This window comes from Vulpes lagopus, chromosome 10 (genome assembly GCF_018345385.1).
Source record: "Vulpes lagopus strain Blue_001 chromosome 10, ASM1834538v1, whole genome shotgun sequence".
In the NCBI taxonomy this organism is placed as follows: Eukaryota; Metazoa; Chordata; class Mammalia; order Carnivora; family Canidae; genus Vulpes; species Vulpes lagopus.
Genome location: NC_054833.1, coordinates 18,195,108 through 18,267,196, shown reverse-complemented (window position 1 = coordinate 18,267,196; position 72,089 = coordinate 18,195,108). Strand labels below are relative to the sequence as shown.

General features: G+C 38.3%; 1 protein-coding gene across 1 annotated transcript; it reads right to left on the bottom strand.

The window, feature by feature from the left end:
* Window positions 1-17,955: 17,955 nt before the first annotated feature.
* On the bottom strand, window positions 17,956-64,074 carry BLOC1S5 (biogenesis of lysosomal organelles complex 1 subunit 5). Its single transcript, XM_041772955.1, has 6 exons — window positions 64,044-64,074; window positions 63,872-63,982; window positions 56,040-56,122; window positions 40,164-40,293; window positions 33,007-33,065; window positions 17,956-19,485 (listed from the first exon to the last, which is right to left on the bottom strand). Exons 1-6 carry the CDS (start codon window positions 64,072-64,074, stop codon window positions 19,306-19,308), a joined length of 594 nt encoding a protein of 197 aa, XP_041628889.1. The 3' UTR covers window positions 17,956-19,305.
* Window positions 64,075-72,089: the final 8,015 nt, after the last annotated feature.

Genomic DNA, 72,089 nt, shown 5'->3' with positions numbered 1-72,089 from the left:
CCTACAGTGATTTCTCCCTCCTGTATAATCCAAGAGTTCTAAAATTTAGTTTTAAATTGTGTTCCAACTATTTCATTTAGGTTAGCTTTTGCTTTTCCATCTAAAATATTTTCTAGGCAGTAGCAACCTATTTACCTTCATTTACGTCCCCTGTGCTTTGCAAAATACATCATAAGAACTAGATAAATGTTGGCTGCACCAGCAATGCAGCCCCCTGGATACTAAGATAGATCTTGCTTTAGAACAATTGCATTCTATCTTAGAAAATGCTTATACAAAAGTATTATGGTCAATACAGATTCATAATTTATCATTTATCCAGCCTGGGTAGCAATGAGTTGAAAACGAGGAACAAATTCTAACTTAACTTTCTTTCTGTGGTGTACCTGGTTGTTGAAGGCTAACAAACTCTTGGTATCTAGGAAGCTATACTCTATTACTGAACCGCTGTACTACTGAGGAATCCATGTCGGTACTAGAAAACATTAATAGCACCCATCCTTAAATATGTATGGCAGCAATTAGGATTTCAGGGCTTCATGGACGTGTTAATTATTCATAGCTGGTGATTTCCCTCTGAGGTAATTATAAGGACTATTAAAGTAACTGGAATTTGTAGAATTGGCTAACTATTGTGTTAAGCCAATCCTGGGAGTGAGCCAAGATAAGAGGCCAAAAATGATTCCACTGATACAAACCACAGCCAAAACAACAAAGACAACTGATTTAAGGCTCCAGACATAGTCCATTCTAAGTTCTTAAATTAGACTTAAGACCACCAAAACCTGGCCCGGCACACTCCACAGAAGCAACAAAGTGCCAAGACCTCCTGCCTGGCTCTCTTCCACCCAGAAAGACTACTTTAACCACAATCCACACAAGGTCTGCTTTCCATCAAGTCCTGTGTGATGGCACAGGCCCTACTTTTGTTTTTAGTTGTTGTCATGGACTCTTCTTTAGATGTTCTTAATTTTATCTATTACCATTTCTAATTGACCATTTCCAGCTACAGTTTCTCAATTTGAGTCTCTTGGCTTGAAAAGGGTCAGTGGGAGTCAAAAGACAAGACCAAGTGGGTGAGGAATTCTTTCATGTGGACACAGGACCAACAGGAGGAGTTAGATGAAGGCTGCCAACCATACTGGTTGGCCAAGTAAGGGCCAGGCTAAATGGAAAGGTATCTTAAAGGAAGAAAACCTCAATATAGCTATTTCTACTATTCCTGAAGAGCTGGTCAATTTCTAAATCAATCAGAAATAAATCATTTCAAATGCAAAATTTCACACTACACTTCTAAAAGTTACATATTTCGCTACAGAACATGACCAGCAATTTGATTCTGATGGATCATAATGAAGAGACACTAAATCAATACCCCTGCTTCCAGGGAGAAGATGGATGAATACCCAAACCAGCCAGACTGAAATTAGTCTATCCAACTGTGAAAAACTTCCGGAGACAGCGTACGCAACCTCCCTAAGTAATGTAACGTGTCGCGAGTTTCTCTTCATTCTGCTAAATGTCACTCCTTGTGACACTTACATACAATATATTATACCTCTTATTTCATCAAGGGAGTGTGTCAATATAAAGGCCAGTATTCAGATAAAATTTCAAACAAGCAATCTTCTGGAAGTTTCCAAAGGTATATAGTTGGCATAGTCCAAAGTGTATAGGCTCAAAGTCCAAACGACTGTCCCCAGGTTTTCAGGACACAAAGAAGAAAACCTGTGATGAAATCCTTTATGATGCCAGTTTTCCTTCAGATGAGAATTCCAGAAGGCAATGTCTAAATATTAGAAGTCTTCATTTCTCTTGTTTGCCATGAACACAATGAGGCTACCTCGGTGATGTCCAGATGGTTAAGGATCACAGAGAAGCCAGTTCTTATTGTGAATATCTACCAAGCCGCACTAAAGATAAAGGACCCACAGGGTTCAAAAAGCTCTCACACTACTCAAAAACAGGTTTTGATGAAATGGATAGTAATGCTCTCTAGAAAGTGTACATTTCTTTTGGAAAGCCTGAAACAGGAGCCCCAAATTCTCTTCAGGAGTAAAAGAAAAACAATGCCATAAATAAGCATAGTTCGAGAAGCTGCAGGTGATCTCTGAGATGGTTCCCAGAAGTGGACAAGAAAGGACCCAAGGCCACCATCTCACAAGAGGCTAAATAACCCAGAGCGGTGTTCCCAAAGCAAAGACAAACAACTTACCCAGCCAGAGCCCCTCTTAGTAACGCCAAGTGGGTAGTAATTCATTACTGCTGGTCACTGGATTCCAGCGGAGGAAACTGAAATGTCATACCTTCATTCACAACACCGGCTCATGGAATTATTTTTTCCGGATTCCTTGGGAAGTTAAAGTATTTGAGAAGAATATCAGGAACTGTTGTTTCAGCCTGTTTTGGGAGTAGATAATTGCCTTCCAACTCCATTATTTCAGGAAATGATGTGTGCGGCATTGTTCTTGGATGGGGGTAGCTCTGTGGTTTAGCAAGACCCATACATGCTTATTAAACAAAACAAAACAAAAGCACGCAGTCTAAGTCACTTCGCTGAACTCAGACTTTTTGAATCTGGGCTCTAGATAAGAGGCTGGCCCCAGACAACCTACCCACATACCAATAACATTCTTCTGAAAGGGTGTAAGCAAAACTTGTTTTGAGAAATGAGAAATTTCACCAAAATTACTAAATGTGGTAATAAATAACGCTGGTACATTAAGTGCTGTCAAAATTGGTTCAGCAAAGACCTATTTGAAAGGCGAGGTTTTTCTCTAATTTGGGTCTGAATCAAAGACCAGCCTGGGAGCTAGAAGTAAAACATTTCATCCTGAGAAGTACCTTTGATTCCATGGAATATATTAGCCGATCTTCCTGAAATGTGACATCATTTGTGGTACCAGCTGTATGGGTGTGCCATCTAAGGATTTACAAAACTAGTATTTCTTTTGCTTTAATATGTATTTTAAGATCATAGAAAGCAGTCTAATCCAGCTAAGTGCTCCGAGGGGAACTGCTATGGACTTCACTTTAAGAAACTTAAACTATTTACAATCATGATCTATCAACATTTTTATGGATGGATTGCAAAGAATAAATTCCCAGATGGACATCTAGAATCAATGGTGATGATGTTAATGATGATAAAACTGTTAAAAAACAAACATTAAATATGGCACTTATACGTCAGGCTATGTTGTAAATATATTACATAAGTTAGCTCATTTAATCCTTAGAACAAACTTATGAGGTAAGTTTTGATACTTTTACCACCCCTATTTTACAGATAAGGAAACTGAGGTACAGAGAAGCAAAGTAACTTACCCACGGTCCCCTAATTAATAAGTAGTCAAGACAGAACTGAACTCACAGTGAATACTCTCACCACCTCGGTTATCCCATCTCTCATGGTTCTCAGACACTTCTGTCTGACTCAGACAATGGTCGTATCTCCTAATAGATTGAATGGTTTGTTAATGAATTGGGAAGTACTGAAAATTTTCTAGTTGGAGTCTCTATTATGACTCAACATTAGTTTCCAATAGTTGTTGTAGAGAATTCATTTCCCTTTGAACAGTATATTACTATAGGTAGGATGTCGTAAATAGACAGCCATCTCTATGGAGTATCCAGGCCTGGCATTGTCATTCAAATGTTTAAGGATGTACTATTAAATGTTTAAGGATGTACTATCCTTAAACAATCCATTACCAAATGCAGAATTAAGTTATTTTTTTTAAAGATTTTATTTATTTATTTATTCACGAGAGACAGAGAGAGAGAGAGAGGGAGGCAGAGACATAGGCAGAGAGGGAAGCAGGCTCCATGCAGGGAGCCTGACGTGGGACTCGATCTCAGGTCTCCAGGATCACGCCCTGGGCTGAAGGTGACGCTTAACCGCTGAGCCGGAATTAAATTATTAAGAAATCCCTCAGTTCTTCCATATTACACTTTAAAAAAAATCAGGTGTGAAGAAATTCAGAGTGCTAGACTACAGCATATCCTTCCATCCATCGACCCACCCAACTATTTATCCACCCATCCATCCATCCATCCATCCATCCATCCATGCATCCACCCATCTAATCAATGAGTCCCATATGCCAGGCACTAAGAATACAGAACGGGTAAGAAGGACGAGGGTCCTGCCCTCATGGAGCTCATATTTCAGTCAGGGGACATTAAACACAAATGTGAGGGAACTATTTTAGACTGAGTGATCAAAGGAAGGCCTCTCTGAGGGGGTGATGCTTGAACAGAGAGCTAAAGAAAGTGAAGGAGGGAGTCTTAATTGGATATGGGGAAAAAGCATGTTGGGCAGAGGCGCCTAGGTGGGAATGGGGTTGGGTATGTTTGAAGATCAGCAAGAAAGCCAGTGTAACTAGATGAAAGTAAGCAAGGTGCACAGGGACAGAAGATAAAATGTGACATAGACAGGACCTCACTGGCCATGCAAATGAGTATAGATTTTGTTGAGTGGGAGAGGCCATCATTAGTTTTAAGCAGGTGAATGACCATGACAATGCTTTCTAAGACACATGGCTGCAGTGAGAGAAATGAATCAGTGGGGAACAAGAGCAAATGCAAGGGGACTGGTTAAGAAGCAGGAGTCTAGGAGAAAAACCCGATAGTGGCTTAGACCAGAATTGCAGCAGTGAGCTGGTAAAATCAGGCGGTTAGATTTGGGATATATTACGAAGGCAGAGCCAATGTGGCTACCTGGTGTCCTGGATGTCATGTGTGACAGAAGAACCAAGCACACTGCCTAGATTTCGATCCAAGCAACTGCACAAACCGTGGGATCTCATACTGATATTTGGAAGACTGGGGGAGGAACAGTTTGGGAGCAAGAGGCATCAAGAGTTCTGTTTAGACACTGAAGTTTGATACCTTGTTAGCTATCTAAGTAGAGATGCTCATCGGGCAGATTTTTGAATGGGTGAGGGGAAGAGCCAGCAATAAATTGGGCTGGTTAAAGTCATGGCTGTTGGGAAGAGAATAGGTTGGAGGTCTGACCCTGAGGCACATATAAAATTAGAGGCTGGAAAGAAGAGGAATATCTAGAGAGGTGGAAGGCACACTGGGAATATATGGCGATCAGAGAGAGCCAAGTGAAGACAGTGTTTCTAGAAGGAGGGAGTAATCAACTGTGTCAACTGCTGAGATAGATTACTATGAATTCAGGACCAAGCACTGGATTTGGCTTGATAGGTGTTGCTGCTGACCTTGACAAGAGGGGGTTCAATGGAGGAGTGGTACTGAAAAGGAGGCTAGAAAGGCCTCAAGGGACTATAAGGTAAGTGCAGAGGCGCAAATATTCAGGCATTTTACTCTGAATGTGAGCAGATAAATGGAGCAGTAGCTAAGGGTAAATGTGGAGCCTCTGGAGGGCATCTGGGGTCTAAGTGGTAGTTTTAAGACATTTGTAATGTGTTAAATTAATGATTTTGCAATGGTCTCTAAATTTTTCTCTTCATCTGAAAAAATGGAAATAAATAAAATTAGTTTAACTTAACTAATGTTTGAAACATGCATTTTTCTTCTGCATACATTTAATCAAGGTTTTGTTTTGTTGCTTTTTTAAAATACAAGGTAGCATACAAATGGGCATCTAGACTTGGCTCAGCCAGTCAGGTGGCCGCAGCAACTATGAGTACCGCCTCCTATTTTTCAGTTACTATAATCATTTTCCTTTCCCTGATCAGATAATCTGGTTTATAAAACATAACTCACAAAAAAATAGAATAAAATAGAATAAAATAAAATAAAATAAAATAAAATAAAATAAAATAAAATAAAATATAACTCACTCATTTTAGGGTCAAGCACTCCTATCAAGAGGACTCCCTGACTAGCTCCATGTGGTACGGGTTATCTGTAACCCCAACCTACCAGGAATGCTAAGTGTAACTAGATTTCTGAAAATCCAGAAGAGAAACGGAGGGCGGGGCGGGGGGAGGTCCTCAACCCCACCGGTCCTAAGAATCTCCACTTTCTCAGGTGATGGGCAGTAATGTCCATGCATTCCAGGACTCAAGTACAGTCTGTGTCCTCAAGAAGATACTTATGTGAGATTATAAGACAATAAACCCAAGATCAACACAAGAGCTACACGTCGTATATCAGATACAGGAAGGTGTTTTGTTACCATCTTATAGACACCACTGGGACCCGGGATCTCCACCACCAATCTAACGCACTTCACGGTAACCTAGGTCTGTGATGGCAGGACCAGTTTGGGCAAGAGGGAAAGGAAGAAGCCAAAGTAGTGTAATTGGGAGCAACTCCCTTGCTCTCTGCAGCCACTTGTCGTTTCTCAAGCTCCAGTGTAAGCCTGTAGGCAGCAACCTCACAGCCGGCTCAGCCACGTCACAGAACATCCTACACTTAGAGAACTTCAGACAAAAATGTATGAAGCTCATTGAATCTGCAAATGAAGATACCTTTATTTTATCCAGTGGAGGGTTTTAAAAAGTATCATTGTCACCCGGGTACGTTTACAAAAGTGTGTGAGTGTGCATGGTGGTGGTAGGGAAAGGTGCTTCTCTTCTGTCATCTGCTGCTGCTTCTCACCAAATTCTATTAAGAATTCCAAAATCTCTTCAACACCAGATAAGAGAGAAACTGTGACTTCATTTGGAAATGAGATGCAGAACATTCTGTTTCAGGACAGTGAGTCGAACAATAGAGGCAAGCAGAATGGTGGGAGGCCAGGACGGGGGTTGCAGAAGGGTTTGGCCTATACTGTATTAGTCCCTCTTCAGGAACTGAGGAATTCCTGCTCCTCTGACCCTACCTGGCAACATTATTTTCATGGCAGGTCTCTCTAGTTGAAACTCTGGACTTCTTAAAAAAATAAATAAATAAACATAGTGGCTTAGAGCATTACATATTACTGGCACTATTATTGGTACCATGATATTTTGAGACATACTAGTTTTTGTGGGCTAGCTAAGAGCCTAATCACTATGTACATCATTGTTTCCATCTAGAGATCCATTTCAAGTTCCAAACAAATGACTTAAATTTTTAGAAAAAAAAATATAGGTTAATTGGGAGTAATTATGTGTGTGTGCTTCACAAAAAGGTAAGATTTCATGTTTCTATTTTTGCAGTAGATAGGTCATTTTAAAAGCTTTCCTAAGAAAAATAGCAAATATTATAAATTAGATGGTGATAGACCAGAAGCTTGATGGTGTAGACTAAAAATAATGGAACACGTTAATCGAGTCTACGTATTTCTTCGTATTCAATCACTGGCAAAACACTAAACAGTGAGGATAATTCAAATATTCCTTAACCAAACCCATGACTAGCTCTGAAATAGGGAGTTTCCCTTGTTTACTACATAGCTAGCACATGTTTTCGGCATGGGATATAAAATAGCGTAAAACACATTCTTTGTCCTTGAACAATTTAGTCTTCTGGGAAAGGAAACAGGAAATCCTTAATGAGGGGTTAGCTGCTTAATAAAACCCCATCGTACTTTCTCACTAATCCTATAAAAGCAAAATACCTAAAAGGTGAAGAGAATACCTAAAAGGTGAATGGTTTCCTTTGGTACCATTTTACTTTGCTAACTTATAGTGATGGTATTCTCAAAAGCAAAACTTTGGTCACTTGGGTACCAATTAAGAATGTATATGAAAAGGAAATATCTAAATCCGAAGCTGTGCTAGTGACTGGCATATGTAACACAGACAGCACACAAATGTATCTATATATGGATGTTAAGAACTCCCACTACCTTAAATTCCAAACCCAGATCTTCATCTCTAGCCCTGCCCTGTCTAGACTAGGAATTGCCGTTTTCAGCTACATTCTCAAAATCCACGAGCAGGTTAGTAATTTCCTCTATCAATCAGGCATACATCTGAGTCCACAGAGTAAGCTTCCTGTAACTTTCGCTGTGCCACTTACTCTAACAGTCTCACTGCCTACAGGATAAACACAAATTACTCAGGTTCGAAATGACGTGAAAATTTTCTAAGTGATGTGCTTTAAGTCCCTGTATAAATTTAGTGATGGAAGCATGGCTGAAACCTAAGTCTTCTGGCTCTCAAAACAGTGAGCTTTCCAATTCCTAGTCTTCCCTATCACTGTCTTCCACATTGAAGAGTCTGCAAGTTATCCATCGAATTTGCCAGGAGCATTCCTGTGTTTTCAGTAAACAAGGGTGGAAACCAAGCTTTATTCACTTCTTTAGCCTTAGTACGTATTGAGGAATTGAGTGGCTGGAACATGGGTGCTCCATAAATGCATACTGAACTAAACTGAACTGGAAATATTTTGCCATCCTTTTCATTCTCTAAATCCTAGTGAATTCAAGTTCTACCTGTATTAATAATAGAACAATTCTCTGATTACAATTCACAGAGATAGTCCCTACCTGGAATTTGCTTAAACTACTTGCTTGTATATAATGGGGGGGGGTGTGTGTGTCTGTGTATATATATGCCAAAAATGGTCTTTGACATACTAGTATGGTCCTTGATTCATATTATTGTTTTGATCTATTTTATTATTATATATCACAACTTGATCATAAATTCCTTTAAGATTGAGGACTATGTTGACTATATTTCTCTTGGAATAAAATCCAGACACTACACAATGCTCAGTGAACAGATGTTCATTAAATTTTACCTTGGCTTCCATATCAGGTAGGGGAAAATTGCCCTCACAACCAGCTCTTCAATTCCTATTATTTTCCACTGATTACATATTTTTGTCTCTAAACACTCATTTAGAAATTACTCTACCTTAATTTGGAGGAAAAGACCAAGGGCTTTTCAAAATTCATTTGAAAACATTCCTGGGAATGCTGCTTCTTGATTTGGTTTTGGTTACACAACTGAAACCCAATTATCTGTGTACTAGTCTATACTTTAGTATAAAGTCCAAAACATCACCTGGGGTTTTTCACTATACGCTGTTACCACTAATAAAACCCTCACATCAATAATATAATGAAAGAAATCTATGTTTGTGACATGAATAAAGAAAGAATATAATTCTCAAAAGTAATCCTAACTCTCCTGAAATCCAGCTCATACTTTCCTGCATTTTGGTATTTTTGTCCAGTGATGTAACTTAAATTATCGCTTACATATCTTTGTTCATAGATGGTATTTGAACTGCTTAGATGAAGGGGGGAAAAAATCTGTTATCACAGTGACACCTGCTGGCTTTAGTTATAATTTTAGATTCCAAGTGAAGGGCAGATCCTCTTTAGCATCAAAATTGTGCTTAGTAAAGTTAAACATTAATGTTTTCCATCTTAATAAATTGATATATAGTTAATTTTAAAAACAAATACGCAATTGAGCACATTTTTAAAATTTTGTGACAGTGATCTTACTGTAACTATATAAACTATTTTTTTTCCTAAAGATTTTATTTATTCATGAGAGACACAGAGAGAGAGGCAGAGATACAGGCAGAGGGAGAAGCAGGCTCCCTGTGGGGAGCCCAATATGGGACTCAATCCCAGGACCCCAGCATCACTCCCTAAGCCAAAGGCAGACGCTCAACCACGGAGCCACCCAGGCATCCCCACAAACTATTTTCTTAAAAAAGATACATTTTCAAAAAAGCTGTGTAAGCCTTTCAGAGTGTAAGCCTTGTTTTTTTTTTTTTTAAGTAATTTGCCTTGTGGCTTCCTTTTCAAATTCTCTACAAATATATTTTAAGGGAATGCATTATATTAAACCTTAAAAACATTTACAAGATACTTTGTAGAATTGTAATTTTTGCAATGTAAGCAATTTCATAAAAGTTGAGAATTACATCTATGCAATAGAGAAACTTTTAAATACGATCTAGCTAACCTCATATACTGACTTTTTCCTCTCAGCTTTATTGAGATGTAACTGACATGTAACATTAGTTTCAGGTGTACAATGTGATTTGATACATGTATATACTGGCAAATGTTCACCACAATATCCACCACTTCACAGTTATAAAATTTTCTTGTGATGAGAACTTTTAAGAACTATTCTCTTAGCGACTTTCAAATACACAATATAGTCCTGTTTACTGCAGTCCCCATGCTGTACGTCTCATGACTTAATTTTATAATGAAGATTTTTATCTTTCGATCTTCTTTGCCCATTTCATTCACTCCCCACCCCCACCTCTGGCAACCACCAACCTGTTCAGTTTGTTGTGATCTTTTTTTTGAGATTCTACATATAGGTAGAAAATGCTCTTCAGGCCCATCCATGTTTTCACAAATGACAAAATAACCCTTCTTCTCTATGGCTGCTTACCATCCCATTGTGTGTATATGACCACATTTTATCTATTCAACCATTGAGGATTTAGGTTGTTTCCACATCTTGGTTACTGTAAATACTGCAGTGAACATAGGGGTGCAGTTATCTCTTCCAGATAGTGTTAAGATTTCCTGTTAAAGGGATCCCTGGGTGGCGCAGCGGTTTGGCGCCTGCCTTTGGCCCAGGGCGCGATCCTGGAGACCCGGGATCGAATCCCACGTCAGGCTCCCGGTGCATGGAGCCTGCTTCTCCCTCTGCCTGTGTCTCTGCCTCTCTCTTTTTTTTTTTTTTTTAATTTTTATTTATTTACGATAGTCACAGAGAGAGAGAGAGAGGCAGAGACACAGGCAGAGGGAGAAGCAGGCTCCATGCACCGGGAGCCTGACGTGGGATTCGATCCCGGGTCTCCAGGATCGCGCCCTGGGCCAAAGGCAGGCGCCAAACCGCTGCGCCACCCAGGGATCCCTGCCTCTCTGTATCTCTCTGTGACTATCATAAATAAGTAAAAAAATATTAAAAAAAAATATTAAAAAAAAAAAAGATTTCCTGTTAAATACATACCCAGATGTGGAAATGCTGGATCCTATGGTAGTTCTAATCTTTTGAGGAACCTCTATACTATTTTTCATAGTAGCTGCACCAACTTACATTCCTACCAACAGTGCACAAGGTTCCCTTTTCTTCACATCCTTGCCAATACTTTTTGATAGTAGCCACTCTAACAGGTGTGAGGTCATGTCCCACTGTGCTTTTGATTTGCATTTCTCTAATAATTAGTGATGTTGAACACCTCATCACGCACCTGTGGGCCATTTGTATGACTTTTTTGGAAAGTTGTCTACTCAGGTCCTCTGACCATTTTTTTTTAAATTTTTGCTTTTATGCTATTGAGTTGTAGTTCTTTATATATTTTGATTATTAACCTCTTATCGGATAGGATTTGCAAATATTTTCTCCCATTCCACAGCTTTCATTTTATTAATGTACAGAAACTTTTTAAAGTAGTCTCCCTTTTTGCTTTCGGTATCAAACCCAAATCATCATCAAGTGTCAAAGAGCTTAACGCTATACCATTTTCTAGGGGCTTTATGGTTACAGGATATACAGTCAAGTCTTTAATCCATTTTAATTTTTGTGTATGGTATAAAGTAGTGATCTAGTTTTTTTTTTTTGCACGTGGCAGTCAACTTTTCCCAACACTATTTTTTTTTAAATTTTTATTTATTTATGATAGAGAGAGAGAGAGAGAGGGGCAGAGACACAGGCAGAGGGAGAAGCAGGCTCCATGCACCGGGAGCCCGACGTGGGACTCGATCCCAGGTCTCCAGGATCGCACCCTGGGCCAAAGGCAGGCGCCAAACCGCTGCGCCACCCAGGGATCCCTTCCCAACACTATTTATTGAAGAAAACTATCCTTTCCCCATTGTATATTCTTGAGTCTTTCGTCATAAATTAAATGACCATATACATATGAGTTTATGTCTGGGCGCTCTATTCTGTTCCAATAATTTATCTGTTTTGAGGCCAATACCATATTGTTTTATTACAGCTTTGTAACATACTTTGAAACAAGGAAGTATGATGCTTCCAGCCTTGATCTTCTTTCCCAAGATAGCTTTAGCTATTCAGTCTTTTGTGGTCCCATACTAATTTTAGGGTTGTTCTGTTACTGTGAAAAAAGTGCCATGGGAATTTGGTTAGGGCCTACATTGAATCTGCAGTGACTGCACTGAATTTGGGTAGCACAGACATTTTATAAATTGTTTAAGTCTTCCAATTCTTCAGCATGAATTACCTTTCCAATTATTTATGTCTTCTTCAAGTTCTTTCATCAATGTCTGGTAGTTTTTAGTGTACCAATCTTTTACATCTGGTTAAAGTTATTCCTAGGTATTTTATCTTTTTGATGCAATGTAAATAGCATTGTTTTCTTAATTTCACTTTGATTTCTTTTTTTGTTGTTAGTGTACAGAAACAACTGATTTTCATGTGTTCATTTTGTATCCTGTAACTTTACTGAATTCGTTGATTAGTTCTAACAGTTCTAAATTAGTTCTAATTTTTTGGTGAAATTGCCAGGAGTTTTCTATATATATAATACCATGAAAGAAGTAAAACTGTATTTGCAGATGACACTGACTTCTTTTACAGTCAAATTTTTCAACCATACACGGTGATTATTTGCTATAAAAGCTAAACTTATCCATGCCCACCTGGCCTCAATTACACTTTTTTTTTTCTTTAAGGGAGGAAAACAATTACTCTATAGGAATAATGGGAATCACATATCTGTATTCACTTTCATTTTTATATAGTACTGACCATGTTGGCTATGGAGTGGCCAGGAAGGCTAAGGCTAACTGCATCGCAAAGGGCTAGTTCTTGTATTCCCTTTCTTCTTTAAGAAAAGGCTAGACCATTTGGACCTGGTGTGTTTGTTGACTGTTCTCAGTGACCTCAAATCACACAGTGGTCTGTTCCCTACTGGCACTTACCTGCCTTTTAACCTTGGCCACACTCATATAATTTTCTATCCTGTGGCACAGTCAGAAACAGTAAATACCTTTAGTAATTCAGAAGATTTTGGAAAACTGAAATTTTACATATTGACTATTAATCTTTGTAGTACATGAAACATTTAAAAAACAACAACTATGTAATGGTAAAGAAAAATTAGGGGACACATCTATACTGTGGATTTTCATGATATCATTTATGGAATTAAAAAAACATAAAAGTAGTACTTATCTATCTAATGCTGCTGGCTCAATGTTAGGTGATGAAAACACTATATTCCCTGTTATTTCTACTATTTTACTTTTCCTCCAAAAGAACAAAGTGTGTAAATTTTGGTTACAAGGATGAAATAAGATTAAATAACTTAAATGTGCAATGTAAACTGTAAGCTATATGCTGGGTTATACAAATGTGAATTGATTACTTACCTTAAATTGATTTTGATTATTTCTGAAGAGATCATTTGAATCTTGAATTTTTGTGAGGATCAGATGTTAGTGTTCTTATTAATTTACTACTCTGTGCAGTGCATTGTATGTGAAAATGTCAGTTTCTCCTCTTTTTATAAATATGAAAATATCAAAGGGAAATACTGTTTTGTTAATTTTGCCAGATCAGTCATAAGAAAGCACTGTTTCTAGCAATTAAAGTTTAAAAATGAAAAAGAAGAGCAGGAAGTAAATGATATGACTGCTTTTGACTCTCCATTCATTCTATGACCTTGAATTGTACCTAAATCAATAAAATATTAATATCCATATTTACTGGAGTTGAAAATTGGGAGTTGAAAATGATCATAAAATTTTTCTGAGGAAATAAGAACTATTAGAAAATATATTTTCTATAATGGTAACTTCAAATATTTTAACTGAATGAATGTTTAAAATATTTTTCAGGTATTTTTCATCCTGAGATACAGACTTACAGCATCAAATGGCAACATAAGAGCCTTAGGGTACAGTTTCAGGAAAGGCAGTCATTATGCTAAATTCCAAAGCAATAAAACCCTCTACTTTTAATTTGCAATGGCAACCAGAACCTAATACATCAAAATACACATACATTAAGAAACAGTTCAGAAAGTGAATGGGAGTGTTCAGATGGAAACCCTATGAGAATTTATGATGTATTTTGGAGGCATTTGTGACTCCTCAGGTTTTCATGGCAGGTCAGGTTTAATACCACAGATCTAGTACACCTCTATCTACGTATCGATAATATCTATTTACATATTCACAAACCACAGTAATGTCCTAAACAGAAAAGAATCCAAGTGAAGTATTCAGATAAAAGTGACGTAGGTTCAGAACAAGACTACTATGCTCTTATCTTCAGTAGTTTGCAAATGGTAAAAGGAAAGAATCCAACAGAAGTAATAGAAATAATTAGTTCACAGAAAATAAATATGAAATGGACAATATTTGGCACAATAATTAAAAGGAAAAGTATCACTTTTCAATACCAGAATATGGACATTTCTTTTTGGAGGTAGATTTTTAAAAAATCAACACATACTTGTCTAACATTTCTGTACAGAGAAATCTCACTAGCTACTGAGTATCAAAAACACTGGACAAAACATTTATTCCTGGTTGAGTAATGGTAAACAACTGAAGGCAGACAGAAAAAAGTGAAAATCCACAGCATAATTTAGATTGGGAACTGGTAACTATCCTAGAAGGGACCCAGTTTTAAGGAGCCATGCTTGCATAGAGGACAGGAATTACAGTTTGGTACTGTATTTTTCCCTTCTGACTGCCATAACAAAATACTACAGATGGGGTAGCTTAAACAAAAGAAACCGGTTTTCTCACAGTTCTGGAGGCAGTGAGTCCACAATCGTAATTCCAGAAAATCTGATTTCTGGTGAGGCTTGCAGATGGCCAATTTTTGCTATATCTTCTTATGAACCTTTTCTCTGTGTGCAAGTGGAGAGAGTGCTCTGCTGTCTCTTCCTCTTTTTTTAATAAGGGCACTGTGTTATACAACTAGGGTCCCATCCTTGTGACTTCATTTAACCTTAGTTACCTCCTTAAAGGTGCTATCTCCAAATACAATCACATTGGGGGTTAGGGCTTCAACATAATGATTTGTGGGGGAACAATTAGTTCATAACAGGGACAGACCTAAATGAGCAGCAGGACTGGGGGTTCACCAAAAAGGTAGTACTCTCAATGAGTAAACCAGAAAGTACCCAAATGTCCCCTACCTTACTCTAAGTAGATCTGTGAAGGGGGGAATGCCAATACATATGTTTGAGGATGAAGTTCACACTACTTTTGAGTAAATGTATGTGTATGCACTGAAGGGCAGTGGAAAATGAAGTGATCCAGGGATTGTCATGCCACAAGAAACAAACTGGTAGTTCAAGAAAAAGAAAAACTATCTTCTCTATAAGAACATATTTTAAACAAAAATCTCCCAATATAAAGCTTAGAAGGATAGAACTCACAACCACTGATCTTATTAGAAAACAAATCACCATAGACTTGTTTCAAATAAAACAACGCACAACAAATTGTAGATTTACAGCCACAAAAAGAGAAAAATATGAAATTATCATATATAGAACATAAGTACATTTAATATGTTTTAAGAAAAGAAAACAAGGAAATAATGGAACTATCCCAAATGATCAGGAATGTTTGAGAAGGAAAAATACAACACTTTTGGAAATTAAAAGAAAAAAAAGAACACCTGTAATTAAAAACTCAACAGGTTATAAATAGGTTAGAGATGGTGAGAACACAAGAATTAGGGAAATGGAAAACAGATTTTAAGAAATTATTCAGAATTCAACACACTAAAGAAAAAGAGACTGAAAATATGGAACGATATAAAAGAGATACAGAGAACAGGGTGTGATGACTTCCTAAAGGAGAGAACAGATAGAATGAGTGATACGCAATATTTAAAAGAGATAATGGTTGAAAGTTTCCAGAATTTATGAAAACCACTAATTTTCAGGTTTAGGAAGCTCAAAAAATGTGGACAGGATAATAAAAAGAAATTTTAAAAAACTTAAAAACACTAGAATTAAAATAATAAAAAAATTCACAGCTAGACACATATTATTATATGGACTTTAATTATGAAACACCAAAGATACAGACTGTAAACCTGAGAGAGAAGACAGATTAGCTTCAAAAGAGTACTGATCAGACTTACAACTGAGATTTCAGAAGCAACACTTAAGCAAGAAGATAATGAAAGAACATCACTCAATACTGAGAGAAAATAACCATCAATCTAGAATTGTAGAGCCAGCTAACTTTCAAGGATAATAAAATGATAAACCGTGGGTAAATCTAAAAAATACCGATCATATAAAATAAAAGAGCTATTTTTAGAGTTAAACTGAGATAAATTAAAATTTTAGACACTAATTAATTGAGGAATCAAACTTTGCCCAAAAGTCTCCCGTGTTTAGGAACACAGTAACGTTACTAACTTTAGATTTTTTTTAACTATGCAGGTTAAATTTCTTGGTAAGCGTTAAAGGTTAAAAACTGAGTTTTATCCTCTCAACTAGTCAAGGTAGAATAAATGGGAAAAGCAAATAAAAATTAATCTTCAAGAAAGCAAAAGAAAACAAAAACCAACACAATAGGCAGTGAGGAAACAGAAAAAGTAGAACAAAAAGCACAAAAGATGATACAAATGAGTCCTAATACATTAATAGTTTCAACAAATTTAAATGGATTAGATAAAAAAAAAAAAATCCAGTTATAACTTTTAACTTACAAATACTAACCAGCTGATGTGTGTAGCCTATAGAACTTAAAAAAAATATTTAAAAGCAATAAAAAACGAAATAAAAACATTACTAGAAATAGAGGCTATGACTACAAGATTCAATTATAAGCTTGAAAGATAAAAAAAATTCTAAAAAAAAAAAAAAAAAAATTTTAAAATTGTTACGTACCTAATAACAAAGCTACAAAATATAGGAAAAAAATTGATAGAATTACAGGAAGAATTAGAAAATTCACTAGTATAGGAAATTTCAACACATCTCAGGGATTACACGGAAGGAAAACAACGGTAAAGTAAGGGATTATTTGAACAACAGAGTAAGTTTGGTCTAATGGATACCCAACAACTAGAAAACACTATTATGTTAAGGACTAATGAAACACAAAAATTAACAATACTTTACAGGTCATAAGACAACACATTTCAATGTATAGGTCTTATACCAACCTATTTTCTAACCACAATCCAACTGAAGCTTAAATCAACAAGAACAATTTAAAAATCTACAGGTTAAGTGAAAAAAAAACAAAAACAAAAAAACAACCCACAAACATGTAAGTCAAAAGAAAAAAAAAAAAGGACAATACTCAGACCTTAAAAATAAATATTTCTATAGTACTTTAAAAGGCCAGAACATTACTTCACTTGCTCATTACAAAATAATCCTGTGAGCTACACAGAACCCATATTATCTCTGCTCAACAGCATAAACAGAAATGTTGTAAATTATGTAATTACTAAAGTTGATTTTTATATGTAAATAAAATATCAAAAATGATTTGGAAACTGTGAAATATAAGTGAAAATATTAAGGGGAAGGCAAATCAAGTGTCCTATTTATACACTATGTTGATGAGCTAACAAGGTTACAAAGGAAGAATTTACTGTCTTAATGTTTATGGTTCAAAAAGCCTACCAATTTATTTTGGTTTAGGAAGTCCTTTGGATCCTCATTAAAATATACAACCTTGTATGGTATTTATTATTCATATGAGAGGAACATATACCATCAGAAACCTTTGCTGCACAAGTGGAGTAACCACAGTTAAGAGCACATTTGCTCTCACACACAGTCCTGACTTCTTGGTTATAACATCTGTTCAAATGGTGCGTTGGCAATTAATAGCATTCCAAACACTGCCTACAGTACAAAGAGAATTTTCATTTAAGGTTCCCCTCCCTTTTCATGTGTGGGCTATTTTTGGAAGTACGGTCTTATTTTTTTCCATCCACTGAAAGAGAATTAAGAAAATTCCAACATGCCTTAGTGTCAGCAAGTGCTCTTTTTTTAGTCCAGGTACCAGAGAATGATTGATGAACCTGTCAAGCCTACAGTAGCGGACAGAGAAAGTTGGCAGAAGTTCAGTGTTATTGAAAGAAATCTCAAATACTTATTTCATCTCCTCTATTAACTTTAATCACATTTTCAACATGCAGCCAAGAATGAAGCTTTGACAGTAAGCCATAAATTTACACAAGTAAGCATTGTCACTTTTCTGCAGTAGCAACGCTGAGATAACACAAGAGAGTTGCGTATTTTCTTGTGCCTTTCTTTACTGAAGAGCAGTAAAAAATATTTGAAAGATTTATCCATACCTCCAATTCATTTGCCATAAGTCTCAGAAATTATTGCATTTAATTTTGCTTGGTTTACGGCAAATAAAAAAATCAACTTAGTTCCTTAATTAGACTATTAAATGCAGATTTTTTAAAGATCACAGTGATGACAGAATTGGTACATGTTTCATCATAATACACCTGCTTATGAGAACAGACGTTAAACACTAAAAAAGGATTTACATTTAACATGGATCATTTGCCATGTGGGCAAACACTTCTGGTTTATTCAGAGCCAGAATCTTTATATGGTTCCAGAGGGACTCCTTGGCAGATTTTGCTGATTACTCATTAAACAGTTGAAACATGTATAGACATTATTTATCTTACAAAGCTTACCCACAGCAAAACAGACAAAAATGAGGTAAATACTATGGACAAGATTATGGTTCTTGGAAAGGCTGAACGTCAAGTATATTTTTGGTAAGCTTTTCCTTCTAAGTATATTTTAAAAGCTGAAAATATTAAGTGCTGGAAGGCCACAAAACTTAACAAGTGTGTTTTGTCATTCAGTGAAACACATGGTATTATGCTGTACTGCAAAATCTGTAACCTTTCCCAATGGGCAATTCAAAGACCAACGTGGCCATCTTTGCTTCAGTAGAGAAAAGGTTTTGACACTTGCCTCTCTTAAATGTGATCTCTGCTCCAAAGACAGTTGTTTTTGTCCACATTGCCCATGGAATAATACTGTATACATTCTTATAATAGCCAAGGACATTATGACAGGCAGCTATTACATCCGCCTTCTAAACCACAATAACTAATATTCACCCTGTGTGAGAATGAATTAAATCATTTTTCTAATAAGTCTATACTTACAGTCCTCTGAGATAATCAATGGAAAAGACCCAATTCTGATTAACAAAAAGCAAATTTATCTCATTTTTCCTCCTACTCCTCCCCATTCAAATAATCATATATAGGCACTTAAAACTGGGAAGATGTAGCACTCTTCTTCTATTAAACACTTAGAGTCTAAAGACTAGTAGAACTTTCTTTTTTCTGATATAAGAGTGCCACTGAATATATTGCTAAGCTTGAAGCAGAGGCTAAATGGTTTGGTGGCAACAGTTTTTTGCAGGGAACTCAATGTTCTCTTATTAATTTGTCACCGTTGTGGTTAAAGTTCTTAAAAGGTGGAAAATTTTGCTAGGTCCTTCTCCATCTCGGCATACTGTTCTTTAAGCCTCTCCATGGCTTTTCTGTGTTCTTCATCCACTTCAGCCTGTTTGCTGTGTTGTTCTTTCATGAAATCTTCCCACTGGATTATATGCTGTTTTTCACTAGCTATTAAATGGTCATTAAGAATCTGAGAAAAGAAATTTGAAAATCATATAACATTTCCAGACAATTATTCTTCTATGCAGAAGAGACAAACATAATTTTACCTCTTGATATTTGGTTACTACAGCAATCAATATGAAAGTCACAATGCTAAAATTGCATTACAGTTTTAATGTCCAACAAGAACATGACTAATAAATTAGAAACATCTAAGGCTTCTCTTACTATGACTGAATATGGATGGGTAATCATATTTTTGAAATTTCAATAATGTCAAATATCTTTAAATGATAAAATCAAACACAATCCAGGTAAATTTTCATGCCTTTATTTCTCCTCAAATTCCATGTAACTGTAAGTAATTTTAAAATCAAGCTTAAAGAATATATACCAAAAAAATCATTATTATGAGAAAGTAAAGTATGTGTCTTACATAAAATATTTTTTAGATGCACTAAAAATGCATAGATTAATCATTGGACGAGAGCTCAAGACATCCCTTCTGGCTCAGCTCCGTTCCTTAAAGCAAATGAACACCAAAAGCATCTGTGCAACTATCTTCAGCTCTTCTTGAGATGTTTCTTACTATTTCAATATGAAGAAGAAAAAATTTTCTTTTGAGTACCACAATAAAGATAAAATAATGTATAAGTGAAAAAGATATAAGCTTAGTACAATTTCAAGAATTATCTTAAATTATTATACAACAAAGAGGAGCTAAACAGGAAGAGTATGAAAAATGATATCCCTGCCTTTAGATGTCCCACATACATGTCTTTAGAAGTTTTGATACAGACTAAATCCTATTAAACAAAAAACAAAAAAAAACTTGTGACAGATACAAACCATAAAAAGTTATAAAGCACCCGAAGTCATGATAAATTCTAGAAATGCTCATGAAAAGAGGACACCTACTATACTCAGATACTAGTGCCCAGATGCTTGGTCATACCAAAAAGATAGCTAGGAAAAAAATGGAAACTGTGCTTTCCTGCTGTCATAATGTCCTTGCTGCTCCATTTTCTCTTTCATCTGACATGATAAGCATGATGAAAAGTGGATGGATAATCCATCGTTCTCCAAGTATCTATGAAATGCACATTTTTGCTAGCTGTTCTGCGTATCTCATCTACTCCTAAAAACTGCTCTTATAAAATTACATTATTTTCATTTTACAGATAAAGAAATTAAGGTGAAAAGGACACTAAATGTATGTCTCCATGGTCACTCAGCTATTACGTTTTTGATTCAAACTTAGGTCTCCATGACACCCGATCTACGCCTTTTCTATCCAAAGTGCAAACTGGATCTTTCCAGAGGAAGGTTTACACAGGTAGCTAGAAGTCTCTTTCACAAGACAAAAACAACTATTGTGAGAGCTCTTTCCGCCAATCTGATCAGCTGTTCCTCTGCACAGAGGCTTTCCAAGTGAAAAGAGGTTGAAGTGAGTCTGAAGTTTGTGTTAAAGTCAAACATTCCCTTACAATATGGGCCTCAGACCCCTGGGATCCACATAGGCTCTACAGTGAGGGGGAGAGGGTTAGGGAGGGGTTTGCTGATGCAATACATTTGGGAAATAGGTTAAACAAAACTCAAAACTTTACTTTTTAACTTTACAGCTTCATGGACTGTAATTCTCCAAAAGATGAATAAAACATGAAGAGTTTGTTAAACTCTTTTCATGGAACTTTGGCAAAAACTATTATATTCTAAGAGAAAAGCCACAGTCAGACTAAAGAGAGAAGAAGATGAAAATAAACTTCCTCAAAATAGGATCCTGTTTTAGCTGTAAATTATTTTTTAATAAGTACAGAAAAATTATGCACACTCAGATGCTATTTAATAGATTTTTCTTTTCTTTTTATTCTTTTAAGATATGCACCATAATTGGCTCAGCCGACCCTGTGATTTGGACCACAAGGCAACAACCCTGATTCCACTTCCCACCAGAGAGCACTTTTTCCAGTGCAACTCAATGGAAAAATGAAGATTTGGGAGGCATATAAAAGTCACTTCAAATTCTGGTTCATTTGCTACCAGCTGCATGACCCTGAGCAAGTTAAAGTTTCTTTAACTTTAAAATGAGGAAAATAATACTTTACACTCAATAAATAAATATTTATGAAGACCAGGGGTAATACATGTCAAGTTCCTAGCTCAGTGCCTGTGGAACTTAATGAAAATTAATTATCATTGTTATACAAATTATAAGCAAAACATCTAAAAGGAAGATAAAACACTTTTTATCCTCTCCATTTTTTTGTCATTTAATTTTAATAAATTTTTAAAAAGATTTTATTTTTCGAGAGAGAGAGAGAGAGAGAGAGAGAGAGCACACATGCACAGATGGGGAGGCAGAGGGAGAAGCAGAAGCAGGTTCCTCAAAGAGCAGTGAGCCCAATGTGGGGCTCCATCTCAGAATCCTGAGATCATGACCTGAGCCAAAGGCAGATACTTTATTTGAGACTGTGCCACCTAGGTGCTCCTAATTTTGTAATTTAATTTAAGCAATAGATTCTTCTAATAATTTGAACAATACAGGCAACTCAAATAAAAGTGAGTTTCCCCTTCTCACTCCTAAACTCAATTCAATCTTCCTTGATGATTCTATTTACCATCTGGCTCTAAAAAAAGACTTTACGATGTCACTAAATATCATTATGTTTATTTTGTAGTTCTAAGCTTTTGCATATATGATAGATCAGTTCTTGGCCTCACAGTTCAGGTGAAAAGAAGCTGAATGCTGACTACTCTCTAACTCAGTTGAAAATCTAGTTTTGCTTTCTTTTTTCTTAAGATTATTTATTTATTCATGAGAGGAGAGAGAAAGAGAAAGAGAGAGAGAGAGAGAGAGAGAGAGAAAGAGGCAGAGACACAGGCAGAGGCAGGCTCCATGCAGGGAGCCCGACATGGGACTCGATCCTGGGTCTCAAGGATCAGGCCCTGGGCTGAAGGCGGTGCTAAACCACTAAGCAACCCGGGCGGCTGCCCCTAGTTTTGCTTTCTGATCAAGTTCTTGAAGTTACTTATATTTTATCTTAGCCTCTCAGTTTTAATAACAGCAAGTGCTACATAATCTTGCATTCTTCTTAACAAACAGTAAAGAAAAAAGGGGCAGTTTATACATTCATGTATACTGACAATACCACAATCTTTACATTAATAAAATCTGACTACCTGGAAATAACATCTACCTGAAACTTAGTTGAGAACTATATGGTAAGACTTTTAAACTATCAAAAGAAAAAAAAAAAGATACCAACAAGTCCAATTACAAATACTGTAGTATTCGTGAAAAGCTCTTCTGATTCTGAATCGACTTACTTTACTTTACACACAGTTCTAACCATGTTAATTAACTGGTTTCCAAAAGTATACTATATTAAAAGTCACAAATTAGAACAAAAATGCTGATAAATGAGATAGGAAGAAATTATAGTCATCAGCCTTATGGGGAAGGAGAACACAGATACAAAAACTTAAAAAAAAAAAAAAAAAACTTAAAACACATAGTATTTGAGGGCATTTGGTACAGAGAAACACTCTCTCATTCTCTTTAATTCCCTGAGGACCACCCCCCATATTCACCATAATGTAAAACTGCCTATTCTCAACAATTCTTAATTCATAAAGAAATTTAGCCTATAATATTTAATATTTTTTTGTGAAAACTAGAAAAGTATGAAATATATTTTTAAAGATTTCTACCCAAAATAAAGTTATAAAAGTGGTGTGCCTGAAGAAGATAAAACCTCAGCTTTGTGATAAACTTGGCTAGATGGAATGATTCATTTTTCTAACATTCCTAGACACACAAGGTTTTAATGTATGTAACAGCAGAAAAATCCCCAATTATCTGTATATTACATATCACCTAGACAAAAAATTAAGAGTATTCTAAGCCGACAGGAGTGAAGGTTATCCTAGGGTACAGCTACTCAAAATGCAGGGAAATGCAGTCTGGCTCAGCTGTAACTTCCTGGAATAGAATGACAAGGAGCTGAGCAGCTGCTTAATCGAAAGCAGCACATACACCGCCTCCTAACCGTCTGCCACAATACTTCCTCAACTCCACTGAAGCCCTTCTCAAGTTGGTGTGCACCCCAGTTCACACATGAGGAAGTCACTAAATCCAAGGATTCAGCCTGATGTACCAATGAATTTGTTCATACCTACAAGAACTCTCAGAAATAAGGAAAAATCTTTTGTAAATACTAAGAGAGCTGTAGACCATCATCACCTGTGCACATCACTTTCGGCAACAGCAATTCTGCGTTTATGTTCAAGAAATGGGGTCCTACATGAGATTTAGTCTGGAATAGGTGTTCCTCATTTGAAAAACAATGATCCCATCTAATTACAGTTATATTCAAATAGCTTCATACAAGTCTGATAGGATGTCATAGCTCCTCTACATACATACCAAATCCTTTCTCTAGAATCCTTTTTCCTGGTATTATTAATAGTTCATGAGTACTAAAGATTATTTCCTGATGTTTGTACAAATATATTTCTTTAACAACAACAAAATGAAGTCACATTACACAGGATGGTCTGCAGCTTTCCCTCTTCAGTAATGATACAATATGTACCAGGGGCACAGCAGCAGCAGGAGGGTGGGAGAGCTCTGCCCTGGGTGCAAGCAATAAGAGGGTGTATTGTCTGTATAGAATTTAAATCAATGACACAAACAAATGAAAGACTGTTTTTTATCATCACCAGGCACTGACAATACTGAAAAATGTAGGTGATAAAATACTCCTAAACCAAAAATCTTTCCTTAGTCTAAAGCTCTAAACAATTGGTTACTGTTGAATTTTAATGTTTCTAATTAACACATTTTTATTGTTTATCCTTTAATAAATTTTGTATTTTACACTGAAGTTAATTTAGAGGACTTCCAGTTACATAGCCAGTCCTGCACCAAGATGAAGTCGGCTATACATGTTTATTTCAAAAGTAAATTCCAAAGAGTCCAGAATCATTTCAGTTTTCTTTAGGCCATTCAGCCCCTCCAATTCCTGGGTAATAAATTTTATTGACTTAAACAATGATGGTAGAGCAAATGGAGATAAAATGTGAATCAGTTCAAATCCATTATTCTATATTACCATTTTTAAATAATTAAATTTGCATATGTTTTTATTTGTACTTAAAATTTTTTATCCTGTGGGGATACTGGGAGCCACTAGAATGATTGCCAAAGAACAAAGACAGTATTGCAATTTCTGGAATTTATTGTGACATGTCATTTTTATGAAGCTCTTCCAGACTTTTTCTTATGCTTAAAACTTTCCTGAACTATGTATCTATTGCTTCATGTGAAAGAAATTTTTCAAAATCATAATTAAAAAAAGCATTTTTAATCAACTGTGAGTCAAACTAGATTAATAAATCTGTCTCTACTATTTAATTTGAATAGTCAAAGGTCAAATTTGATGACATTATTAACAAATCTGCATAAGAATCAAAAGCAAACTATAATATTATTACTCATTACCATAATAGACCAATCGTAAATAACAGTTCCCCCCCCCCCCAAAACTAATCGATGTACTTAAATTTATTAATCTCTTACTTTTTCTCTGGTGTGACAGTACTTTTTAAATTTTTTTACTGGTGTGACTACATACATGAAGTTAAAAACACCACCACCTGCATTTTTGTTGTCATTATTCTTTAATATCAGGATTATTATTAAACATAATTTTGTTGGGGGGAGTGTTAAAAAATGGTCTGTTCTAGGTGTCAAATATGGTACATATACTGTTCCTATATAGACATATTTCCAAAAGTCACACACACAGTGAGAACAGGGTAGAATCAAGAGTAAAACTCCAGTTTTCTACTCTTTTTGCTATATAATGCCGTTTAAACCAACTATACTAAATTATTAGGCTCTTAGGATTGGCAATGTTTTTTAAAAATGAGAGAAACTAACAAGTATTTCACATTTCAATTTCAAAAGTAATTAAGAGATTTAAAAAAACTAACTGAATATGCCTGAATAGGCAGAAAAAAAAAGTCTACAGGCACACACTATAAGCCACTTTGGGATTTATATGTGGGGCTTCCACTAATTTTCAAAACAAAGTGCAACTAACTTTGAAATAGTTTTTCTAAGAAGAGAAAATATGAAAGCATGTGGTATTAAAAATCAAGTCATTCCAGAACCAGATGAGTTTACTGGTGAATTCTACCAAACATTTAAGGAAGAATTAATACTAATCCTTCTCAAACTCTTCAAAAAATTTGACTAGGAGGAAAGACTTCCCAACTCATTGTATGAGGCCTGCAATGTACTGAGACCAAAGCCAGACAAAGGCAATGTAAGAAAAAAGAAGTGCAGATCAATATTTCTGATAAATACTGATATAAAATCCTCAATAAATTACTAGCAAACTGACTTCAACAGCATATTAAAAGGATCATAGACTATTTTGTTCTTGGAATGTAAGGATTGTTTAAAACACATGAGAATCAATGAGTAAAATATATTACGTCAATAGAATGAAGGGGAAAAAAAACACATAACCATCTCAATCTAATGCAGAAAACATATTTATCCCAACTTCAAGATCCTTCCATGATAAAAACATTCCACAACTAGTGATAGAAACTATCTCAACAGAATAAAGGCAAATATGTAAAAACTCACAGCTAGCATTATATCCAATGGCAAAAAACTGAAAGTTTTCCCTCTAATATCAGGAAGGAGACAACAAAATTTTGCTTTTGTCACTTCTACTCAACCTAGTATTAGAAGTCCTAGCTTGGGCAATTAGGAGAGAAAAAAAAGAAGGCACCCAAATTGGAGAAATAAAATTATCTGTGCTTATAGACAACATAGTCTTGTATGTAGAAAACCATAAGGTTTCACAAAAAAACCTACTAGAATGAACAAATTCAGCAAATCTGTAGGATACAAAATTAACACTCAAAAATCAGTTGCATTTTCATATACTAATATGAATAATCCGAAAAGGATATTAAGAAAATTCTATTTACAATAGTATTGAAAAGAATATTTAGAAATGAATTTAACCAAGGAGGCAAAAGACTTATACACTGATAACTAGAAAATATTCCTAAAAAATAAATTAAAGACATAAGTCTCATGTTCATGGATTGGAAGACTTAATATTGTTAAGATGTCAGTACTATCCAAAGTGATCTGCAGGGTTAATGGCATCCCTATTAAAATCCCAATAATGTTTTGGTGTTTTTTATTTTTTTAACAGAAATAGAAGTCATCTATTAAATTCATCTATTTAACAGAAATAGAAGTCATCCTAAAAGTCATATGAAATCTCAAGTGACACCAAGAAGCCCAAACAATCCTGAAAAAAGAAGGAAGTTGGAGGTCTCACACTGTATTAACCATGTATTCATAAGGCTTTGATATCTGGGGCCTCGCTAACCCTGGAAAGACTGTCCTTCCCAGGCTAGCCTATTCCTAGAACTAGGACTCATGACTCCCCTGTGAGTGTACCTCTTATATAAGTCAATCAATCCAGAGCCTATACCCCAACCACCTTTATTGGCCACTATCTACTTGTCTTAATTACACAAGGCCAGACAGCTAGGGACAACCCCTATCCCCCAGACTGTGCTAAAATTATTCAAATTGGCCAATCTTAAGCCTGCTAAACATTGCCTGTTACATGTCCCTTCTTGCTGAAACCATTAATAACCAGTTCCGCCTCCCACCCCCCGACTAACCTTGATGCTTCCTCATATGGTCCTATGTGGCATGGTATGACATGCATCCTCCTCTTGGAAACTATAATCAACAATCTTTCTATGGCAATCATCCCCTTATTTGTTGGCCTTACCATATCTAATAATAAAACCTACATTTTATAAAATATATTTCTTGATTTCAAAACTTACCACAAAGCTACTGTAGTCAAAACAGTGTGGTACTGGCATACAGAAAAACACAGAGACCACCAGAAAAGAAGAGTTCAGAAATAAACCCTCACATATATGGTCGAGTGAATTTTGATAAAGGGTGTCAAAATCATTCAGTAGGAAAAGGGCAATCCTTTCAACAAATGGTGCTGGGAAAATGTATAACCATAAACAAATAAAAAGTGAAAACAGACCCTTATACCTTGCATCACATACAAAAATAAACTCAAAATAGGTCAAAGATCTAAATCTAAGTCCTAAAACATAAAATTCTTAGAAGACAACAGAAGGAAAGCACCATGACATTGGATTTGGCAATGATTTCTTGGCTATCCCACCAAAAGTACAGGCAACAAAAGTAAAAATAGATAAATTGAACTTCATCAAAATTAAAAACTTTGCATCAAAGGATACTATCAACAGAGTAAAAGTCAATCCACAGAATGGGAGGAAGTATTTGCAAATCATATATATCGTAAGAGGTTAATATCCAAAATGTATAAAGAACTCCTACAAACTCAACAACAGTAAAACCAAATAACCTGATCCAAAAATAGGCAAAGGGCTTGAATGAACATTTCTACAACGAAGATACACAAATAGCCAATAAGCAAAGGAAAAAAATACTCAACATCACTAATCATTAAAAGAAATGCAAGGGACACCTGGGTTGCTCAGTAGTTGGGTGTCTGCTTTCAGCTCAGGGCATGATCCCAGGGTCCAGGGACTGAGTCCTGACATCAGGCTCCCCATGGAGAGCCTGCTTCTCTCTCTGCCCGTGTCTCTGCCTCTCTGTGTCTCTTGAATAAATAAATAAATAAAATCTTAAAAAAAAAAAAAAAGGAAATGCAAATCAAAATCACAGTAAGATACCACCTTACACCCATTAGGACTGCTACTATCAAAGAAACAGAAAATAACAAGTGTTGACAAGGATGCAGGGAAAATGGAACACTTGCACACTGCAGATGGGAATACAGAATGATGCAAACGTGGAAAACAGGATGGTAGTTCCTCAGAAAATTAAAAAATAGCATTACCATTTCATCCAGTAATTCTACTTCTGAGTATATATTCAAAAGAACTGGAGGCAGGGGTTTAAACAAATAGGTGTACACTCAAGATAATAGCAATATTATTCACAACAGTGAAAATGTGGAAGTAACCCAACTATCCATAGACAAATGAAGGGATATGTAAAATATGGACTATACATATAAAAGAATACTAGTCATTCTTAAAAAGGAATGAAATTCTGATACTGGCTACAACACTGATGAACCCTGAAGACACTATATTAAAGAAATAAGTCAGTGGCAAAAAGATAAATGTTGTATGATTCCACTTAGAACAGGTACCTAGACTACTCAAATTATAGACAGGAAGTGGAATGGTGGTTGCCAAGAATAAAGGGAGGGGGAAGGGGGAGTTAGTGTTTAATGGGTACAGTCTCATTGGGGAAGATGAAAAGTTCTGGAAATGGATGGTAGTGATGGTTGTAGAGAAATGTCAATGTACTTAATGTCACAGAACTGTACACTTAAAAAATAATAAAAAAGGTAAATTTTATGTTGTATGTATTTTACCACAACAAAAAAAATTCTCAAATCAGATTTCAGAGAGTCCTTTCTAAATGAATCAATTTCATTCTTAATGAGTGGATACATTTGCTTTGAAGATAAAATTAGAAAATGCCAACTTTAAAAGAAAATGAAGAGAAAGTTTATAAATGAGCTACAACCATGTACAGAGAGTATTTAGCTGTGATGATTTTGTCTCTTTCTACAAGAGAGAAAGAAATAGTAATAAAAAAATGGCTTACATATATCTCATTAGAGATACATTCAAAGAGAAGCCAATCCTGAGGCTAACCTGTGTCTAGGAACTGGTCTATAAATGAACTCTGGGATACATAATAAACACAAAATTTTAAGTGATTCTTAACTGGGGGGTGGGGTGGGGGGTGTATTATAACCCTCTTGTCCCTCAAATTTTTGGTCATCACAGCACAGGTTAGGGGGAAGCGCTATGGTATCTAGTGGGTAAAAGCCAACGATGCAGCTAAACATCCTACAAAGCACAGGCCAGCCTCCACAACAAAGAATTATCTGTTCCAAAATGTCCATAGGGCAGAGTTTGAGAAACCCTGGTCTATAGGGAAACTCTGAATAAGCCAACTAAGGCCTAAAAGGCCCTTTCAAACATCTATCAGTAATACGCTGTCATTAATTTTACCTAGGACTTACACCAATAAATAAAACAATTTACTTTCGTAAAAAGTCTCAGAATAACAGCTGTCAGTAACAACTTTAAACAGACTACTACATACTGATCTATTCCTTTGTATTTTCAGACTCTATCACAAACAATGTATGTGCTATTTTGTTGCTTTCATGAAAAAAATCATGCAGGAGTAGAACTAAATCTAGTAAATAACTGCAGACAAAATGAATCAAAGGATCCATATTTACTTTATTATTATCTCTAGTCTGGTTGAATGTGGCTTCAAAAGTTGACATGTGTGCATGAACCTAAGTTTAAACTACTGACAGATATTCACAGCTCATTTCCTTTGGTGGTATATTTTTAAGAGTCAGTGAATTTTCTAAACTAGTTGTATTTTCATTTCACTACTTTTAATGCCAGCTTTCAAAATGCAACTTTGTACTAGTGGGTAGTTTTCAAGACACATGTCAAACAACTGGGGAATGTGCATTTATTGTTCTTCTGAATGTACTTTTAGGTATCAATTGTGGGAAGTATAATTTGGATGAATGACGTTTATCATAATTTACTTCCCACAGAATTCCACAAATTGTCTTGACATAAAAGAATTAAAGATTAACGGCAATAGTCTATTTTATTCCATTACTACTCCCATCTTTCTTTGTTCTGAGAACCATTCAAATATATAAAATGTAGCCAACAGTATAACCAAGGGCAACAATTAACATTAGACTGTAAAACGCAGCTAGAGGTCAATTTTGCTTTGTACACATTTGCCAGATGAAAAATGAAGCTTCATGTCTGTATCTTTTATATATCTATATATGTGATCTGAAATCTCTACCATGTCAGTTTCAGCAAAAACCAGAAAGTCCTTAATACATATTTCAGATGTTCTACTAACTATACGAGCACTAAAAAAGATTGACCTGCAAAATATAAAGAATTTTTACTTTTCTCTGAGCTCTGATAATGCACTTTGTGTAACATTCAGCTGGTTTATTTTATTAAATTATCTTGAAAAAAGAAAATAATCAGAGTGGATTCTTATAAATGTAGGTTTCATAAATGCCATACTAATTCTAAGTGAAACACACTTTAGTACATTCTAAAATACTAATTTTTAATGTATATTCCACATTCAAAAGTTTAGTAATATTCTCTGACATAATACCTATATTTAAGACTAACATAATCTAAGAACTTTATTTCCTGAGGCCGTTTTTATTCAAACCGTGGTACAGTATCTTAGAGCCTTTTAATTTATGAGACTGTGAATGGGTGGGATTCTCAAGTGATTCACCAATTCTAACAGACACAACAGCAGGGCTTTTATCCATAGAGTGACTGCCCGCATCTTAAATCGATCTGGGAGGAGAAAAATTGTGCCTTCCATCTGGAGTCATATACAATTTGCAAAGCTGTTTCACATAGATTATATAATAAAACTTATCTGGTAAGTAGAACTGGTATTTATTTTGCAAATGAGGAGCTTAAAGCTCAAGGGGATTTATGTAAGGGCATACAGGTAGCCAACAAAAGGAACTACCAGAAGTAGAAGACTCTAGATATTTTTTCATCTAAGCTGGTCATTTTCATACTTATATACAGTTAAGATACCAAATGTGAAAAAGTTCAAAATGACAAGAGGAACTATTCCAAATATAATTTAATTTTAGGTTAGTTCTGCTCAAGAATGACAAGAATTGACATTTTATCACAATCATAACTGCTCTGACAATGTCTTAGGAAGAAAGATCAATAATGTATGAGTGCATATTCACATGAATCTGCTTAAATCACACAGTAACATGCTACACAGAACACTGTTAATTTTTATTATGAAAATATAGAGAATTGCTTATTTACAGTGAGTAACAGCCAGTGCAGCCAGTGCTCTATCAGAGTGTTTCTGTTTCTCAAAACCAGAAATGCTCCTGGTGCCCTCAACAAATTGTTTAATGTAGCACTGAAGATTCTCCACAATCATCTTCTAGAAATATCCATTTAGATACTCACATACAGCTATGTGAGACTACTGACTTCTCATATCTTTTGTCTTTGCCTACACTGTATCCCTCACCCTACAATAAATGAATTCCTACTCACTGACCAAGATTGGGCTGGAATGCCACCATTTTTCCTCACACATTATTACCACCCCTTTGCCAAGATCCTATGAAGTTCTTTGTAACCTGACCAACAGCTGTTACTTTATCCTACATCATACTAGCATTAGTGGTTTGGGACTCCTCTTCTGGACCATTAGTTCCTGAGTGTATGAACAGCCTTAAACTTAAACTAAAATCTTTCCTCCCCAGTGGCACCTCGCAATATCTGCTCTCCAGTCTGGCACTGCCCATGTTAAGCTCTCGTGCCTGCATAAGTGCTCTTTGGACACTATCCAAGTACTACACCCAGACAGATTTTCCTGGCCACGGCTGTACCTTGCCATTTTATCAACATGCTCAGTGGCTCTGCTCTCTGACCCAGCCTGCTAGGACCCTCCTCCTCTTGGGCAGTCTTCCCACCTGCCTGAAATGTTGAGTCCTTTCAGTAAGGCCTAATTCATCAAATTGTTGCATTTTAAAACTCTGTATCAATATTTACAGTTGAACTGAGGGGGTAGAAACTTAACCTCTGGCAAGCTTTATTTATTCCACTGTATTTTTATACAGTGCAGATCTGAACTATTATTGTAGATAAACCACAACACATTCCAGAGAAATGGAGATAGCAACACTTGTTGATACAGAAAAGGCATTCCATTCAGAGTGATTTCGTATTTTCAACATTTCTTTAAAAATATATCTTTATTAGTTTAGAACAATGAATAAGTTATAAATATATTTTTTGGAAATTATAAGTGAAAAGAGCAAATTATCACAGGAACTTAAATTTTTATGCTATTTGTCCACATCTGAATTTACTTAAGATACATTTTCAATAAGCAAAGCACTACCCAGCAAGTGATTCACATACTCTTAGGACTTTTCATTAAATAACCTATTCACAGGCATGAATGGTTCCTTTTCTAGAAGGAATATATATAACATGCTCATCAATGTTTCAGGCTCAAAGAAAAAAATGTGTATTTCCAATCTGGTGGGTATTTTTTGTTCCATATGAAAGTCTTACTCTTTGTTTTCCATCAGATGAACACTACTTTCAGGGAAAAGATGGAAGTGTTGAAAAAGGAAAAAAAAAGGTCTGCAATTTGACTTATAAAAATATGCATGGTGCAATCATGTGTTCATACCTCAACATATCTTCAATGAATTAGCCATTTTTAAATATTTTTAAATCACTGCATAAAGAAAACAAATTTAGAGGTTTTTTTTTTAAATCAAAGCAACTGCTAATAATATGAGTTATAGGCCCCATTATCCAAATGATCTACTTTTACCTTCTTTCGTTCCTGCTCCCTCTGTTGGAGTCTACAGACTGAGTCAGAAGCTGCTTGCACTGAAATAAAACAGACAATGGGTTTCAATCAGCTCATATTTAAGACTTACCTGGAGAAAAAAAAAAAAAAGGAAACTTGGACTGTTTTAGATCTTAAGAGACTATGCAAAAGAACTGATAGTATTTTGGTCATGGCTAGAAGGGAAAAAAAGAAGTTTTGCCAATATATTCAGGATGTCATAATCAGAACCACCATCATTCTTGAGCCTTGAGATACAAGCATTTAAGTACTAATTCTAGTGACAAGTTGTCAACAAAAACTTCAGAATTCTCAAAAAAGATGTAAAATGCCAAGAAAATTTATCATTACATTTTTAGTCTTACAGTGTCTCTCCGATTCATTCACTCTCTCTCCCCTTTACCTCATTCATACAAACTTCTCTCTTGCAGACAGTACTTGATTCGTACAACACTTCCACAACTTTCTATTCCTGCTTCTGCTCTCTCATCTGCTAATTCACCCTGGCTGCCACTGCCAGATTCAAATTTCCCTGCACTATTCTCATTGAGTGATTTCCCTTCCTAATGAACTACTACTAGTAATAATTATTAGAGTTATTTATTGAGTATTACTCTGTGCCCAGGCCCACGCTAAGTACCTGCCATGTATTATTCTTCTTAATCCCACTTTCCTCTTAGGAGAGGATCACTGTCCCATTTTACAGATTTTTGGCAAAAAACTGAGGTACAAAGAGGATATGACTAGTAAGTACAGAAAGCAGGATTTAAAATCCTCTAAAAACCTCTAAAAACTTGGCTCAAAATTCTCTCCTCAACACTCAACTCCTCCTATGACCTCATCAATCAAACTGGTCTTCATCCATCAGTTTTTCAGACCTCTTCATTGACTGAATCCATAGTATTTCCATACACAAATGTCTCACTTACTTCATTGTTTCACATGCAGGTTAACAGTGAGCTGGAGTCAAATCTACAGTTGAGGACTTAGCTGCATGACTTAGCATGTGTGCCTGCTCCTTCATTCACTTGTCAAATACTGAGTGAGCACTTACTATGTGCCAGGCACTTGACTGTTGCTGTTCCTGATGCCTTAATTTCTCATTTATAAAATGAACATAACAACTAATAAGAGGACTTCAGAATTGACATCAAATAAGATACTAAGCTTACAAATAATTGAAATATTAATGCCCCTGGTAACAGTTCTGCACATAGTGTAAGCAGTCAAGGAATGTGATTATTACTATTTTTCTTCTTACTGTACTATCCCTACTGAAAATGTTTTCCTTACTCCTTTCTTCTAATGAAAATGTTTTACTTGTCTTCAAAGAACAGTTCAAGGTTAACTGCCTTCATAATAAAGCCCTCCCAGATTAATGCTTTCCCTGTAAGGATTTTTCTCTTATTTGAAATTCCTTTATCAGGTAGGTAAAATAAATTTTACCATTTATCTTGCCTTTGCTTCAACAGAGGTTTGCCTAGTGTCTTATAATTCTGCTTTCCTATCCTACCCAAACCTAGCCCCAAATAGCTCACAAATTCCAAAACAGGGCAGGGACTATGATTTCCCTTTCTGAAAAATGTTAGGTCCCTCCCTGTGAGAATATGGTAAAAGAGGAGGATTCTGCTTTTCAAAAGTAATGTTTTTATCAGTAACTATTTATTTTAGTTATATAAAGATAATACTTTAGGACTGAAAATTATGTTCCCAATCATTGTTTGTTCTAACAGAAAAGATGAAAACAAAACAAAATGGGAGCTGATTAGATCTGCCTTCTTTCTGTGGCATATTAATATTACATCATCTTTCCCAAGCAGTGGTTCTATCATTTCCTGATTGGATTTTTTCCCCTGACGCTGAACATAACTTTAAAAAATCCATTTTGTAGTCTTTGGGTGCTTTATCATTTTCAAATCATTCTGGGCTTAATCTAAAAGAAGAGTTACAAGACTATGACATTATTTTGTCATTTGTTATGTCCTTTAAATTTTTAATTAGAACACATCTGACAGAGGCACACTTTTGTTCTTATAGGGATTGTCTTTATACTCAGACAGAATGACCATTTTTAGAAATTTCAGTCCCTTAGAAGTAACTGACTTTAATTCTTTAGCCACATATTAATAAAGGTTTACTTTCTAAATTTCATGCAATTTGCTTTTCTAAAATACAAGAAAATCATGTGACTATACCAAACATTCCTTCTTCATGATTAGAGACCCCAAGAGGAAAAGGTGTATTATGCAAACCTTCCTATCACTTCTACTGGTTATATTAATTCAGTAGGAAGCTGTTTCCCCTGTTGTCTCAGTATTTTAGGAGACTATACTGATTTTAAAGCATCAAGAATTTATCAAATTATATTCTCTAAACCAAAACTTTTTGAAATTAGCACCACATATGGAAATTGTGCCACAGACAACAGCTAACAACATCCCAACTGTCCTCACACAAGAGAAGCAAAAACATTCTACCACGATGTGTATATGTAAACTTCAAATACATACATAAGCAAATAATTTTGGTTTGGTATCAGAAGATGTTGGCTGAATTCTCATTCATTCCTTTTTTTTTTTTTTAAGATTTTATTTATTTGACAGAGAGAGAACACAAGCAGGGGAAGTGGCAGAGGGAAAGGGAAAGGGGGAGGAAGGGAGCCTCACATGGGGCTAAATCCCAGGACCCCAGATTCAGGACAGAGATGGGGCGAAGAAGAGGCAGGCAGTAAAGACAAAATACTGGTGAAAATTCTTACTTGTAAAGTGCTATAAAAAAAACTGGTTAGTATTTTAAATTGTTGAATTCCTAAAGATTTCTAGGTAGAGACAGAGTGAAAGCAAAACCAAGCAAATTTAGTCCCCTAAATAATGCACAAAATAAATAAAAAGCTGAGAAAAACAAAAGGTAAGAAAGGAAGACACTTAACCATCTGAGCCACGAGACACCCCTCCTTCATTCATTTCAATGAATAATTACTTCGAGACTACAATGAGCCACTGTTTAGGTGTCAGGGGTACTACAGAGAACAGTCAGAGTCCCTAAGCTCATGGAGCTTATATTTTCACTAGGGAGGCAGACAACATATAGATAAACACTGAGCATGTCAGGTGGTGGCAGATACTCAGGAGAGAAACACAGTAAGGTAAAGAGGCCAGAAAATGCCAGAGTGAGGGGGGATGAATATTACAGAGTAGCTAGGAGGGTCACACTGTGGACATCTGAGCAGAGATGTATAGGAAATGAGAACGTACAAAAACCTGACAGAGGACTATTCCAGAGGGAATGCTGACGTGGGAGTACATTTAGCACATACTAGAAGAATAAGAATGCCAGAGTAGCTAGGATGAAACGTGGGAAAAAAAAATGTAAGGAAATAAAAGTCAGAGTGGGGGCCGTCATGAAGAAATCCCCAGGCCACCGTGAGGATTCTGGTTTTTCTCGAAACAAGGTGGAGAGATTCCGATATAGTAATGACAAGAGCTGTCACATTTCAAAAGGATCATGCAGGCTCCTGTGTGGAGGAGACTAAAGGGAGGAAAGACATCAATTGTGTGGTTACTAGAACAATCCACGTGAGAGGTCATAGGTCAGACCAGGTGGTGGCAGTCAGGGACATGGTAAGGGTGGTCAGATTCTGGTTGCAGTCTCAAAGTGGAGCCAAGAAAATCTGTTAAGAAGATACAAGTGAGGGAAGGAGCAGAGGGAGCACAGAAAAGGGAGGAGAGGACAGAGATGGGGGGAGGAAGAGGCAGGCAGTAAAGACAAAATACTGGTGAAAATTCTTACTGGTAAAGTGCTATAAAAAAACTGGTTAGTATTTTAAATTGTTGAATTCCTAAAGATTTCTAGGTAGAGACAGAGTGAAAGCAAAACCAAGGAAATTTAGTCCCCTAAATAATGCACAAAATAAATAAAAAGCTAAGAAAAACAAAAGGTAAGAAATTCCATGATTTACTGAACCAACTAATCCGAACTGTATACTATAAAGTGTGAAATGTGGCGGCCAAGAACTCAGACTCCTAACCCCACTGTAATTACCTCATCTCGCAAAAGTTAGAAAAAGAAAACGAGTTGACAAAATTCTTAGAACTCTAATATGCTTTAATTTGTACAGAAATAGATTTGGAGGGTGGAGAAAGCACATGATAGCTGAGAGACAGATAAGGCAGACAAAGCACCTATTCTGAAAGAAAAACTGATAGTTTTCCGTAAGTACCTCATTATATAAAATAACAATATGAGCGTATTAAAAGAAAGCAAACACATCACATGAAATGAAAAATGAAATTGCAGTGCTGAGGAAACAGAATTGTGACAATACCATTACAAATCTAATAAATCAGAAGGAACTAAATGGTCTAAGGCTAAATAAACAATTGGCAGCACTAGAACTGCAGGACAGAAAGCAAATACTATAAACCTCAATCAAGTTAAAATTCACAAGTAAGAAGTTGGGGAAGAAAGGCAGGAGAGGAGCAGTGAGATTCCTAACGCCTCCAACTCTTGGGGCCTCAATCAATGCAGAAATAATAACAACACAACTAGCTTCTGAATGTTATTTATAACTTTTTTGTTTTTCTAATTATTTTTCTTTGATCTTTTAGTTAACTACTATCTTTTACAGAAAAGAAACATTTATTTTAAGGTATTCCCCTCAGCTTTAAGTGTTTGTTCTGTTAAATTAAAATAAACTTTAAAATTAATACCTGAGCTTAAAAAGGGTATGACCCCATTTTATCAAACACTCTTTCCCCCTCATATCTTCCTAATATATCATTCAGCCATCATCTCTCTATCAGTCCTTCTATATGGAGACACACAAAAGATGTCTGAAATGATGTACACCAGAGTTAAGCAATGTTACCTTCAGGAGGTTACTAAGGTAATTGATTCCTTTCTTCTTTTTCATTTTTTTTTTCTTATTATTTAAAACATATATCCTTCTGTTCAAATAATGATTCAAAAAGTCATTTTTTAAAAAGAGAGAGGAAATAAATGAAAGAAAACTGCATGCTAATAAATGTGAATAAGGAATAATCCAGAGGCTCTGCCCTTCGTATTCTCAAATCAAGGTCATGGTGAGATCTCCAGACACAAAGTTGGTGAAGCCCATGAGTCTGTGAAATAATTCGTAAGCAGGGCATAGACACTAATATTGTTTTCAGGATGAAAATAACATAAAGGCTGCTTATAGGCAGCCTTATGGGCTGCTTTTTCTGTACCCTCCTACAGCTCTCATTTACATTTTGTGATTTTAAAGGAGACACAGGTCAGTTTCTTTTCTAAAGCTCCTGGTCATCCAACGCTGAGCCACTCTGCAAGGTGGGTGGCTACCCAGCCCAAAGCGAAAACAGTTCCAAGTTGAGGATTCCTTCATGGGTCTACATTCCCGTAATCCAGACATCCCCACTGTACTGCTCAATAATTACTTAGTTCTGTGCAACATGTGGGACTACCAGCCTAAGGCCACATCTGCAGAATTCTGGGCACGCAGCTCTCCACTCTGCATGGGGAAGAGGTAAATGTGGCAGTTGTGCTAACAGGCACAAACTCATCCCTAGGCTTGTAAAGTGCTACTTAGACCAGAATATATTCCATATAAGTTTGTTTGCATGATTTTGTACAACTCCCTGATCAATTAGTATTGAAAATAAGCAAGCTAGCACTCTGACTTAAAATAGCAGATTTTTAAATGTGCAATTTCCCAGGAACAACAGCTGGGCCCAGGTAAATCGTTAAAACTAATGCAGATCATCATCTCCATTCTACCCATGCTCATAATACTTGCCAGAAAATCCCTGGGTGGAAGCCTAGTGAAGAAGCCTTTCTTACTTCTGGCAGGAAAACACCTCCAAAAGCCATTTCATAGAGCTAACTACACCCCGAGTAGCCCACAGATCTTAAAACCTTAACTATCAACTTTGCATTTTATGTGTTTCAGGTCTTCTTTTTAGGATACAAGTATAGTCTGAATCTCATTTTACCAGTAATATCTTTCTCTTTCATTGTGAACTCTTCTTTTAAGAGGCTAGCCCTCAAATCAATAAGAACATTAGCCCAAGAATTAAGTAAGTCAAAGTAACCACAGATTTTTACCAAATTTTACCCAATTTACTTTTATATACTCAAAGTGTAGAAAAGGAAAGCTCAAGGCGTATCTCAAATGCGTTAATAAGTATTCTTATGAATAATTCAAGTTTTACTTTTAGTATAACATCTAGAATGTTAGCCAGGGTTAAGAAGTATTGGTATAAACAAACAAGGGCAGTCTGAAGTAAAGTACAAAAGCCTACAGTCAATTTTAGACTTTCTACTGTTCCACTCAAAGAAACCAAATGTAATCCGTGGGCATTAATTCTCTCCAAGCTCCTTTTAGCATTATAGTACACAAGACTACCTTGGATTTGAATACAAAGACCTGCTTAATTCAATTATTAACCAACTCTCTCTGCTACTTTCCTTCACAGGTCATTATATTACTGGCTAGTTTTGTTTTCTTTTTTTCTCCCAGAAAGATATTTTTTCAGTAATCCATCATTATTTACCAGCCCTATCTATCCTTGGACAACCTGAATAGTGTCAATATAGATTCAAGGAGGCCTTGAGTAAAATCAGTTATTAATAAAACTTCTTTTATTTTATATTAATGTCTGATATGTTTAATAAGGATTCTTTTGGAATCTCCACATTATAATATTTTGCTTAAAGAAAAATGTTATAAAATAGAAACATTTATGACAGGATTATTTTTTTAAAAGTTAAAAACGGTAATATCCTGTTTGAAAAAGCAGTTTTGTGTCATATCCTAATTCCCAGTTATCAAACTTCTTATGGATAATTTTTTTTAAAAGGCAAAAAATGTTGCAATTTTCTCACATCCTAAAAGGACTGATTGTCCTGTGCACCCCAGATGCACGCATCTCACTTTGGATATTAATGCTCTTAACATCAACAGCAACAAACATTAATCACTAGACAGTCAATGTTCTCTGTGACAGGGCTTCCATTTTATATATTTCAGTTAAGAATTCCCTCCCCACCTACTACCAAAATACTGAAGGAAATACATTTTGGCATAGCATTCATTTGAAATAAAACAGTATTAGAAAAAAAAAAAAAAAACAACGCGGGCTTACATCTCTGGAGAACTTGGCTTAAGTTGTCCTGCATTATTTCTCTACATTTAGGAAGAGTATGTTCATTTGTTTCATGGATCACATTCTTCAAATTTTCAAGAACTCGCATTTCTCGAAGACCACGTTTTTCCTATTAAAAGAAAGTAAATTACTAATACATACTGTGTCTTAAATCTCAGTAATTACTTTCTGGGATCCCCTGCCAGGTTTTGGTTGTTATGTTATTACTTATTAATGAAATTTACACAGCTTTCTTCCAATTATTTGGCAATAAATGAGGTCACAACCTGGAGGCATTTTTTTATTATGAAATGCTTCAAAAGTTGCAATATGAGTAATATTTTTATAGCAATGTTTAAAAGTGAGCATGAGAAACACTAAATGAAAAAAAAGAGGCTTAAATTGCCACATATTTCATTCTGTACAGCAAAGAAATTAGACACTCTTGAACTAACAGCTCCCATTATTACGCTGTTTTTTTTTTTTAATCTAATCCTATTTTTCTCAAAAATGTGTGGTAAAGGTAACAATATGTAGATACCTCCCTATACAGAAACTGCTCTCCTTAGAAAGGCCTGCTTGCAAAGTTGACCTTTGGCCAGGGGCTGGGAACTTGACCAGTAGTAAATAGTTCCCTACGTTAGTATAAAACTTTCTATAAATGATAAGACACATCTTTTCTTCTGGGAATCTGGAATTTTGATACATGCAGGCAGAGACTGCTACCTGACCAACTGCCAATAAAATCCCTATACTCCTGGACTTGGGTGAGCTTCTCTGATAGGCATTTCACATGTGCTGTCACAGCTCATTGCTGAGGGAATGAAGCACATTCTGTGTGACTCCACTGGAAGGACACCCTTGCAAGCTTCTACTTGGTTTCCCTAAACTCTTCATTATGCACCTATTCCCTTTGCTGATTTTGCTCTGTATCCTTCTGCCGTAATAAAGCCTACCCACCACTATGACCATATGCTAAGGCCTATTTGTCAATCATGAACCTGGATGTAGTCTTGAGGACCCCTGACACACACCCCTTCAGAAAGCAGACTTAAACACTACACCACCACCAACGGAGGGTAGGCTAGGTTTAGTGACTTGCTTCCAAAGAACAGAGTAGGGAAAGAGAAAAATAATGACTTCACAGTGAAGACAATGAAGGTTGACATCACCAGTGATGTCATGGTGATAACATGTACCCTCTGATGTAATGTGACAAGAAGGGCACTTCCCTAAAACCCATAAGCCCAGTCTAATCTTAAGAAAAACATCAGACAAACCCAGACTAGGGGACATTCTACAGGCTACTGGCCAGTATTCAAGACTATAAAGGTCATGAAAAACAAGGAAAGAGAGATAACTGTCACAGACCAAAAAAGACAAGAAAGACAGACAACTAAATGCAATGTGGTACCCTGGATTAGGTCCAAGAACAAAAAAAAAGGGGGCCATAATGGAAAAACTAGTGAAACTCATAAACTGATATTTCATCAATAGCAACGTATCAGTGTTAGCTTCTTAGTCATAACCCATTTAGATGATAACATAAGACATTAATAAGGAAAGAAATGGAGTGAGGGGAACACAAGAACTCTTTATATTTATCTTAGCAACTTTTACTCTCAGTTTAAAATTCACACAAAATAAAAAGTTTATTTAAAAAAGGATAATAAACTTGATTGTACAGAAGTAATAAATCAGGTGTATTACTGGTGTTTTCCTTTTGAACCATTCTTAGGGAGCAGCTATGGCCAGATTTTTATTCCAATTCTTCCATAGTAAAAATGAAAATGTTATACCCAGTTGAAAAAGAATCAAAACTAAATCCTGAACTTATCACCAATCAACAATTCTCAACTCCTGGCTGATTTTGTTCCCTCTGTAACATTCCATACATCTACCCACAATCCTAGATTCTTTTGAAGCAAATCCCAGGCAGCACATAATTTCAACTGTAAATATTTCAACATGTTTAAAAGACAAAGATTCCTCTTGGAAAAAAAAAAAAAACCACAGGAAGACCACCTCTCTGTCCCCTTCTTCCCTCATGCTCACACACACGCTCAAAAATAATTCTTCAATACTCTTATATTCCAAGGCAGTATTCCCATTTCCTCAAATATCCCGTGAATGTTCTTTTTTATCCCTGTTTAAACCAAAATCAAAGTAAAACTTATATACTGCAACTGGCCAATATGTTTCTTAAATATTTTTTAATCTATAGATTTCTCCTCCATCACTTTTTCCTTAGCAACTCGTTGAAAAAAAGTGAGTCATCTATTCTGCAGTTTCCCACAGTCTGTTATTTGGCTGAATGAATCCCTGTGGTGTAATTTAACGTATCCCTTTGTCTGTTCTTTCCTGTAAATGAGTAGGTAGAACGAAAGGCTTGATCAGATTCAGGGTTTTGTTTTTTTGTTTGCAAGAATATTTCAGAGGTGGGTTGTGTACTTGCAGCAGGATGTTGGTAGCATTCCGTCTGCGTATTCAGCAGGATGCATACCTCTGGAAAGAGATATTTCCCCTCAACTGTTTGGTTACTCTGAGGAATGCTTACATGTAAAAGGCAAAATAAAACACTTGATTATTTCCTTTTAGTTAACAGTTTAAAAAAATTATTTGGTTCCCTAATATTCTCTAGAGGTTTCTGTTTGTTTCTATGCATTCCTATGACTCACAGAATTAACATATTTGAAGTTTTCAAGCCATTACAGTATTTTTCCTTATTGGTGTTTAAACTGTCCGATCTTTGTCCAGGGGGAGCCCGGACAAGTTCATTCTGCAATACTTTAGACAAAATTCTATGTTCTTTAGTAGCCTCTTTGCTTTCTGATACTCTAACTTGGTGCTCCAAGCTCACCTTATACATTTCTGGACTCAGAATCAGCAGGTCTCTAATCACCACTAATATTTAGAACGGTATTTAGAGAATGATCACGAGGGGTGTTCACTGCTACTGATCAGTCATTATTTCTAGGCCTTCTGGTGGACAAGGCCACAAAACAAGTTATGTGCTATGAAAAGATACATTTATTAAGTTCATACACACAAATTAAGAATAGGTTTTTAATTACCTTCCTTTCTTACCTGTTTCTTTGTAGTTCTCAAAACATCAACGGAACTACCATTCACTTTATCAGCACTTCACTAAAATGACAATGACACTAGCATCAACAAAATGATGATTGAAAAACAGCTTAAGGGGACACCTGGGTGGCTCAGCAGTTTGGCGCCTGCCTTCAGCCCAGCGTGTGATCCTGGAGTCCCGGGGATCAAGTCCCACATGAGGCTCCCTGTGTGGAGCCAGCTTCTCCCTCTGTCTGAGTCTCTGCCTCTCTCTGTGTCTCTGCCTCTCTCTGTGTGTCTCTTTCATGAATAAATGAATAAAATCTTTAAAAAAAATAGTAAAAAATAAACCTGGAACAATTTCTCTCTGCGTGACAATGCCACCTTCCAGAAACACAGGTTTGCTTTTTTACACTTTACTTGAATTTTAGGGCTTGTTCCTTAAAACTTAATTTTATGTAAAATATTTACATGTCTCCAAAACTACATCTATAAAAAATATATTTATATTAAAAAAAGCCTAGCTTCTATCCATGCCCTTTGCATTGTATTCCTTCCTAATTCTTGCTTTAGATAATTTTAAAACTTTATCCTACACTGTCTTAGGTAAAAGGATATATACATCCACACCCATATATATAAATACACACACACACACACACACACACACACACACAGGCATATATAAATGTATTATAGAAGAATTTGATGTGAAAATGTTGGGGTGGGAAGTCAACGGTCACAAAAGAATTCTTGAGGTGTCTTCAGTGCAAAAAGGGTGGTTTTACTGAAGCCCGAGGACAGGACCCGTGGGCAGAAAGAGCTGCACTGGAGTTGTGAGGAGTGGCAGATTATATACTTTCAATTTGGAAAGGGGGTTAGGGAGAGCCTAAGTCTCCAACGAATTTGGAAACAAGGTTTCCAGGACCTTGAGGGGCTAGCTCAAGCTTCCTTGTTAGGAAAAGGTCATTTATTACTATCTAGTAAACCCTTAGTCATGAGACCCTTCAGATGTGTATCTGGGGGCCATATACTTGGGGGATGACTGCTAACATATAAAGAGATATGGGAGGATAAAGTAAGTTTCCAAAGGAATTTTTATATGTTAAAGGAGACTTACACGATCCTGGAGATTGGGCTAATGTTAAGCAAAGGCTGCCTTTTGCCCTTATCAAACATGGAGGCAGTTGAGATCCTAGAGGAATGTCACTCTGCCTATCTCAAGGATTTGTCAATGGGCTGTAAGTTTTAAGGAAATTTAATTTTTTTCTCTTTTGCCTTTGTTCCCTAAGTCATATTTATTCATATATATTTAAGTATATATATTTTTCCAATTCCTTCCTTCTTAAATGGTAACATACAGACTATTCTTATTTTACTTTATGAGAGAAATTCATAAACACACACATAATGTATATAATCTTTTTCTCTTTGTGGTCATGTGATTTCTTTTTTTGGTATATCTTTCTGTATTGAATAGAATTTGGTGTTTTTCTTGTCGTGGTTACATTTATATTAATACTCTACACAACATCCTTTGTCTCCACTTTTTGGTTAGTGCCTACTGGTTCCCTACTAAAAGCACTATTAGTATTATGATCATCTCCTTCTCTAGCCTTTCTCACTCCCTCAGGGTCCAATGTGAAACAGTATCCTTTTACTAAGTTAATGTTTATAAAGCAACAGGAAAGGATATTCTACTTTTCATATACCCTTCCCTCTGCTTCCACTTTCTGATCCAGACGGTCTGCATTGTCAGAAAGGAGCCAGTGCACGTTACACTCTCTCCCTTACAACTACCATTCAGTCTTAGTTCTGGAAGTAAATATATATTTAATGCTTACCAACTATTGCTAATCATTTTGGTCACGTAAAATTCTCTCTGTTGATTATGTAATAGATTCCTCAGAAAAGGCTAATTTGAAAAATATCTGCGAAGTTCTGCAGACCCAGCAATAGTGGATTTGTAGTCCCTATAGCTAGGGGTTAGTTAGGCTAGACAAAATCCCTGGCTGTTCAAATCCATCGTCTTCTGGCATAAGACAGATAAATCTGTTAACAATCAGATTTTCCTCCCCTAATAAAAAAGACTTAGCCATTTTGTCTCTCCACCTAAAAGAAAATTTTTTCTGTAAAATTCAATATATTAAAAAAATTTCTCAGGGTAGGCTGTTCTGGGTTAACTTTTCCTGACAGCTGTGTGCCCTTCCACAGAATTTCACTAGTATCTTATTTCAGGAAAGTTTTCTTAAATTTTAGTTTTCACATTTGTTACATTACATTGCTTTGGCAATTGCTTTCTTCTCTAGGGGCTGATTATCATGCATATATTGTATTGCATCTTTTGTATTTCCTATCAGTAACTATTCCTTTCTCTTGAATTCTTTTTCTCTCTTTCACTATGTATTTTAATTTTCACATAAGGACTATCCATTGTGTTTATTCACTCTTGAGTTCCTTCTAGTTTAGTTTTCATTCCCAAAATAATTTTTAAAATTTATTTTTCCTGATTTTTTTTGCCTTACCTTCTATTTTTTTCCATTTCTGTTTTAGCCAATCAATTTTGAGTTTTTCTGATTCTTTCTTCACTTTTAATAATTCTCTTCACTTTCTTCACTTCTAATAATTTTCTTATGCTTCCCAAGCTCATTTTAAAATATCAAGTTACAGTTTCTTTCTTTCCTTTCTTTCTTTCCTTTCTTTTCTTTTCTTTCTTTTCTTTCTTTCTTTCCTGTCATACTTACACTTATTGCCTTAAAGGACATTGTTGTGGGATTGGACTCCTGCTTACTTTTCAGTGAAATTACTTTTCCTCTATCTTTAGAAGGTGGGGAAGGGTGATCAGGAGGGCCTTTCTAACTTCCAAGTTCTAGAACTCCCCTTTCCCGTTGTTTTACAAAGTATTCAATCTCCTTTAGTTTCTCTAAGGTGCAGGGCCTCCTTCAGGAAGGGTATTTTGGTTTGTGAGTTTCAAACTCACAGATAGCTTCAGCCCATTAGACTTTCCTGGAGTCTGCTACCACTCACTTATAAATTAGAGCCTGTGAAGTCACCTCCCAGGTTTTGCTTTCTCCTCAGAATGGCCTTCAAGCATTCCTGATGGTAATTTTGAAGTTTTCTGGCATTCAAGGCTTCATAAGGCCTGTGGCCATTCTTCTACATCTTCTTCCAGTTTCTGATTCCACAGGAGCTTTTTGGCTGTTGGTGACTTGGTCATTTGGTATTTTGGGGGTACCTTGTCCCCTGGTTTTATTACAGATATTGCTTGAATTTGCTATCCTAGTTGCTCTATCTCTATAGACAGATTGAAGCAAAAAAAAAAAAAAAAATGTCATAACTGCTGCCACCTTAACCCCATCGCTTTGGAATCTGAATGAATCAAGAACACTGAAATTATTGCATTCCTTATGGTACATTTTTTTCTTTATCAAGATGCAAAGGAGTGGCCTCTCAATTCAAATACAAAGACCATGAACAGAGAGGTCTGCAGTTCTATTCAAAGTATAGGTCTTACTCTGAGGTCCATGGATGGGCTTTGGGATTCCAGAATCCCCCTGAAATTGTACTCAAATTGAATATATATGTCCTCTACACATTTTTCTAGGAGAAAAAAATTCTCCAAGGAGACTATGACCTATCAAAGAAACACTATCAGAGTTAAAATAAGACATAAAGTTAAGAATCCCTATCAAAACACCAATAGCATTTTTCAGAAATAGAACAAATAATAGTGAAATTTGCATGGAATCACAAAAGATCCCAAATAACCAAAGCAGTCTTGAGGAGGAAAAAAAAAAAAAAGCTGGAGGTATCAAAATCCCACATTTCAGGATACACTACAATAATCAAAAAAAGTATGGTACTGGTACAAAAATAGACACATATATCAATGGAGCAGAATACAGAGCCTAGAAATAAATCACACTTATAGGCTCAAGCTATGACAAAGGAGTCAAGAGTAGGCAACGACAAAAACACAGTCTCTTCAATAAATGGTGATGGGGAAACTGGACAGCCACATGCAAAAGGAAAAAACTGGACCACTTTCTTACATTATACACAAAAGTAAACTCAAATTGGACTATAACCCTAAATGTGAGACCTGAGACCATAAAAATCCTAGAAGAAAACATAGGTAGTAATCTCTTTAACATTGGCCTTACACAAAAGAAACAAAAGCAAAAATTAGCTATAGAACTCCACCAAAGTAAAAAGCTTCTGCACAGCAAAAGAAAGTATCAACAAAATGAAAAGGCAACCTACTGAATGGGAGAAAGTATCTGCAAATGATATATCTGATAAGATGTTTATATCCAAAATACATAAAAAATTTATACAATTCAACACCAAAAACAAATAATCCAATTTAAAAATGGGCAGAGACTGAATAGCCTTTTTTAAAAGAACACATACAGAAGACCAAAAGACACATGAAAAAATGCTCAACATCACTCATCATCAGGGAAATGCAAATCAAAACCCGTGAGATAAAAAAAAAAAAAAACAAAAAACACACTGGGATATCACCTTTTATCTGTCAGAAGCCTACAATCAAAAAACAAGAAATACCAAGTGTTAGCAAGGACGTGGGAAAAAAGAAACCTTATGTACTGTTGGTGAGAATGCAAACTGGTACAATCACTCTGGAAAACGGTATAGAGGTTCCTCAAAAAATTAAAAATAGAAATAACAGGGACTCCTGGGTAGCTCAGTGATGGAGTGTCTGCCTTTGGCTCAGGGTATGATCCCTGGGTCCTGGGATCGAGTCCCACATTGGGCTCCCTGCAGGGAGCCTGCTTCTCCCTCTGCCCATGTCTCTCCATCTCTCTCTGTGTCTCTCATGAATAAATAAAATCTTTAAAAAAAATAGAAACGACATACAATTCAGTAATTCCACTACTGGATATTTACCCAAAGAAAACAAAAACACTATTTTAAAAAGATACATAAGTCCCTATGTTTACTGCAAAATTATTTCTAATAGCTAAGATACAGAAGCAACACAGTAATAGATGTCCATTAATAGATGAATGGACACAGAAGATGTGAGATGTGTGTTCATACACACACGTGCGCACACACTGGAATATTACTCGGCCACAAAAAGGATGAGATCTTGCCATCTGCAACAACATGGATGGACCCAGCATGTACTATGCTTAGTGAAATAAGTCAGACAAAAGGACAGAGGCACGTGGGTGGCTCAGTCGGTTGAGCACCCAGCTCTTGTGATCTCAGGGTCATGAGATCAAGCCCTACGCTTCAGATCAGGCTCCATGCTCATCAGGGAGTCTGCTTGAGGATTCTTTCCCTCTTCCCTTCCTCCCCAACAAATCAATTGGTCAAAAAAAAGGACAAACACCATATGATTTCACTTATATGTAGAATTTTTAAAAAATAACACAAAAAGGATCCCTGGGTGGCGCAGCGGTTTGGTGCCTGCCTTTGGCCCAGGGCGCGATCCTGGAGACCCGGGATCGAATCCCACATCGGGCTCGCGGTGCATGGAGCCTGCTTCTCTCTCTGCCTGTGTCTCTGCCTCTCTCTCTCTCTCTATGTGACTATTATAAATAAATAAAAATTAAAAAAAAAATAACACAAAAAGTAGAAATAAACCCATAAATACAGAAAACAGAGATGGCTGCTGGGGGGGGGGGAAGGAAAGGACGGGATGGGCAAAATGAGTGAAGAGGGTAATAAATACAGGCTTCCACTTGGGAATGAGTACATCTCAAGGATAAAGGGAATACGGTCAATGGTATTGTAATAGCATTAAATAGGGACAGATGGTAGCTACACTTGTGAGCGCAGCATGATGTATAGACTTGTTGAATTACTAATTTGTATATCTGAAAGTAATGTAATGTGTGTCCATTATACTTCCATAAAAATTTTAAAAGAACCACTTATTTAGAGGGTTATTTCTTCTAGCAGGCAAACTGGTAGTCTCACATTGTAGAAAGGGAGTTTTCAGCCTCATTCATTTAAATAATAAATAGGCCCAATGATAGTGCTACATAAGACAGGATATTAAAAACAGTCTCTGCTGTTAAACTTACTCTCTGGTATGTGCTTGTTTTTATGCTAATATTTTTGACCAAGGTGTACTGTTGACACTTATTAAAAAAGGAAAACTATAACATCCATTTATTTTTTTTAAATATTTAGGGGATCCTGGGGTGGCTCAGCGATTTAGCACGTGCCTTCGGCCCAGGGTGTGATCCTGGAGTCCCGGGATCAAGTCCCGCATTGGGCTCCCTGTGTGGGGCCTGCTTCTCCCTCTGCCTGTGTCTCTGCCTCTCTCTCTCTCATGAATAAATAAATAAAATCTTTTTTTTTTTTTAATAAGAAGGCATACTTTATTTTTTTATTTATTTATGATAGTCACACACACACAGAGAGAGAGACAGAGACAGAGACACAGGCAGAGGGAGAAGCAGGCTCCATGCACCGGGAGCCCGACGCAGGATTCGATCCCGGTTCTCCAGGATTGCGCCCTGGGCCAAAGGCAGGCGCCAAACCGCTGCGCCACCCAGGGATCTCTAAATAAAATCTTTTAAAAAAAGTATTTATTAGAGAGAGAGGCAGAGAAGGAGAAGAGGGAGAGGAAGGCGAGAAGCAGACTCCTCACTGAATGGGAAGCCTGATGTGGGGTTCAATCCCAGGACTTTACCATTTAGTTGTGTATATATACACATATATTCTGGGGCATAAATTCTCAGAACAAAGTTCAGCATTAATGAAGCTTGGCTTCTGATGTATAACACCCCATAATATTACACACACAGTTAACTTCTAAGTTGAGATTAATAACAAGTGCTCATGTAATGTACTTTTATTAAAACAGTGCCTGCCACTATGTGTTTAAAAATGCTACCAATAGGGGATCCCTGGGTGGCTCAGCGGTTTAGTGCCTGCCTTTGGCCCCAGTCCTGGCATGGAGCCTGCTTCTCCCTCCTCCTGTGTCTCTGCCCCCTCCCTCTATGTCTATCATAAATAAATGAATAAATAAATCTTAAAAAAAATGCTACCAATAGGGGCACCTGGGTGGCTCAATTAGTTAAGCATCTGACTCTTGATTTCACCTCAGGTTACGATCTCAGGGTTATGAGATCCAGCCCTATGTCGGGCTCCACTTTGAGCATAGAGCTTGTTTGAGATTCTCTTTCCCTCTCCCTCCCCCCACACTCCCTGCATAGGCTCTCTCCCTCTAAACAAACTACCAATTACTAATAATGTTAGTGCAATTACTATAATATTTATATTTAAGACATAATTTGATACTATTAGAAAAGAAATGAGAGACCAACACAATAATTTAAAATTTTCTTTCAAACATTAAAATGGTCAGTCCCCTAAGGCTTAAAACCATATTGTCTGTGTGTATAATATGTTTATTACATGCCTTGTAGGGCACACTTTATCCTGATACTTAATAATCTAACAGTTACTCTAATAATCTAACCAAAAATGAGAGATCAGGATGTCAAGTGAAATTCTAGTTTGTCCTGCCTTTTAAGGGATTTTCTTATTCAATCCACATTCAAACTCATCAACATAATCCCTCCTGGCTCCTGTAATTACTGTACTTATTTGAATACGTTTTTTTTTGGCCTCTAATTTTAATTATTTTCACCATCCTTTTTTTTTTTCCTATTGGCTAACATCCATTTTTCTTTCTTAGCTTAAACACTACCCCCTCTAAGAATATTTTCCTTCCAGCTCTGTTGGGATTTGTTTCTGGAGTTGTTTCCTCCTAAGATCTCAAGTGCTTTGTGCTTATTTTATAATAAATCCACCATTAAAATTCATTGTTTATATCTTTTTTCTCCCTAAACTGTAAACTTCCTAGAGATAGACTGTTTCTCTCTCTCTCTCTCTCTCTCTCTCTTTTTATATCTACTTGACATTCATTTGTTCTGGATCTATTCTCCTTTCTTCCTATCAAACCCCAAATATTATTTTGGAATGGTAAATATGCCTGTATAGAGACTGCTTGCTATTTCCCATTTCTTTTTGCTACATGAAATGCAGATGTCATGGTTGGAAATCCCAAGGCTACCCTGTAAGCACAAAGATAGGAAAAACACTCCAGGCAGGTGGAAGACAAAGTTAAGAAAAAGCTGACATCATAGAGCAACCACTCCAGTCCTATGCTCTGGGTATTGTGAGAGAAACATAAAAACTTGTTAAAACGACACTATTTTTCAAGTATCTGTTATTAGTAACTAAACACGGTCCTTACTGATATACCTAGGTAATCAGTAAGTATTCAATTAAAGCATTCAAAGAATAAAATTTGCTAAAAATGAAATAAGCAACCAGAGGGGAAGAGGTGGGGTGATGGGCAAAATGGATGAAGGGGAGGAGACAGAAGCTTCCAGTTATAAAATGAATAAACAGGTCAGAGATATAAGGTACAGCCCAGGGAATATAATTAAAGGTACTGTAATAGCATTGTATGGTGATATGGTGATGTTACACTTGTGGGGAGCACAGCATAATGTAGAGATTTGCTGAATTACTATGTTGTACACTTGAAATGAATGTAACATTGTGTATCAACTACGATTCAATAAAAAAACTTTTTCCATTAACAGGGAGACATGTGAAACTTAAAAAAAAAAAAAAAAAAGTAAGGAACTTGTACAAAAGTACTTCAGAAATGCCCACTATCATGGGTCTTTACTCTGTTCCACATGAGAGAGGCCATGACATTTCCTATATGGCTAGAATGATAATGGTACAGCAGACAATGTCATTACCCACTACTAAACTGATGCACACTGAAAAGGCCCTACTGGGATCTCTGTGCACTGGAATCAAAGATATAAAAGATCTGCATAAGGTCAGGAGAAAGACAGTCAACTGTCCAGAAACACCAACAAACAAAAAGAGAGCTTAAATATAAATGAACTTCAATAATTTAAGTAATGCTGCCACCATGTGGCACTTATTCCCCTCTTCTAGAAATAAAATTTTGTAAAGAAAAAGATGATCTTTCCCCTGTGCATTAACTTTTTGAAATATAAAAACTATAAACAACTTTAGTTTGAAATATCAGCCACGTTTTCTTAAGGTGAACTACATTTAAATTTGAGAGAGATGAAAGTTTAGGAAGTCCTAATAACTCTGCTTCATCATTCCTCACTGTCCAACCATGTCATCTGGGGATGAATTAGAGGATGCTATTGTTTGGATCAAGGCAGAAAAGAACTATAAATAATGCAGATATGTATTCAAATCAAAAACCTCGAAAATGCTTTCAGCTTTTTTCTTCTAATTGAGGAGCAGTGTCAGAACACAATACCCAGAAAAGGTAACTAAACCTGATATACAGAAAGTTTCCATCTGACTCTAAACCCTAAAGAAGACCAACTAGGGAGATTATCAATGTAAAAAAGGCTGGATCAGGTATGTCGCAAGAAAGAGTTGGGATGTCTGAGTGGCTCAGTCAGCTGAGCATCCAACTCTTGGTTTCGGTTCACATCATGATCTTGGGGTCCCATCTGGTTCTATGCTCAGTGCAGAGTCGGCTTGTCCCCACCTCCCCCCACTGCTCACACTCTAAAGTAAATTAAAAAAAAAATAGAAAGAAAAGGAGTTATATTACATTCAGTCGCTTAAACCTAGCTGACAAGATATTTTTGAGACCTTCAGAAGCCAGTCTTTAATGACAATATGAGAACACTTTGTGAAGGGTGGGTCTGTATCAGTCTTCTTCACCAGTACAGCACTGATTGCTGACATTATGTCTCACACAAAATAACTGCTTGAGACACAGAATAAGCTTGTTTCTGTCATGCCCAGTGTGGTAATCTTATTCTCTAGTAAACATTTTTCTAATATAATGCTTATGCCATTTGCTTAGCAAGTCTCTATTTTCCCTAAAATTACTAAAATGGAACCCAACCTCATTCAACTTCTTACAAAATCTGAATTAACCCATTTTTATTTTCCTATAGTTGCTACCATCTCTCTCTTAATAGTGACAGTTTACAACATTCATTTAACACCTCTGTGTCAGGGATTTTTAAAAATAACATACCATTTTATTTTCACAAAAACAGTATCGTGTATGTCATTGTTCTCATTTTTAATTAGGCACCTTAAGCCTTAGTAAACCAGGTAATCAGAGCCAGTAAGGGGGGCAGGATTTGAACCCAGAGATATCAAGCTCCAAGGTCCGTGTTCTTTTCCCACTCAACATACCCTCCTTTCCAGAAAGACCTCGGAAGGCTTCACACACTGTGAAACACAGGTAATTCCTCTCCTCTCAGACCCAAGCTCATCTTCTCTTGGCAACTATCTTCTATCCCAGTGAAAACAGGTGTTGGCTTCAACAGAAAGTGAGCTTTTGAACGTAAGATATTCAACAGCATAAATCTAACACTTCTTTCATTTTCCACTCAACACTCAGTTTCATTTATATAGATGGCCCTTTCACATAAATCATCTATATTATTTAAAGAACAGTGATGTAAGTATGACGACACAGAGCCACTAATTAGCAATGTGTAACTTTTCACACTTACGAAAAAGATGACTTATGACATCACTAGACGTCAGAAAACTCAAGTTTTAGTCAAGGCTCTGCTGATTGTTCTCTTGAATCATATTAAGCACCCACAATGCATCAGACATTGGTTTAGGCAATTTTTTAAAAAGATTTATTTATTTAAATCAGGCACACGTGTGGGGGTAGGGAGAGGGACAGAGGCAGAGGAAGAAAGAGAGAATCCCAACCGGACTCCCCGCTGAGCATGGAACCTGACACAGGGCTCCATCTCACAACCCTGAGATCATGACCTGAGCCCAAAATCAAGAGTTGGGCACTTAACCAACTGAGCCACCCAAGTTCCCTTGGTTTAGGCATTTTTAATACAATGGAAAATAAGGTATATTTATACAACAAAGAGTTCCAACTCTTATGGTACTTCTATTCTAACGAAGGAAGACAAGCAACAAACACATAACAAGAAAAATATTGGGTAGTTACAAGAGCTTATGGCAGTAAAATTCTAAGATGGCTCCCAAGACCCCACCCCTAGTGTTCACACACCTTCTCTGTTACTCAATCAAACCCTAATCTAGGTGCTACTATATATATTCTACAGATTTATTAAGGTCCCTAATCAGCTGACTTTAAGAAAAGGGGATTATCTTTAGTGGGTCTGACTTAAATAGGTGAGTCCTTTACAGACTCTAGGCTCTTCCTGACAAGCATGAGAGGAAGGGACATCACTTGAATGAGACTGACTTATGGTTTTTAAGAAAAACCCAATGTGGGGCTCAAACTTATAACCCCAAGATCAAGAGTCACATGCTCTACTGACTGAGCCAACCAGGCCCCCAATTTATGGCTTTGAAGATGGAAAGAGCCACATGCCAAAGGAATGTGGAGCGGCCTCTAGGAGTTCAGAGGGGCTCCTGGCTGACAACAAATAAGGAAATGGGAACTTTACTGTACCGGGGCAGAGAACTGAGTCTTGGTACAATCATGTGAATTAGAAAGAGGACTCTGAGCTCCAAAGAAGAGTGATGTCTGACCAACACCTTGATTTTAGCCTTGAGAGACTCATAAGCACAGAACCCAGCCATGCCACGGCTAGACTTTATTCTCACTAAGGAACTGTTAATAATCTTCATAGAGCATGATAAGGGCATCACGTCTGGATAATATTCTGTGTGTTCCAGATTATCCATATCACACCAAAGATCCCATTTCCTTATTTATTCCTAGGTAAAAGATAATATTCTAAGATACACACAGACACATACAGGCATTATGTACACATACATACAATCTGTACAACAATCCTGAGAGTTAGGTATTACGCAGATTTTTACATAAGAGTCTATTGAACAGCTCTGTTCCTCTATTTTGAGTGCTCTGCACCACAGGCTTTCTGTAGTTTTAAAGGATTTGTGAAAAGGTTCTTTCCTTTTGGCAGGTTTAGATTTCCTTTTTGGCTGGAGTCTTATTTGAAAATAGAACCCCAACTTACATACATTTTTGTGCAACGCCATTTACCATCTATCTGACAGTAGCTTGGGATGTTATTGTTTAATGTACAATGAACCAGTTATACATGTGTAAAACAACAGCAAAATGAAACAGGATAGCAGGCTGAGGCCATCAGTATTGCTGGAGCACAACATGAAATGTCAGGTGGCAGATGGTAAAGCCAGCAAGGTAAGGGTCAGGTTATAGAAGAATGTTTGGACTTCATCCTGTAGACAGCAAATATTATTAAAGGATTTTAAAAAGTGAAAAAATGTCAGAGCACTCTGGCAGCCTGGTAAAGACTGGATTTGACTGGGTAAGAGGCAGGCACACAAATCAGAAGGGATGGTGAGTTATGAGTAATATCCAAAAGAAATGGTCACTGAATGTGGGCCTTAACTGGGAAAGAACAGCCAAAGATGAGTCTACTGTTTTAACCTGAGTGCTTTGGGTGGGTGCTGATGCTCCAACTGAGAAGAAAATATAGAAAATGGATCTGGAAGACCTATACCCATCAGTCTTTAAAATATTTTTTCCACTATATTCTCATTTTATAGACGAAAAAATTGAGATCAACAGATACTAAATACCCCAGAGGCACCAGAACTTGAGCCCAGGTCACCTGCTGTCTAGTCTTATGCTCCTTCCATGAATGGTAAATGCCTCTTAAGGAGTTTTACTTTGCCTATTTTATGAACACATGAATGGAAATCAGAGATTTAAAAACCAGAGAATTCCCCTTCTGTATATTAACATACTAACAACTAGGGCAATATTTTTACAAAATAGTTTCAAATACTCACTTCAAATTCTTTCACAAAATAACGGGTTTCACCTTGAATAACTGGTCTGTGATCTAAAAGCCTTGAGTGAATTTCTCCAAGGTCTATAAAAACAAAATGAAATTCAGAGTTAATCCACACTGGGTGGCACAATCTCTAGCATCTCTAGTTTGTTTTATTCTTCCCAATTCCCATGAATAGATGTAGGTTAAAATCTAGCTTAGACTCGGACTGAGAAGAAATTTCACTCATTGCCAGTAAATTGGTACAAGTACTTCTGAGAGCAATTTGGCAATAACTGATAAAACTCAGGACATGTATACCTAGCAATTTCATGTCTACATGTGTACCCCAGAAAGAAACTCACACAAATGAAAGACATTTATAAATGTTTACTATGACATGAGTGTGATGTCAAAAGAAAAAAAAAGGGAAACAATCTAACATACTCCTATAATAGAATGCTATAAATCAGCTGGTAAAAATGAATACACTAGGGTTACATTTATTAACGTGGATAAGTCCCACAAATATAAGGTTCAACAAAAAGTTTCAGAAGGATAAAGCCATTTATATAAATTTTAAAAGTATGCAAAAGACACTTCCTTTTGGGACACATACAGAAACAATAAAACTAGAAAAAAATGCATGAGAATGATAAAGAGCAAATCCAAATCTTGCCTTCAGAGAGGAGGGTGAGCAATGCAATTAGAGCAAGGTACTCGGGATCCCTGGGTGGCGCAGCGGTTTGGCGCCTGCCTTTGGCCCAGGGCGCGATCCTGGAAACCCGGGATCGAATCCCATGTCGGGCTCCCGGTGCATGGAGCCTGCTTCTCCCTCTGCCTGTGTCTCTGCCTCTCTCTCTATCTCTCTGTGATTATCATAAATAAATAAAAAAGTTAAAAAAAAATATTTTAGAGCAAGGTACTCTAGTGGGCTTTGAATGTTTATTAAGATGGGTGGTGAGTGTTCATTGTAGGTCTATTTTTTGAGAAGTCTGAAAAAGTTAAAATTAAGGGGAAAAGTTGTGAATTTTAACTGTTTTTGGTTCTATTCTATTCATCCTACTTTGTAACAACTATATAGTTTAAGAAAAAAAAAAACTCAAAACCCCTGGAGGAAATCAAATCTACAAATAAGAACATATACCATTCATGTTCATTGACTGTCATAACCTGTTCCTCCAAATTTTATTTTTGCAACAGGCAATGGGGCAGTATTTCAATTCTCTATTTAAGGAGTTTTAATAGGATACATATTGGCAAGTATGCTAAGTAAAAAAATATAGAGTATTACTTATGCTTAAGACCTCCAATGATTCATTACCAAGAACACCTCTATAAGAAAATAATAGAAAGAAAGAAAGAAAGAAAGAAAGAAAGAAAGAAAGAAAGAAGAAGAAAGAAAGAAAGAGAAGAGAAGAGAAGATCCCTGGGTGGCGCAGCGGTTTGGCGCCTGCCTTTGGCCCAGGGCGCGATTCCTGGGGACCGCCTCTCTCTCTCTCTCTCTCTGACTATCATAAATAAAAAAAAAAAATTAAAAAAAAAAAGAGAAGAGAAAAGAAGATTGAGTCTATGCTTAGGTAAGTTTGGGAAACATTAGATAAAATCAGGTTAGAGAGTTTCCTTTACCTCAGACTTTGAGAGCCTATAGTTTACTTATATGAATTATTAATGCAGTATGCATTAATTTATGGACCTTATTTGATAAGAGAACCTATGTGGCAGAGAGTATCTGTTTACATTTAAATAAACACCAGTGTCCCTGAAACACAAGTGGCTAACATGCTGAAGTTGAAGCCTCCTAGTAGTCACATCTGGTCCTCCATGTCTGGCTCCAGCCTCCTCTCCCCCGTGTTGGCAATTCTGAACTACTTGCAGTTCTCCAAACACATCATGCTGCTCATGCATCCTTGCCACAGTTCATGCTCTGGAACCCTCCCCCAAACCCTGATCTTCCTTCAAAACTGCTCAGACATCACATGTCCTTGAAATTTTCATTTGTTCTATTCAGCTTCCTCCTAGGTTTCAAGGAGTGCCCCTACTTTCTGCTCCCAAAGCACCCAGGGCAATTACTTCTGTCATACTACTCACTATATTGTCCTGAAATTGCATCTCTCTTCCAGTGAGTATCTCAGACCAAATACTTACATCATCTACAGAAGATATATGGGTTAACATGTATTTTCTATATAATGGAGAAGCCATTAAGCTTTGCTGAACTGGGGAGGGAGATCTTCTGCAGCCTGATATAATGAGAACCTTCTTGGCCTTTGGAGAGAGAACTCAATTCTGGAATTGATAATGGATAATTGGAAGAAGATAGTGATCACTTCTAAAAACCTGACTGTGCCCCAAAATTTAAGAGAGTAAAGATCTGGGGAGAAAAAACACATTACCACAGAAATTAGCCCACTGGGGCACCTGGGTGGCTCAGTGGTTGAGCGTCTGCCTTTGGCTCAGGTCATGATCCTGAGGTCCTGAGATGTAGTCCTGCACTGGGCTCCCCGCAAGGAGTCTGCTTCTCCCTCTGCCTGTGTCTCTGCCTCTCTCTCTCTGTGTCTCTTATGAATAAATAAACAAAATCTTAAAAAAAAAAAAAAAAAAGAAATTAAGCCACTAACTAGTTTTTTTTTTATATAACACTATAACAACAAGGAAGCACATCACAATGCAGGAGTCCCAAGGACTACAAATTCTCCAAGTCTGATAGTGTAAATGTAAAAGCTACAGATTTTCACATAAGTTCAACCCTAACCTTGCTGTGTGCAAAGCATTCTTTTGTTGTCGGACATAATCTTTTGTCCTCCAGATGTTCCTCCTCTAAGGTGGGAGTTGGACAAACATCCCTTTACACAAAAGTCAGAGATAAGCACTTTAATGGAAGATCAATATGCGCTGGCTATGGAACAAGGAGAAACGGTCAATTGTAGCTCTCTCATTACCCAATAAAAGAAGTTTCTCCTCTGGCCCTGAATTTCCAGGCCTTTAATGTAATATCATATGGAACAATTTACTGCAATTTTTTCTGATAGCATCCCTTGCATCACCAGATGATGCTCTTCCTTTCTACTTCTCAAATCCATTCCTGTTTCCGCACCTGCTTGTCTCACTAGGACTATGTGAACAGTTAGTCACACCTCTCTGTAACCCACTTCACATAGAGTTCATGTCGCTTGCAGCAGTAATGTTTATAGAGCTGCCTCGAACACTGAACTAGCAAGCACTGAACTACTGCTCCAAGAGGAAATACAGGATCAGTTTCCTGCACACCACTGGTCACGTTTTTGTCAAACTAAAATGCCATTTGTATCACACAGGTTTGTTTACCAACATCCTTGTAAAACATGTCAGTCTTAGTGCTCCAAAACGCTCTTCCAATATCACAATGTTTCCTGTATAACACTTACCTGGCATTTTTACTTGCATAACCTACTTCACCCGCAAGTGGAACTTGGTTCACACTACACCACGTCTGAAAGTGCGGCCAGCACTAGACCAGAAGCGTTTAACATTTTCCTGATCTCTTCCAACTGACTATAAATTTCTGTGCCTTTCAGCTTCACCATAATGCTGTCCACTACGCTCTCTCAATCATTCCAGAAATCCACAAATTTAGCTGCTTTCTCATCACTTCATCACATACTTTGGCACTTTCCGAAATGGCAAACACACAAATTGGTGAACCGCCTTCTTTTTTCTAGATTGTTGACTGATTAATATTTACCTCACACCAAACAGCACCGTAACTCATACCTGAAAGAAACTTCTAGAATACAATATTTTCTCTGTAAGGCATACCGTAGCTTTCTTGTGATCAGGGAAAACTCAGCACCACACCTTGGGAATCATTTTAAAATGAAAAATCACCATCAAAAAGCACAAAAATGTGAAATATATGGCATTAAATATAAAGCAAACAGGACACTTATTTATGGTATAAGAGCTAAAACAAATACTGCCTTGTTCGGTCTCAACTACAAATGTGCACCATCGGCGCTGATTTTGGAGTTACAAATTCATTTTACCAATGAGACAAATTAATTCACAAACACCCAATCCACAAGATGAGGAGCCACTGTTACCTGCATGAGTGCTTTATTTAACATACAAATTTAACCACACGATTCTCATACTTACTGCTAGATAGTTTCTGTCATTCAAGAAAAAGTCCAATCCCCTTAAAAAAAAGGTGAGAAATCTGCTATGGTCTGATTTCCACCACACTCCACTTCTCTGTGTCACGTCGTAGCAATACATGTAGTTCTGCAAACGTGGCATGCTGTTTGAGGCCTCCACACCTTGGCTTTGCTCATGCTGTTCCAAACTCAGTCCAAAACACCTTTGCCCTCTTAAGGGCTAACACTTTACTCTTCAAGACTCTGACCAGACACTCCAATGTCCAGGAATCCCTTCCTGTTTCCCAGTCCTTACCTCCTAACACCCAAACCATGGGCCAGAAACCCTTAAAGACCCAGAATACAAGTAGTGAAATCATTTATATGTTTCCTTTTCACTAGACTCTGGCAATTAAAAGCAGCAGTCATCTGTTCACAACCGAAGGTCTTCAAATAAGGATGAGCTAAAAACAGATTTTCACAATGAAAAGAGTGAATGGTCCCATTTAAAAAGCCAAGGAGAGATCCCTGGGTGGCACAGCAGTTTAGTGCCTGCCTTTGGCCCGGGGCGCGATCCTGGAGACCCGGGATCGAATCCCATGTTGGGCTCCCCGTGCATGGAGCCTGCTTCTCCCTCTACCTGTGTCTCTGCCTCTCTCTCTCTCTGTGACTATCATAAATAAATAAAAATAAAAATAAATTAAAAAAAAAAGCCAAGGAAATTCTAGACATATTCTAAAATAAAACCATTTTCAATTAATTTGAAAAACTTTACTTGAATAACCTTTAAAAAATACGTGAAAATAAAAAAACTATGTCAAGGGATACAATCAACAGAGTGAAAGGCAACCCATGGAATGGCAGAAAATATATGCAAGTCATCCATGAGCAAGAGAGTTAATATCCAGTTTATATAGAGAACTTTTACAACTCAACAACAAAAAACTACATGACTGAGAAATGGACAAAGGACAAACAGACCTTTCCCCAAAGATATACAAATGGCCAATATGCACAACATCAATGACCATTAGGAAAATGCAAATCGGAACTACCAGACACTACTTATGAACCATTAGGAGGCCTGCTACCAAAGATACAAAAAAACAAGTGTGGGATCCCTGGGCGGCGCAGCAGTTTGGCGCCTGCCTTTGGCCCAGGGCACGATACTGGAGACCTGGGATCGAGTCCCACGTAGGGCTCCCGGTGCATGGGGCCTGCTTCTCCCTCTGCCTGTGTCTCTGCCTCTCTCTCTGTGACCATCATAAATAAATTTAAAAAATTAAAAAAAAAAAACAAACAAGTGTTGGTGAGAATGTAGAGAATTGGAGCCCTTGGGCCCTGCGAGAGACTGTAAAATAGTGTAGCCACTAGGGAAGACAACATGGCGATTGCTCAAAAAATTAAAAATAGAATTATCGTTTGATGGAGCAATTCCAGTTCTGGGTACATGCTCCAAAGAATCGAAAGCAAGGACTCAAACAGATATTTGCATACCTATGGTCACAGCAGCATTATTCACAGTAACCAAAAGGTAGAAGCAACCTGGTCCATCCACAGATGGATACATAAAATGTGGTCTATATATTCCGCGGAATAGAATTTTAGCTTTTAAAAGGAAAGAAATTCTGACATATACTACTACATGGATAAAGCCTGGGAGCATTACGCACAGTGAAATAAGCCAGTCACAAAACGGGCAAATACTGTATGATTCATTTACATGAACTACCCAGAGTAGTCACATACAGAGAAAGTAAAACTTAGGGACTAGCGGGAAGGGGAGTTTGGGAGTCAGTATTTCACCGGTACAATGAGTTTGGGAGGACGACACGTTATGGAGATGGATGGTGGTGATGGCTGCACAACAATGTGGATGTACCAAAGCCACTGACCTGTACACTTAGACATGGTCAAGGGAAAGTCTACATTATATGTATTCCACTGCAGTTAAAAATACTTTTAGGGGGGATCCCTGGGTGGCGCAGCGGTTTGGCGCCTGCCTTTGGCCCAGGGCGCGATCCTGGAGACCCGGGATCGAATCCCATGTTGGGCTCCCCATGCATGGAGCCTGCTTCTCCCTCTACCTGTGTCTCTGCCTCTCTCTCTCTCTCTGTGACTATCATAAATAAATTTTAAAAAATTAAAAAAAAATACTTTTAGGGGATCCCTGGGTGGCTCAGCGGTTTAGCGCCGCCTTCAGCCCAGGGCGATCCTGGAGACCCGGCATCGAGTCCCACGTCAGGCTCCCTGCATGGAGCCTGCTTCTCTACCTGTGTCTCTGCCCCTCTCTCTCTCTCTCTCATGAATAAATAAATAAATAATCTTTTAAAACTTTTTTTTTTTTAAATAAAGAGCAGTTCTCTTAGATCGCACATATACACATTTATAATTTAGCGCTAACACCCCCGCACCACTCCCACACTCCTAATCAGGTTTAAGAGGCAACCTGAAGTCTCAGAAACAGCCCCAGCCAGCTGTGCTGGAGCTGTCGACAATCCCCACAGGGGAGGTTTAGGTGAGATAGGCAGCGACCAGAGGGCGTCATTTCCTTGGCAGCGCTGAAGGACTCTGGCATCCTTCTGGGGGCCTCAACGCTGCAAGATGTTGGGACAGACAGGATCAGCATGGGGGGAGGGGGAGGAGGGGAAGGAGAGGAAGAGGAGGGGAAGGATGGAGGGGAGGGGTAAGGAGAGAGGGGGAGGATGGAGGGAAGGGGTAAGGAGAGAGGGGAGGGGAGGAAGAGAAAGGAGAGGGGAGGGGAGGGGGAGAGGAAGGGGGAGGAGGAGGGGGTAGGAGGAGAATGGAGAAGAGGAGGGAGAAGAGGGGGAGAAGGAGGGGAAGGGGAGAAGGGGGGAGAGGAAGGGAGAAGGGGAGGGGGAGGAGGAAAAAGGAGGGGAGGAGGAGGGGGAGGGCAGGGGGAGAGGAAGGGGAGGGGGAGGAGGAGGGGGAAGAGGGGGAGGAGGAGGGGGAAGAAGGGGAGGGGGAAGAAGGGGAGGAGGAAGGGGAAGAGGGGGAGGAGGAGGGGGAGGAGGAGGAGGGGGAAGAGGGGGAGGAACAGGATGAGGGGAAGGGGAGGAGGGGGAAGAGGGGGAGAAGGAGGGGAGGGAGAGGAGGAGGGGGAGGAGGAGGAGGGGGAAGAGGAGGAGGGGAGGGGGAACGAGGGGGATGAGAAAGCGCAGCATCCAAGCGGCCAAGGCCCTGCTACAGGGCAGCAGGGCCGCGCGCCCCGGGACCCAGGGCGGGACCTCCTGCCGGCGCGGGGCCGACTAGACACGCGGCCGTGGGCGCACGTGGGGGCGCCGTAAGGCTCAAGATGCTGTCGCGTACGTCGCGTCACTGCCCGTCGACGACGCAGGGGCCGACGGCGGCGGGACCACCCGAAGCCGCCCTGGCGCTGAGCGGCCCGCAGCGGGGCGCAGGCCCGTCCCGGCTCCCGGGCTCGACGCTCCGCGCCCACAGGTCCCCGGCCTGGGAAGGGGGAGGGGGGCGGGGCCGCGACTCGCGTCCGCGGCTTTTTCGAAAAAGCGAAGAGGGGCCGGGTCGGCTGCCGTCCCCGGGAGGCACCTGGCGCAGGAAGCCCGGCGGACGCCGGCCGCGACTCCCACCTCCACGAAGGCGGGGCCGCCCGGGCGGGGGCGGGGCGGCGCCCTGGGAGCGGCCAGGGTCAGAGGGCGCCGCCGGGGCGTGGAGGGGCTCCGGGCGCGCCCACAGCCGCACACCTACCACTCCGTACCCTTGATAATGAGATGCGCGGGCGAGCCCGCCGTCCCCAGCGACTCCTTCTTCTTGTCGCCGCCGCCCGGGGCGGCCTCACCACCCGCAGAGGTCTCCTGTCCCTCCGCCACTCATCGCGGCCTGCTCCGCCCACCCGCCTCCTGCCCTGCGCCTGCGCAGCCCCGCGCTGCCCGCCTTCCGGGCGCGGGTTCGGGGCGTCATCAAAGCGCGCGGGGGAGAGCTGAGTCTCCCGGGCGGGCAGCTGCGTTAGCGTAGCCGGAGACGGGAACTGCGGGAAGCAGCTGCGGCCATGTTGGGTGAGGGCAGCTGCTGCTGGAATTGCAAGGCTGAGTGAGACTCCTACTTCTCCTTAGACCCGCTGGAATTTATTCCGGTTTAGAGAGGTTGGGAGAGACGGGACACAGTCGCGGAATAATATTAACGGTAGTAGAAGTATGTTATCTCTATTCTTACCTGCCACCAGTGTTTTGCAAAGCACCTTGCCGTGCATTGCCACCTGAGGTCATCCTAGCAACCTGGGGAAAGGGTTTTATCGTCTCTTTCCAACAAATGAAGAAATAGGGTTAAAGGTTAGGTACCTTGCCCACTTAGGCTCATTCGTGCCCATGTGTCCTTGGCATTTGTATGTGCAAAATTTCAGCCAGCTGTTACATAGGCTAAAATAAAGTGCATGTGATTATGGAAGGGACCGGCCTGCTAGGCTGCTTTGGATTGTGGTCATGAGGTCAGCTTAGGGGCTGCACGCATCTGATTGCTGCTGTTTGTGAAAACTCCATGAAGTTCATCCCGGGATCTCAGCGAGTCTTCGTGTTTGCTCACAGTTCAATGTGCAGCTTCCCAGTGGCTCCTTCACTCCTGCGCTCATCCAGGGGCTCTTTCTAAGGATGATCCAGCCTCCCCCTGTCCCTCTCCCCCTGTTCAGCCCTCTCACCCTCAAGGGTCTTGCAGTCTAGTGTTGAGGATGGGACAGAAGCCAACGCTTTCAATCGGAAGCCTACAAGTGATAGTGTGGAGGAAGGTGCAGTACACGTGCTCGACACACACCTGTCCTCAGAACTGGAACGAAGAGATGTTAGGTTGGGGGAGGAGAAGATGCAACTTGGGGGATTTCTGGCAGAGGAAATAGCAAGCCCAAAGGCAAAGAGGCCTAAAGTAGATGAATGAATGCATGAAGTGCACATTTGGTTAATTGCACATGGTTGAGTCTGGTTTGTGACCCTTCTAGACTCAATTTCATCTCCTTAAGTTTTAGCAGCAATCTCTAGAAAATGTAATTATTTTTAGAGCGGTCATTATTTTCCCCACTTTTAAGTACTTTTCTTATTCACATTTTCTTCACCTGCTAGTCTAAATTTCCTTTCAGCTTGTCTTCTTAGTGCCTTTTTTTTTTTCTTAGTGCCTTTGAAATACTGAAAAACCTGAGAAGGCTCATAATAGTAGAGGGAGGTTAATGCTTCTTCCACAATAACAAGGCTGCTAAGTATGCAGATTCTAGGTTCCACATTGAAAAATTCTGTTTCGGGTGGTCCGGGTAGCTCAGCGGCTAAGCATCTGCCTTCAGCTTCGGGCGTGATCCCACTCTGGGGATCGAGTCCCATGTCGGGCTCCCTGCGAAGAGCCTCCTTCTCCCTCTGCCTGTATCCCTGCCTCTCTGTGTCTCATGAATAAATAAATAAAATCTTTTTAAAAAAAAGAACAAAAATTCTGTTTCAGTAGTTCTAGGGTAGCAGCCACCTCCCTGATTATAACTGAAAGAAGAATTCTAAGGGCAGCCTGGGTGGCTCAGTGGTTGAGCATCTCCCTTCAGCCCAGGGTGTGATCCTGGAGACCCAGGATCGAGTCCCACGTCGGGCTCCCTGCATGGAGCCTGCTTCTCCCTCGGCCTGTGTCTCTGTCTCTCTCTTTCTCTGTCTCTCATGAACAAATAAAAAATCTTTAAAAATATATCCATTTATAAGACTGTGATGACTAAAGAAGGTAATTCCCACTAAGCACTTAATACAATGATTGGCACATAGCAAATGCTCAATGCATGTTATGACTACAATAACCTCCTCCATCTCTTTTTAAGGCCCTGTGTAATCTGTTCTCATTCTTCCAATCCACCTTTATCACCCACCACTAAAATATCTTGTACTTTTTTTTTAAAGATTTTATTTATTTATTAATGAGAGACATACAGAGAGAGAGAGGCAGAGACACAGGCAGAGGAAGAAGCAGACTCCATGCAGGGAGCTCAACATGGGACTCGATCCTGGGTCTCCAAGATCAGGCCCTGGGCTGAAGGCGGCGCTAAACCGCTGAGCCACCCGGGCCGCCCATCTTGTACTCTTTAAAAGCACTTTACCATTTATAAAATGCTACCACGTATGCCATGTCTTTTAATCTTCTCATGAATCTAGTTGAGGTAGCTATCAAAATACCCATTTTGATGAGTAAACTGAGGTTCAGAGAATATGGTAGAGAATCCAAAGGCGACTGCAGTGATTCCTTCTCTACCTGCGTACACATGCAACATGCTGCTCTTCCCATCAATACGTGGAGTTTGTTTCCCCTCCCTTGAATCTGCACTGGCTCTGTGACTTGCTTGGACAAATAGAACACGGTGGAAAAGATGTTTCCCAGGCTGGCCTGGCCTGTTTCCCGGCCTCCCAGGCTGGGGCCTTGAGACACCTGGTAGTTCCTACTTTTGCTCTCTTGTCAGGAAGTCCAGGCTGTCCTTCTGTAGCAAGGCCTCACATGGAGAAGCACTGGAAGATGAGACACCATGGGTAGAGAGAGGCTGTGTGGGTGAGAACTGATGCACCAGATAGTCAGCACAAGGCTCCCGATGTGTGAGGGAGCCATTCTTGGCTCTTTCCATCCCAGCCATCAGCCTTTTGGAATGGAGTCACAAACTGCAGTGGAGCTGATACCACCACAGGAAGCCAGACAACTGCCTAATCGACCCATAGGAATGTGAGAGATAATGAATCTTGTGAGAAATCATTCATTTTTGAGAAATAATAAAATTTTGAGAAGTAATTAATAGATTCACTAAATTGTGTGTGTTTCAATTATGCCCACCTCCCATAGACAGGGTTTACGATGGGTTACAATGATCCACATACTCCTGGAAGATGGCATCGTAGCTATCAAACAGCAGAACCATAGTCACAGCTCTGGTCTTGAGACTACAAGGCTGGTGCACTTCAGTGTAGCAAAGCCCAGTCAGCTAGGGGCTCTTTCCACTGTGCCATGACTTGCCAGGCATATTTCTGCTTACTCTTTTTATAGACACTCCCTTCATTTTCCAAGGAAAATGCTTTCCTTGCCCCTTCTGCCTGTTTACTTCAGTAAACTTTATTTATGTTGTATAATAAAGAATTGGGCTGATCTTTCAGGTTCCTGGTTCCTTGGAGATCACCTCCAAATCTTTGGAATATCTCAAGTGACAGCAGTGTCTTTGTTATTCATGGTGGCCTGGGTTTATGCCAACAAGGTGACTCTCAAGGGCCCTTAGATGGTTTCAAGATGGTACCTGGCCATGCTTGAAGACCAGCGTGCGATTAGAGGGTTGGGGCTCTGGGCCATGTAACATCAAACTGACCTCCTAGGAGAGGAGGGGGACTGGGGACTGAGTCCAGTCAGGTGGCCAATACAAGCATCCATGCCTAAGTAATGCAACCTCAAGAGAACCTCCTGGACACACAAGCTCCAGGGAGCTTCCAAGTCGGTAATCTCTCACTGATGTGTCTAGAGGGTGGGGCATACTGAGGATACAGAAGCTTCGTGTTTGGGACCCTCTCAGATCTTACCCCATGCATATACTCATTTGGCTGGCCCCGATTTGTATCCTTTACAATAGAACCATAATAATAAGTATAGTGATTTCCTGAGTTCTGTGAACCATTCTAATGAATTATTGAACCCAAGAGGGGTAGAGCGGGAACCTCCAAAATTTGTAGACAGCTGGTCAGAAACACAGGTGGCTTGGGAACCTGGAGCTTATGCCTGGTATCTGAAGCAGGGGCAATCTTGTAGAGGATGGTGTCCTTTACCTGTGGGGTCTAAGCTAACTCCTATAGTCAGTGTCAGGGTTGTGTTGCAGTTGAACAAACACCTACATGACATCCATGACTTGCCAGATAATGCTGTAAGTGCTCTTCACATATTAATTCATTTAACCCTCATGTCAGTCCTTTTAGGGAGGCATAATTGTTATTATTATCCTCATCTTCAATGAGGATAGAAGATGCTGAGGCACAGAGAGGTTAAATGACTGGTCCCAAGTTAAATGACTGGTGGCAGAAGGAACCCTGATCCCTGTGTGTGTGTGTTTACATGTAGATGGTGGGTGAGGAGAGAGAGGGGAAGGGAAGTTGGGAAGAGGGAAGAGAGAAGCCATTCTGCCTCTAACAGGCCGTATGGGCTGTGTGTTTTTTTCATTCAAACACATTTGAGAAGCATGTAGTGAGCACTTTCTACGTACCAAGTGCAGTGCTAGGAGCCAAGACAGAGCAGTGAGGAAGACTGCTCAGCTTTTTCCCTTCCTCAGTGAGGGTACAGTCTACCAAAGAGAACAATATTAAATCAGGACACAATTACTTTTCTGCAGTTGTGTTGCTTACCGTCTGCAGATACATGTCCTAGCTGTTTGATTGTACCGTTCTGCACACCGCTGAGTTATGTCCTTCTCTGGGATGGATAGGTCCATAGCAAGGAGTCAGAGAAGAGCCACATTAGCAGCGCTGTTGCATCTCCAGCTAGGATCAGGATGTTCTTGGACACTGTGTCATCTTGCAGAAGGTCTAGTGCTATCTCTTGTTGTCTGGATTGATGAGATCTTTCTGTATCCTTAAATAAAACTTTGAGATAATTATGGATTCTCACAGAGCTGCAAGAAATAATACAGAGGGATTCCTTGCACACTTCACCGGGTTTTCCTCCCAATGGTAACATTTTCTAATTGTTACTATCACAACCAAGATATTAACATTGATACAATCCACTAATCTTATCCACTTTTCCCATTTTACTTGTATTTATGGTGTGTGTGTGTGTGTGTGTGTGTGTATTTAGCTGTATGCAATTTTTTAAAAGATTCATTTATTAGAGGGACGCCTGGGTGGCTCAGCGGTTGAGTGTCTGCCTTTGGCTCAGGGCGTGATCCCGGGGTCCTGGGATCGAGTTCCACGTTGGGCTCCCTGCAGGGAGCCTGCTTCTCCCTCTGCTTGTGTCTCTGCCTCTCTCTGTGTCTCTCATGGATAAATAAATAAAATCTAAAAAATAAAAGATTTATTTGTTAGAGAGAGAGGAGGGAGAGGGACAATGAGAGAGGGAGAGAATCCCAAGTAAACTCCATGGAGCCTGATGTGGGACTTGAACTCACCACCCTGAGACCATGACCTGAGCTAAATCCAAGAGTCAGATGCTCAACAGACTGAGCAACCCTGTGCCCCTGGCTTTCTATAATTTTATTATTCATGTAGGTTCATGTCTCTATCATCACAGTCAATATATTGAAAAGTTTCAAAGCCATAGGGTCCCCCAGGATGCCTTTTTGAAGTCACACCTACCTTCCTCTCTGTCCCCATCCCAGCCTGTGGCAACCTATATTATATCCTCCAATTCCAACGTTCTGTCTTTTCAAAAAATATTACAAAGCATATACTAGGTACTTCTGTGTTTTTAAGAAGAGCTGTTCTCATATCCTGATTTTAAAAATAGCTGCTCTCTTCATATGACACCATACAAGATCACTTTCCAGAGACTCAATATCAGACACTTTTAAACTATGGAACTACAAGAGACTTTTCCCAACTATTGTGTTTTTTGAGAATTAAGACATCTAAATCATGGAAATAATTTAGTAGGAGTAAAGTTCTGACTTCAGGGTAGTATTTGCTAAATCCATATTGAAGCTTACAAAAATCAGAAAATAGAAATGAAAGGGGCACTTAATTATATACGTATTGAGAAAACTGAAATTCATTCCTTGGTATAAGCGCACCAAGGATAAGCATAATTGGGGAAAGGGATTTCCTACATTTATTTTGGTTTTCATCGTATCCACTTCATGAGATTTCCTCTGAAACATTTTTTGTTGACATTACTATTTATCCCTTTTTGTCTAACCTATTTTTGAAGCAGATGAAAAAAATTTAAAACAGAAGAAGCTAATAAAAGCAAAGGAGAGAAAAAGATTAGAGAGTGTAATGCAGGGCCACCCCAAAGAGGAACTATGTTCCTGTGATGGGGCCAACCAATCAAAACATAGAATGCTCCATCACCACCCCTGGTCAAATCTTCAGAGAATTTGACAAAAAATACCAGTTTTTTTTTTTTTAAGATTTTATTTATTTGACAGAGAGAAAAAGGGAAAGCGATCACACATGCACAAGCAAGGGAAGCAGCAGCAGGAGGAGAAGCATGTTCCCCACTGGGCAGGAAGCCTGATGCGGGGTTCGATCCCAGGACCCTGAGATCATGGACAGACGCTTAACCGACTGAGTCCCCCAGGTGCCTCCAAGGTACCAGTTGTTGAGTGCTAGAGCTACTCTATGCCTGACTGCCAGCCACCCAAGCTTTGGACAGCTGTAGTACAATGGTCCTTATGGCGTGGTCACCAGACCAGATGTCTTGAATCACACAAACTCAAATTGGAGCCCAGCAACTTCTGTTTTGAAAAGTACTAGGTGATTTACCATGCATGTGAAAGTCTGAGAACCACTGCTTTAGTGTAATGTCTGTTACACATTCCCCAAACTTCCGACAATGATAGTCAACTCTAGAGTTCTTTTATGGAAGTGACAGGGCTGAAGTCAAATGCTGAAAGCAGTCAGATACTACAAAGCTTATGAGGCCAACCAGATGGTTAAAAATCTCTAAGTGACTGTGGGATAAGAGTGTGTGTGTTGCAGAAGGTCAGGAACAATGAGACAATAGAGGATCGGTAGCCTATGTTATATGAACAGACTAGTTCATGGACTACACCAAAGAAACTTTGGAATTGGTAATCAGATGGCTGGAAGTTTCTGGTCCTGGTCAAAGCAAGCCTCTGGCCTTATTGTTTAGAGCTATGCCTTGTCATATTAGCTGTGTGGCTACTGTATTTCAAGCTTAACTTGGACAGACAGGCCTGCCAGGCACAAATTTCTCAAGCAGATGATGTTAGGGAGGACAAAAATTATCCACCGCGAGACTGTTAGGACAGATGACACTCAGCAGGAATGGCAAGCCAAATCTGCCGGATTCATAATACAATTGGCTAGCCCTGGGGATCCAGTCTCTTTGAAGTGGAAGAGACAGCACGAACGAGCCATCACATTAACTCACCAGGCTGGAAAAGATGCAAAGCTTTCATCCTCCCTGAAAAGAAATGAAAGTTTAAAAGATTAAAATATTCCTAAAGGAATCACGATAATGGAAGCAGAAATCCTTGAGACTTAATAGCAAAAATAGCCAACATCTCAAATTCACCTGACTTCCTGTCTAACCTTCTTTTGGCCTCTCTTGTAAGTGAAAGATGAGTTTTGCTAGATTAGGTAGCAGTTGGAATTAGTTTTATTCACCAGCAGTATTGGGAATAAAGGCAGAGCCTGCAGGAATGTGGGCTCCAGCAACAAGTAATCATTATTGCAAAATCAAATTCCCCATCTCATCTCTGATATGCCTGTATGTAACCCTAGAGCTGGGCTTTGAAGTGTTATAAATTCAGCATACAAGACATGGAGCAGTGGGATATAGAGCCCCTTGTGTACCTAAAAGCTCTGCCCAGCAAGAGAGATATATGATGGTAACTTTCTCCCCATTGCTTTTGCAATAAAATTCACCCAGAGCTCCAGGAAGTTAGGAATGTAATTCAGCTTCAATAAATCAAGACTAAAATTAAGATGGCCAGATATGTAGCAGCCTGCTCAGGTGTATGGAGAATTTGAAATTTAGTGCCCTGGTAATGGGTAGGAGCAGATTATCTAATTATGGAGAGAAAGAAGAAATACTGCTCTCTGGGGATAAAAAGCTAAATGCTCTAATCCATTAAACCACCACACCTCTGCCAAAGCTAGATTAATATTAAAGTTCATGTAACGTCTGACTTTTTTTTTTAAGGAATGAAGTTAAATGAAAAAAATATATAAATGGAAAAGCTATACTTCACAATAATCCTAATTTGATTACTTGTCAGATAGTTGCGTATTTGATATTTCAGTGTGATGTACCTGTACCTGGTTATA

Bases quoted from the DNA above. Each gene is read 5' to 3' on its own strand.
- BLOC1S5 (XM_041772955.1), bottom strand. From the start codon at position 64,074: ATGACGCCCCGAACCCGCGCCCGGAAGGCGG. The intron at 56,123-63,871 runs GTACGGAGTGGT...TTGTTTTTATAG, and splicing joins CGCGCATCTCATTATCAAGG to ACCTTGGAGAAATTCACTCA. The intron at 19,486-33,006 runs GTAAAAGTAGAT...TTCTTTTCTCAG, and splicing joins GGGAGCAGGAACGAAAGAAG to ATTCTTAATGACCATTTAAT.